This window comes from Scyliorhinus canicula, chromosome 18, assembly GCF_902713615.1.
Source record: "Scyliorhinus canicula chromosome 18, sScyCan1.1, whole genome shotgun sequence".
Taxonomy (NCBI): domain Eukaryota; kingdom Metazoa; phylum Chordata; class Chondrichthyes; order Carcharhiniformes; family Scyliorhinidae; genus Scyliorhinus; species Scyliorhinus canicula.
In genome coordinates, this window is record NC_052163.1 from 91,125,001 (window position 1) to 91,197,089 (window position 72,089).

Consider the following 72,089-nt stretch of genomic DNA (forward strand, 5'->3'; position numbering starts at 1 on the left):
GTCAGCCCCTTCATGATTTCCTCTCAATTTATCCAGTCTCTCCTAATAACCAAGTCATTCACAAGTTCTAGATAGAGATTGTAAACCCAAAATTGCTGCTTTGATCCTCAAGTGCATTTGAAGAAACTCAGCAAGTCCTAATAGGATAGCCATTTGACAAATTGAAGTGATTTACTAAATTGTTGGTTTCTGGGACTGAATAGGCTTGAAAGAAGCAGTTACATCATTGGAAACTATAGAGAAAGATCGATGAGCCAGTTGGTCAACATTTCAAAGGTGTGCAATTGGGGTGGTAGGGCAGTTCTTAGCATTGCTACCTTTTGTGCTAGGGACCTGGGTGACTTGTGTACCAGGGCATTCTGGCTTTGGGAGTGAGTGTGTGGTATTTGCACTCGTGTCTGCACAGGGTGCTCTGGTTCCCTCCTACAGTCATACCCCAGCTTTGTGGATTCCTGCAGAAGTGGACTGATGACATAGAATTAGAATGCTCAGACAAAATGATTTTAATATGCATTTGTTTATTGACTGGACAAAAAGCAGCAGCAAGTGACAATTGTACTCCTTAACAAATCAGTTACTCCAAGTATATTTGTACTATTGCATTGGAAAAGTTACATCATGCATTCAATAAATATAATCTGAATAACTACCCATCTTAAGATATGAAAGAATCTCCTCCTGCAGCATCTATTGGGGCACAGCATCAGATGGCTTCATTGCAGTTGAAGGGAGAGACTCCTGATCTTCAGCCAACTGTGGGATAAAGGGTCCCACCAGCCAGTTAAGCGGGGTGTTGTGAAGCAGATAGTCCATCACCCCATCCATTCCCTCACGGATCTTCAGCATTTGCTCTTTAGTCTGGGTCAGGAATGGTGCAGACAGATCTTGGAAGGACGTGGCTGAAGAAAGAGAGGTGTAGATCTCTTCTGCTAATTTACAGACCTGCTGCACTTGATCTTCAATATTCTGAGGCAGACCACGAACACTCGAAGCCAATGTTTGGCAAATGGTTTGGAGTTGATCAGAGAAATTCTGAGTCATGACCAGCGATTTAGATTCAAGTTGCTGCAATATTAAAAAACATAGTTTAAGCCTACAACCCTTCGTTTGTGGAAAATTAGGGTGGAGCAGCAAAGACAGACAAGTGCTTGCAACGAGTTAGCTAGTTTAATTTGCAACAAGCAGTCTATGGAATAGATTTAGGAACCATTGGAAAAAAGCATTCCTTCAAATTAGAGAATTCAAGTGGTCTTTACATAAATTAGTTAATGGGCTTGACAAGAACAGGACATTGTTTTGGGGGTTGGGTTTGGTTAGCTTAAATTCAGAGTTGCTCCAGTTATAATCCCCTGCCAAAACCCACATCAAACTGCCCATCTTGGATTCCTCATACCACAGCCCCGTAATACAACTCCCTTGCCTTAAACCCAGAGGATGTTGTCACCCCAATGAGGTTCTCTTTCCCTCACCACCAGATTATCTTCCTTACCACTAGACCATTCTCAAACATCTTTCCTCACCCAATAGAAATGCCTGGTTTCATTCATTTATCCAGAAAATCTGCAGAAATTTCTTCCAATGCACCTCATCCAGCACTGCTGGAAGAACAGCATGGTAGCACAAGTGATTAGCACTGTGGCTTCATAGCGCCAGGTTCGATTTCCCACTGGGTCACTGTCTGTGCAGAGTCTGCACAGGTTTCCTCTGGTTTCTTCAGTCCAAAGATGTGCAGGTTAGGTGGATTGGCCATTGTAAATTGCCCTTAATGACCAAGAAGGTTAGGAGGGGTTATTGGGTATAGGGTAGAAGTGAGGGCTCAAGTGGGTTGGGGCTGAATGGCCTCCTTCTGCACTGTATATTCTATGTTCTATGCTCGTTTGTTGATCCCGACCGCAAACTATTCCCTGTTCAACCAAAGGCTGAACCAGACAATTTTGCAACCCTGATCTTTAACCAAACTGAGCTGTTGAAAATGCCATTACTATCAAGAGCTTGATCATTACATTCCAAAACTATGTTACCCAAACTTGCAACAGTCCTTTGGGTTTTCAAATGGCTCATCCATCTTTCATTCTCCACCTTCACTCCTCCCATTTGGTATGCCTTCACTCTATGTCCCAAGCTCCTGTAAAGATCCAATCAACCTTTTGACCATATAACCCAAAGCTCAAATTCAGTTTTAATAACTAGTGCACTGGGATGCTAATGTTAAAAGCCAAGTTATGGATAATTGCCAGGTTAAAATAGAAAAATGTTGCCTTGACCGCCAACTCTCCTTGGGAGGTCATGCCATCTTAGATTCCAGAGAAAAGTCCAATCTGATATGTATTATAGGGCCAAATCAACTAACAAGAGCTCCAATTGATTAAAGATTTTGCTGCACCATCAGTGACAGCATTGGGAAGAATAGCTTCACAAACTGTTTCTTGGCTATGACAAGTCAGGATAAAAAGTTCTTACTTCAGGTTTTTCTGACAGCTCCTCTTCAGTGAGATCACCTGGCTGGTGCTTTTTCCAGTGGAGTAGGATCTGACTTAGTTTGGCTTGAATATTTTGAAGTTTGATAGTTGATTCAGCTCCTTGCTTGGCCATTTCAATCTGGAAACATTTATGGAAGATAATATTCAGCTTCATAGAACAAGCATCTGATTTGAAAATCAATTATCTTTCCTTCCTGTTGAAGAGAAAGACAGTTGCAATAGCTTGGTTTGTTCCAATAGGAAGCTTTTGAACCACCGAAAACTAACCTGTGGTACATATGGAGCAAAGGCATGCCTAATGAATGACTAGGCCATTCAGACTAGGGTGCCTGAAGGGCATCTTCAAACAAGCCAATTGTTCTTACCAGATCTACAAGATTGTGGAGATGAGAGAGTGTTTCCTGGCCATTCGCCTTGGCTTTTTGCATTCTGGCTATGGAACACTCATATGCACGATTGCGAACCTTCAAGGATAAAGATCCCAAGCGTACATAATAACTTGGTCCTTGTCCTGTTGCAGTATCAGAACCTTCAATTGGAGTGGCCACTTTAGCTGAAGCAGAAAAAAGGAAAGTCCAGTTGAATATCAGCAATTATATAGTTTGTATTTCATGGAATGACTTTAGACCTTGCATTAGGCCCATTGAGTCCACTGTTTGATCAAAGCTGATGTCCCTCATCCATAAACCAAGAATGAGAAATCAAGAATGAGATTCTCATTGTGCTGGTGCTGTTATCTACCAGGGAAAGAGCTGAAGACAATAGTTCTTTCTTGTGCAAGAACCAAGAGCAGGAAATTTAGCTTGAAGCCTGCTCAATACAATCATGTCTGATCTTATGGCCTCACCCGTTCTCCATAACCCTGCAACCCATTAAAAATCTGTCTAACTCTTCCGTAAAAAATTTACTCATGTCCCAGCATTCACCATACTTTGTGTAGTGAATGCCACAGATTCACAACGTTTTGAGAGAAGTAGTTTCTCCTCATCACGGGTTTTAAATTTGCTATGCCTTATCCAGAGTCTATGACCGCTCATTCAAGAATGTATCCACTCTATTTTATCCATAATCTTTTATTGTCTTGCATTCATCAATTCTCATTCTAAATTCTAGAGTATAGGCCTAAACTGCTCCATTTCTTCACAAGGCAAATGCCTCATCTTGGAAATCAACTTAGTCAGCCTCCTCTGAACTGCCTCCAACTTTGGTAGCCTCAAGTAAGGGTATCAAACTGTGCACAATTTCAGGTGCAGTCACACCAGTTACAACATTCCTTTAGGTACAAAAGCCAACATTCCATTTGCTTTCTTTATTACCTCCGTGCAGGAGGACACCCAGATCCTCTGTACTGGAGCACCCTAAAGTTTGCACAAGTTATCTTTCCATTTTTACAACAAAATGGAGGAGGTCATTTATCCATATTATGGGGAGGCAGTGGCAAATCCAGATGTCAGTTTCAATGGACATGAAACCATTGTCATAAAAACCCATCATCTGGTTAACAATGTTCTTTAGGGAAGGAATCAGTCACCCTTACCTAATCTGGATTACATGCTACTCCAGACCCACAGCAATGTGGTTAACTCATGCTCTTGGATGGGCAATAACAAAAAAACAACATCTGCCACATTTTGGCCTACTGATCCAACTACCTATACGCATTTGCAAGCTTCTTTCCCCATTGCAAACTGTCACACCTTAGTGTCATCTGCATTTGGCTGTAGAACCCTTCTAAATACTGTATCCAAGTCATTAATATAGATTGTAAATAGTTGGACACAAGGAATTCTGTGGCACCCCACTAGTTACATCTTGCCATCCAGAAAATAACCCATTTATCCTGATGTCTTCTGTCTATCAGCCAGTCTTCTATCCAAGCTAACAAATTACCTCCAACCCCATGTGGTCTAAATCTTCTGTACAGCACCTTCCAGATACAGAACACCCATTATCCACATCATAAAATAAACTCAATGCATATAAAACAGAAAATGCATGATACTGAAAATAGCTGGCACGTAATAAGTCTAAAGATCATAGTCAAGGACAATTAAAGAAAAAAAGCTGGTTACCTAGTTCTTCCTTAGTCATAGGAAGGTAATGATCAACAAGTTCCTCAGATTTGAGGAGAGAAATATCCACACCAGTAGCCACAAGCTGACCCACAGCAGCTTTAGTTTTTTCCAGGTTGCCTTGTGCTGCACTTTTAACAATCTCAATTGCCGTATCTTTTACATCAGTCAGGGTCACTAGATTCCCTGTTTCAACAAGGGCCTGTAATACAATGGATGTGCAGTGCCAAGATTAACATGGGTGACTAGGTAATATGCAAATCCATGAAAACATCACACCATTAAAAATTCTAGCTAGTCACTAACTTGAGGTTTGGTTTGAGATACAACAGGAAGCCCTGCATTAGTAGAGCATCTCTGAACCCAACATATACACTGGTCTTCACTCTAGGGTTCAATTTGAAATTAACAAAAGGGTATGGTAGTATTGCATTGGATCAATAAGAGTCAATACTGCTGCATGGCTTTACATCTGGGAATTTGTGATCACACACACAAAAAAATTAGATGAAGCTATTAGTCAGGTAGCATAGTAGTGCTTCACAATTTCAGCCCCAGGTGATTTCTCCCAGTGGCTGCATGGCTTTCCTCCAAATGCTCCAGTTTTCTCCCACAGTCCAAAGATGTGCAGGTTAGGAGGATTGTCTATGCTAAAATTGCCCTGTCCAAAGTGTTGGGTTCCAGGGATAAAGGTGGAGGCATGGGCTCAAGTGGGGTGCTCTTTTCAAGGACTAGTGCAGACTCAATGGCCAAATAGTCTCCTTCTGCATTGTAACTGACACAAAATAAGGGAAACTGCCACAATTTTTAGTCACTACTCCCATGTCCTTAGGTAGTCTTGCAAAGCAAATAGCTAAACCTATTTAATTGTACCTTTTAAAGATTGTAACTGTAAACAATTAACAGTCATATCATTAATTGGTTGATAATGCAATTTTCTTCATGGCTATCTCATTAGAGAATTAAATGTTGGACCTTGCTAGTGTTTGTTATCCAAATTATTGTACTTTAGCTGATATGGCTAAGCAAGACAGAAGTGGACATTTCATGCCAGCATTTCCCAACAGCAATTAAGTACCTGTTGGTTGCAACTCTCTTGGCTTTCTGCAGTGTTGGGAACTTGTTCTTCTGTTGTTGATGCCATGTTGCATGAAAAAGTCCTGCAGAAGAAGCAAAATAAAGTTAGCTTCATTTTAAAGTTGTTCACCATTTAAAGAAAGCATACAGTATCTAGTAGGAACAGCCATATAACCAAAAATATAGAGAAAATTGTCTGCCTTTAACACTAATTTGTAGTTTCAAAAACCTACACATCACAGACAACCTAAATGTACAGCTATTTAAACAAATCCACAAACTCCCCATTTTTTTCTAGCAAAATGAAAATATTTAATTGAGGCACACAAATCCTGTTTGACTGGCAAATACTTCAGACCACCTACCCTTCACAAACCTCCTTTTCTATCTGTGGCTTCGGCAATATATTTATATACCAATCAGGGGCTTATTTTAATACTGGCAGTAAATCTAACCAATAGACACTCAGAGACAATAGAAAATGAATTAATTCATTGTCATCAACCAATGATGAGAGAGGGAGGATTTTAATCATCTTCAATCACTCACAGACCATTTCAATGAAAAGCAAGGTTAATAAATTGCAAAGGGGGCAGGGACAATGAAAAGATTCTTAAGGCACATTTTAAATAAGCGAGGGAAGAAATTAGTTATTAAAAAAAAAAGAGGCAGAAATGGGTTATTAAAAAAAATTAGGTCAAAATCTCTGATTGCTAAAATTTTTGAACAGTTCAAGAAGGTCCCAGGTAACATTCCTGGTCTGTGTTGTGAGCAGATCTAAACTAGGCTGCTATAGTATGCCTGGATGCTAATGAGCTGGCAAGATGTCACATTTTGAGATCTGTTGGTCTTCTTTCAACAGAAATATTTCTGAAGTAATTATTTTAAATACTGCATATACCACAGAAACTCTACAGTGCAGAAGGAAGCCATTCGGTCCATCGGGTCTGCACCAGCCCTGTGAAAAGAGCACCTTACCTAGGCCCACTCCCCCACCCTATCCCTGTGACCCCACTTAACCTGCACATCTTTGGACACTAGGGGGCAATTTTAGCATGGCTAATCCATCTAACTTGCATGTCTTTGGACTGTGGGAGGAAACCGGAGCACCCGGAGGAAACCCACGCAGACACAGGGAGAAAGTGCAAGTTTCTCACAGTCACCGTAAATGGGAAGAGGAGCTGGGTGAGGAGATTGAGGAGGGACGTGGGCGGATGCCCTGGAGAGAGTGAATTCCTCCTCTTCCTGTGCGAGGCTTAGCCTCATACAGTTCAAGGTGCTGCATAGGGCCCACATGACTGGGACGAGGATGAGTAGGTTTTTCGGGGGTGAGGACAGGTGTGCTAGGTGCTCGGGGAACCCAGCGAACCACGACCATATGTTTTGGGCATGCCCAGCGCTGGGGGAGTTTTGGAAGGGGGTAGCAAGGACGTTGTCGAGGGTGGTGGGATCCAGGGTCAAGCCAGGCTGGTGACTCGCAATTTTTGGGGTTGCAGTGGAGCCGGGAGTGCAGGAGGCGAAAGAGGCCGGTGTTCTGGCCTTTGTGTCCCTAGTAGCCCGGCGGATGATTCTTCTTCAGTGGAAGGATGCGAGGCCCCCAAGCGTGGAGGCCTGGATCAATGATATGGCGGGGTTCATTAAATTGGAGAAGTTGAAATTTGCCCTGAGGGGATCAGTACAAGGGTTCTTTAGGCGGTGGCAGCCTTTCCTGGACTTCCTGGCGGAACGGTAGGGAAATAGGCTGGCAGCAGCAGCAACCCGGGGGGGGGGGAGAGGGGGGAGGGGGGAGGGGGGGTTTGGATCAGGGGGAGGGAGAACTGTGTACATGGGTCTGTGGGATGTGGCGGGTGTTATCTCTTTCCCTTTTGTCGTTGGGTGCTCTTTTATTTTTGTTTTTTTCTGTTGTTTGTAGTTGCTTTTGAAGTTGGGTGGGAATTGTTCTTGGGGTGTTACCGCGGTTGTTTTGTTAATAGAGTTGAGCTGTACGCTAAGTTGCTGGCGAAGATCCTGGCCACCAGGATAGAGGACTGTGTGCCAGGGGTGATACATGAGGATCAGACAGGATTTGTCAAGGGACGGCAGCTCAATACGAATGTGCGGAGACTACTAAATGTTATTATGATGCCGGCAGTGGAGGGGGAGGCTGAGATAGTGGTGGCGCTGGTTGCGGAGAAAGCATTTGATAGAGTTGAGTGGGGGTACCTGTGGGAGGTGCTGGAGCGGTTCGGATTCGGGGAGGGATTCATCAAATGGGTGAGGCTGCTCTACGCGGCTCCGATGGCGAGTGTAGTTACCAATGGAAGGAGATCGGAGTACTTTAGGCTCTACCGTGGGACCAGGCAGGGGTGCCCCCTGTCCCCCTTGCTCTTTGCACTGGCGATTGAACCTTTGGCTATGGCGTTGAGGGAGTCAGGGAGATGGAGGGGCCTGGTGCGGGGTGGGGAGGAACATCGTGTATCGCTGTATGCGGACGACCTGCGGGTGTATGTGGTGGATCCAGAAGGGGGAATGCCGGGGGTGATGGAGCTGTTAGCGGAATTTGGGGGCTTCTCGGGCTATAAGTTAAATTTAGGCAAGAGTGAGGTATTTGTAGTACACCCGGGTGATCAGGAGGAGGGAATCGGGAGACTCCCATTTAAGAGGGCAGTGAAGAGTTTCAGATACCTGGGGGTGCAGGTGGCCAGGAGTTGGGGGACTCTCCATAAACTTAATTTTACCAGGCTGGTGGAGCAGATGGAAGAGGAAATTAAAAGGTGGGACATGGTGCCGCTATCGTTGGCGGGTAGAGTGCAGTCCGTCAAAATGACGGTTCTCCCGAGGTTCTTGTTCCTTTTTCAGTGTTTGCCCATCTTTATCCCTAGGGCCTTTTTTAGAAGGGTGACTAGCAACATCATGAGCTTTGTTTGGGCGCATGGGACCCCGAGGGTGAAGAGGGTCTTCTTGGAGCGGGGTAGAGATGGTGGGGGGCTGGCGTTACCCAATCTCTCGGGGTATTATTGGGCGGCCAATGTGTCGATGGTGCGCAAGTGGGTAATGGAGGGGGAGGGGGCAGCATGGAAACGGATGGAGAGGGCGTCCTGTGGCGATACAAGCCTGGGGGCCCTGGTAACGGCGCCGTGGCCGTTCCCTCCTACGAGGTATACCACGAGTCCGGTGGTGGCGGCTACCCTCAAGATTTGGGGGCAGTGGAGGCGACATAGGGGAGAAGTGGGGGGCTCGATGGAGGCTCCGTTAAGGGGGAACCATAGGTTCGTCCCGGGGAACATTGATGGGGGATTTCAGGGTTGGCACAGAGCGGGCATCAGACAGCTGAGGGACCTGTTTATTGATGGGAGGTTTGCGAGCCTGGGGGAGTTGGAGGAGAAATTTGGGCTCCCCCCGGGGAACATGTTCAGGTATCTGCAGGTAAAGGCATTTGCTAGGCGGCAGGTGGAGGGATTCCCTTCGCTTCCCGCGAGGGGGGTGAGCGACAGGGTGCTTTCGGGGGTCTGGGTCGGAGAGGGGAAGATATCTGATATCTACAAGGTTATGCAGGAGGCGGAGGAGGCGTCAGTAGAGGAGCTGAAAACGAAGTGGGAGGGGGAACTGGGGGAACAGATCGAAGACGGGACATGGGCTGATGCCCTGGAGAGGGTTAATTCTTCCTCCTCGTGTGCGCGGCTTAGCCTCATCCAATTCAAGGTGCTGCACCGGGCCCACATGACTGGGACGAGGATGAGTAGGTTCTTTGGGGGTGAGGACAGGTGTGTCAGGTGCTCGGGGAGTCCAGCGAACCATGCCCATATGTTCTGGGCATGCCCGGCACTGGAGGAGTTCTGGAAGGGGGTGGCGAGGACGGTGTCGAGGGTGGTGGGATCCAGGGTCAAGCCAGGATGGGGACTCGCGATTTTTGGGGTTGGGGTGGAGCCGGGAGTGCAGGAGGCGAAAGAGGCCGGTGTGCTGGCCTTTGCGTCCCTAGTAGCCCAGCGAAGGATCTTTCTACAATGGAAGGATGCGAGGCCCCCAAGCGTGGAGACCTGGATCAATGACATGGCGGGTTTCATTAAGCTAGAGAAGGTCAAATTCGCCCTGAGAGGGTCGGTACAAAGGTTCTTTAGGCGGTGGCAGCCTTTTCTCGACTTTCTGGCTCAACGATAGGGTACGGGGACAGCAGCAGCAGCAACCCGGGGAGGGAAAAGGGGAGGGAAAAGGGGAGGGAAAAGGGGGGGGGGCCGACAATGACTATGTTTGTTTATTTAATTTTAATATTTTTAAAGTTCTTTTGTTGTTCATTAGGGTTGGGGGGGGGGGGTGGGGGGATGTGATACATGCGCCGATACGGTCTGGGGGTGTCACAGTTATTATGGGTTATTTTGTTGCATTTCATTGTTTGTCGTTATGTTTTATATTTTCTGTAAAAAATTCCAATAAAAATTATATAAAAAAAAAAATAGAGTTGAGCTGTTTATATTTTGTAAAAATTTCAATAAAAATTATTTGAAAAAAAAAGTTTCTCACAGTCACCCAAGGTCGGAATTGAACCTGGGTCTCTGGTGCTGTGAGCCAGCAGTGCTAACCACTGTGTCACCGTGCTGCATGCCAAAACATAGTGGAGGAACATTGGCATCACACTCATCTTGTTGATGCTATGTGTCCTCCTAATGCTTGGAAACCTTGGGCGCGATTCTCCCATAGGGGGAGAAATCGTAAGGCTGGCGTCAAATCCGGGCGGGTCTGGTCCCCGGTCGGGGCTAGCATGCCGTCGCCGTAAACTCCGGCATTGCGGGCTTAACGAATTTTGTTAAGCCCGCTTGCCAGAGTTAGCGCCGGCTGACGCATCATATGACGTCAGCCGCGCATGCGCGGATTGGAAGACTCCAACCCGCGCATGCGCGGATGACGTCATCGTGCATTTGCGCGAAACCCGCGCATGCGCGGGCCGGGATGCCCCTCAGCCGCCCCGCGAAGTGATGCAGCGGGGCGGCGGAGGGACAAAGAGTGCGCGGGCATCGGACCCGCTGCCCGCGATCGGTGCCCACCAATCGCGGGCCCATGGCACCCTTGGCACGGCCGTGGTACTGCCGTGCCAATCGGTGCCATGGTTTTAAAAATCGGGAGTTTACGGCCGTTTTTACGAACGGCCAGACCAGGTGTGTTTGCCGTTCGTAAAAACAGCCATAAAGGGCTGGGAACTCGGGCCATCGAACAGCTGAGAATCGCTGCTGGCCATAAAAAAACGGCGGCAGCGATTCGTATCGGGAGTCGGGCGTGGGGGGGGGGGGGGGAGAATAGCGGGAGGGCGTCGGGCCAGCGTGGCCGTAAAATTTTACGAGCCACGCTATTCTCCGCACCGTCGTGAGTGCGGAGAATTGTGCCCCTTATATCAGAAGCAGTTGCTCACTTCCATCAGGAAGTGTTAATGACCACTGGCAACATACAGAGCCAACAGATATGTGACATAGCTACTAAAATGTAAACGGAAAGTGCAGGAAGAACCCAACAGGTCTGGCAGCATCTGTGGAAGGGGAAACAGAGTTAATGTTTTGAGTCCAAAAGGACTTCTTTGGAACTGAAGAGAGACGGAATGTGATAGGTTTTATACTGTTGAGAAGGGAGTAAGGGGCAGGTGGAGCAAAAGAGAAGTTTAGGTACAGGTTAGAGAGTCAAGGAGATTAAATGATAAATATGTCATAGAACACAAGGCAAAACGAGTGATAATGATAACATAAAAGACAAAAAACTTTGGCGCAGAGTAGGTATCAATAACAGAATAATGGTCAATGCTGTCTTAAAACTAAAACATAGGAACAAGACACAGATTGGCACTTGGGTGAAAAGAATGGATTTCATGGTCTGAAGTTGTTGAACTCAATGTTGAGCCCAGAAAAATACAAACGTAGAAAATAGGAGCAGGATTAGGCCTTTCGGACCACCGAGCCTGCTCCACCATTCATTATGATCATGGCTGATCATCCAACTCAATAGCCTGATCCCGCCTTCCTCCATATCCTTTGATCCCCTTCTCCCCAAGAGGTATATATAACTGCTTCTTGAAAACATATAGGGCAGGACTCTCCTTCAGCTGACGCCAAAATCGGGAAAGGCGATTGGGCGTAAAATCGGTTTTGACGCCGGAATCATGGCGGACGCTGGGTTCACGCCAAATCGCAATCCTTCGGTACCTCGCCAGCGGCGTCAATGCATTCCACTCTGCATGTATAGTAAATGGCGTTTGCAATCATCGCCGGAAAAATTTCCAAGTGTTGTAGCGAATGGGAATTCCGCGTGTTTTCCGGCGCTCGGCCCAGCGAAACTGTCAACGCAATTCAACGTTAATTGGTCCACTTAAGGAGACCTCAAGGGGTCCTTGCCACAAATAATGCCCCGCCAGCCAGTTCTCCGGGACTGCGCTTGCCAGCCCCCACTGCGAACAAGGTCGAGCATCACTTAAGCAGCACTTGCTCGGCCAAACCCAGCCAGCTCATAATAATGGCGCCTAGGAGACGGGCCCAAAGATTTGGGGACGCTGACCTGGGTAGGCTCCTGGATGGGGTGGAGACCAGGAGGGAGGTCCTCTTCCCCCGGGGGTCTTGGAGGGTGAGCCAGAAGACAGCCAGTGCTGCCTGGGATGAGGTGGCGGCAGCCATTAGTTTCAACAGTATGACCAAGGGGACTGGTCAGCAGCGCAGGAAGGAGGTCAACAACTTACACCGGGCAGCACGAGCGAGTAGACACCAACGCCCCCCAAGGGAGCACCCATCCCTCAACTCTCCAAGTGATTACTATCCCTCCTTCCCCTTCCCCCCCATCCCCGCCTCCACACCCCCTTTCCCACCATTGAACCACACATATGGCTAACGATACTCTCTCTTTATCTCCTCAGGAAAAGCTCCCACATTCAGCGGGAGAGGGCCCAGACTGGCGGAGGGGTGCCAGACATAAAATCCTGAGGGTCTCGGCAGAATGTCTGACTCGCTGGGGGAAGCCAATGAATGACAGTGCAGTACAGTTAGGTTCTGTGGGACATGTCCCGCACTCAGATGGGCATGGCTGAGGCACTGCGGAGCTTGTCTCAGTGACAGGTGGGCATTGCCGAGGTGCTGCAGAGCATGTCCCAGTCACTGAGGAGCAGCGCCGAGGGCGTCGACACGATGGTGCGGACCATGGAGAACCACTAGGGCTGGCAGAGATGTCGGATCATTCGGGGCTCGAAGCAGCTGCCCCTCCATTCCAAGGTGAACCGCAGGGCCCTATGGGCACCGATCGGGAGGAGGTGGCGTTGGGTGACAACATGAACCCATCCCATGGAGTGGAGACGGTGGCCACCAGCTCCCCCGGGTTCCACCTCTCTGATGAGGCCACGTCTCGCAGGAAGCACACAGGACAGGGTGGCACAGTTGTGTATGTGCCGCCAACAAGTGAGCCAGGACCGGCACGGTGGCACAGTGGTTAGCGCTGCTGCCTCACAGCTCCAGGGTCCCAGGTTCAATTCTGGCCTCGGTTGACTGTCTGTGTGGAATTTGCACTTTCTCCCCGTGTCTGCGTGGGTTTCCTCCAGGTGCTCTGGTGTCCTCCCACTGTCCAAAGATGTGCAGGTTAGGTGGATTGGTCATGCTAAATTGCCCCTTAGTGTCCAAAAGGTTAGGTGGTGTTGCTGGGTTGTGGGGATGGGGTGGAGGCATGGGTTTGGGTGGGGTGCTTTTACCGGGGGCCGGTGTAGACTCGATGGGCCAAATGGCTTTCTTCTGCACTGTAAATTCTATGATTCGACGAGTACCCTCCAGCACCAGAGGACGTCCGCCAGGGGCATCGAGTGCCACGAGACGAGATAGGCAGCTAGCTGCTTCACCTCAGATATGGACCTGGGAAACACCAAGTGTAGTGGTAGAGCTAGGAGGGCCAGGCACGTTGAGGATTACTGAGAGCACTGGGGTAGGGGGTGGGGGTGAGGGGAGAGGGGTTAGGTGGTGGGGGTAGCACGATTGGAAATGGGGTACTGTACAGCACATTAAACAACTTTTTGCACAACCATTATGATGCCTCAGTCACTTTCTTCCGCAATGCGGGCTGTCTCCCGGACCCTTTGCCCATTTATCCAGGCAACCCCCCTCCCCCCCACCCCACCACCACCCCATGATGCTCACCCAGCCTCCGACTGTGGACATGCTCCCGGAGCTGTGTGCCAACCCCTGGGTCTTTGGATGTTACCTGCTGCGTGTGTGGTGTTGCTTCCTGCAGTGTTCAGGTACAGTGTCCAGGCCTCAAGGTTTGATTGGAGTGCTAGGCAATGACACTCACTTGCTACATGTCCCACCTACGCACAGGTATCCACTTGGAATGTGTCAAGTGCTCACTTACCAACGATTGCCAATTCCCTATTAACGATACCATCAGCCGCGCAACCAGAGTCCTCAGCAGTCGCTAGGGGTTATGGGTGGGGCAGGGTTGCCCCAGAATGGGGTTGGGATGCAAGGGTTGGCACGATGTTTCCATGAGTGATTGTTCCCTAGTTCTCCCCCCCCCCCCCCCAGACTCTCCTCCCCTGGTGGCCCACCCCTGCGGAGGGTCCCACACCCACACTGGGGTGGCAAGCCCAGCATACCTGGGCTCTTTGCCTGTGAGCAAAGATGGCTGCTCACCTGCTCACCTCCTCAACTCCCCATGGAAGCCATTCACGTTTTTGAAAAGGAGTACTAATGGGCGCCAACGTGAGCACTTGGTGAAGAAGCCAATGAATGACAGGAGGCCGTTGGATATGGGGTCTCTCTCGTTGATTGCATGGAAATGGGGCTTAAGTGGTGATAATTGGTTTCTCGCTAATGCAAGGTCCTGATTTCGCCTACGGGAGCGGGCCAGTTGCATTACAAATTGTTTGGTGCCCAGCACGATTCCCGTTTTTCTCCTCTCCCGCTATTCACTGGCCTCGTTACGTTTTGAGCGCGAGTGTAACGTGGCCAGAAGATCGTGCCCATTGATTTTCTTGGCCAATTTATATGCTTCTTCCTTGAATCTAATACCATCTCTAATTTCCCTTGTAAATCATAGTTTGGCCACCTTTCTTGTTTTCTTTTAGCGCCAGACAGGAATAAAGAATTGTTGCAGTTCATCCATGCGCTCCTTGAATGTTTACCATTGCCTATCCATCGTCCTCCCTTTGAGTAACGTTTCCCAATCTGTCATAGCCAACTCGCGCCTCATACCATTGTAGAATCCTAAGATTCAGAAGCCTAGTCTCAGTATTCACCATCATGATGAAAAATTGTACCATGGCATGATTGCTCTTCCCCAAGGGGTCCCTCACAATTAGATTGCGAATGATTCCTTTTTCATTATAATATAAAGTGCCTAACCAGAAGATGAGGTGCTGTTTCTCCAGCTTCTGTTGGGCTTCACTTGAACATTGTAGTAGGCCAAGGACAGAAATGTGAGCATGAAAGCAAAATGGTGAATTGAAATGGCTAATGACCAGAAGGTCAGGATCATGCTTGCGGTTTAAGTGAAGGTGTTCCGCAAGGTGGTCGTCCAGTCTGCGCTTGGTCTCTCCAATGTAGGGGAGACAGCGAATACAGTAGATTAAATTGAAAGTCCATATAAATCACTGTTTAATCAGGAAGGGATTTTTGCGGTCTTGGACAGTGAGATGGGAGGAGATATAGCTTGCTTTTCGCTCAGTCAAAGACCCCCCCCTCCCCCCCACATACACTGTGGTTGACAGTGTTACGACCGAGTTGGGAACAGTGTGCAGTTTCTTGAGGCACAGGTCACACCATTAGTTTAAAAGTTTAATTCACTCACCAAGCTGGCCAATTATTTACCTTGACTGCTATTTGACCCAGAAAAAAATAGGCTTTAACCAGGCTTAATAAACTCAGAACGATTGATTTATTATAAAAGATGTTCCTTTTTTCAAAACAAGTTGCAGAAATGGTATACACACAATTGTACTCTGGAAATACAACTATCTATCATTTTTTTATAAAATAACCCAGCACGAAAAATAAACAAAGGACAAAGGGATAGGGGGTGCAATAAGTGTCATTGAGGCCTTGCCAGTTTGGTCGGGAGAATGCAGCCTCAAACAGGCGGCACATATTTAAATGAACCTAATGGCTCATTTAAACCTGATTATCTGGATTGTCATTTTGGGCGTGATCCAGATGGCGCCAGGCATTGTGAGTCTGATAGCTTGCGATCAGCTCGGTGCACGGGGCGAAGCCCGTTTTAGGCCTCTTCTATGATGCACCCAGCATAATGGGATTGGCTCTGAGCACAGCGCGTTGGGAAAATCGTGCCAAGGATCTTTGCAGAGATGGCCTTTGGTGGATTTATAAAATAAAGGATAAAGTCCACAGGGCTTTAATGCTGTCGATCTAGAGCTTCTTGTGTGAAGATGGACTTTTAACCCAGTAGATGGTGTCACATGAGAGTACCCTTTAAAAAATGGGTGTTTAAGAAGTGTACCTTTAAGAAATAGAGCTGCTCATGTTACTGGAGTGATGTCAGAGTGTGGGTGGAGCTGAGCTCTACTTTGCTTTTTTTTAGTTTCAGTTTGAGAAAGCTTGGGTGTGTCTGTGAGCTGCACTGCTTACATAGATTACATAGAATATACAGTGCAGAAGGGGGCCATTTGGCCCATCAAGTCTGCACCGGCCCACTTAAGCCCTCACTTGCACCCTATCCTCGTAACCCAATAACCCCATCTAAGCTTTTTTGGACACTAAGGGCAATTTAGCATATCCAATCCATCTAATCGGCACATCTTTGGACTGTGGGAGGAAACCGGAGCACCCGGAGGAAACCCACGCAGACACGGGGAGAACGTGCAGACTCCGCACAGTCAGTGACCCAGCGGGGAATCGAACCTGGGACACTGGTGCTGTTAACCACTGTGCTACTGTGCTGTTGATCTCTGCCATGACGGACTATCTCTTAATCATTTGGTGAATTCAGAAGAATTATAAATGTTTTCAGTCTTGAAAGTAAACCGTAATGTGCTCCTGTTTGAAGGTTTGTTAAGCCTTTTGGAAGTTAAAAGGACGGCATACAGCTTACTTAGTGTTGTATTCTTTGTGGGGGGGGGGGTGTATTTGATTTACTGGTTGCTAAGATATTCACTGTTTCTTTTAAAAAGGTTAACTTGAGTTCATAGAATAAACATTGTTTTGTTTTAAAAACCACTGGTCCATTTTCTGCTGTACCGTACCTGTAAAGTAAGCTGTGTGCTCCCCATACCACAATCTATTAAAAGTTGTGGGTCAGGTGAACTCCATGATACACTTTGGGATTCTCTAAACCCTGGCCCATAACAATGGATGAAGGTTCTCACCAACAGAGCTTTGGCATGGAGGAAAATATAGAACTGGGTCATTTCTTCTTGTCTCAGCTATTCCGGTTGCCAAAAGCAGACAAGTTATATTCAGGTGAGGAATTTCCTGCTGCCGTTTGATACCCACTTCAAGCAAGGCAGGGTGAGAGCCAGTTACAGCAGCCTTCCTCCCCAGATTATTCTTAAATACACTCTTATTTCAAAAACACCAGGTTCAACACTTAAAGCTTGTATATGCCATGTGCTTTCCAGTAAATCATTAGCCTTTGCCTTTACCATCTTTCCCCATCAATTAAATCCAGGCTTGGGCTGGTAAGTGGCAAGTTACATTCGCGCCACACAAGTGCCAGGCAATGAGCATCTCCTACAAGAGAGGATCTAACCACCGCCCCTTAACATTCAATGGCATTATCATCACTGAATGCACCATAACCGACATCCTGGGGATTACCATTGATCAGAAACTGAACTGGACCGGCCATATTAATACTGTGGCTACCAGGGCAGGTCAGAGGCTAGGAATCCTATGGTGAGTAACTCAACTCCGGATCCTCCAAAGCCTGTCCACCATCTACAAGGCACAAGTCAGGAGTGTAATAGAATACTGGATGAGCGCAGCTCCAACAACACTCAAAAGGTTTGACACCATCCAGGACAAAGCAACCCGCTTGATTGCTCTCCCTTCCAGAAACATTCAAACCCTCTACCGCCGACGAACAGTGGCAGCCATGTGGTCCATCTACAAGATGTACTGCAGTAACTCAGCTAGGTTCGTTAGACAGCACATTCCAAACCCATGACCGCTACCATCTAGGACAAGAGCAGCAGATATCTGGGAACCCCACCACCTGGACGTTCCCCTCCAAGTCACTCACCTCCCTGACTTGGAAATATATCGCCGTTCCTTCACTGTCGCTGGGGCAACATCCTTCAATTCCCTTCCTAACTGCACAGTGGATGTACCTACACCTCAAGGACTACGGTTCAAGAAGTTAACTCACCACCACCTTCTGAAGGGCAACCAAGGATTGACACTAAATGCTGGCCTAACCAGCGACGCCCACACCCCGTAAATGAATAAAAATAAAATTAAAGTATTTGCAGTTCAAAACAAACAGATCTTTCCCCTCAAGTATCATGCTGTGAGGTGATTTCTCAGAAAAGGCATGTTTGATCACAGTCCAAGAGGCACTTGTAACCTTCCTTAAACAAAATCCAAGTGCTCAAATAATAGTCTCCTTTCATATTTTGAAAGAAAAATATAGTTTGGAACAATATGATTCCAACACTTTGGTCCACACCGTGTCTGACCTATTTCCCACACTTCTGCCCTTTTGCCTTCCCCCCCCCCCCCCCTCCCAGAACCATGAAAGGGTCCTCCTTGTCCTCATTTCCCACCCCACCAGCCTCCACATTCAAAGAATCATCCTCTGCCATCTCCACCCACTCCAGCATGATGCCACCACCAAATGCATCTTTTCCTCCTTTCTCGTGTCAGCATTCTATAGGGGCCATTCCTTCTGTGACACCCTAGTCCACTCCTTTATCACCCCCTACACCTTATTCCCTTCACATGGCACCTTCCCATGACAATGCAGGAGGTGTAACACCTGCCCCTTAACCTCCTTCCTTCTCACTGCCCTATACCTAAAACATTCCTTCCAAATGAAGCAGTAATTTACTTGGACTCGTCTAATTTGGTCTACTGCGTTCACTGCTCACAAGGCGGCCTCCTCTACATTGGGGAGGCCATTGGGGACCATTATGGAAAATCTTTGCTCCATCCGGAAGCATGACCCCGACCTTGCAGTCGTTTTCCATTTCAATTTACCATCTTGCCCTCATGCTCACATTTCTGTCCTCTGTCTGCTACAATGTTTCAGTGAAGCCCAACGCAAGCTGGAGGAGCAGCATCCCATCTACCAATTAGGCACTTCAGCCTTCTGGACTCAATGTTGGGTTCAATACCTTCAGACCATGAACTCTGTCCTCCATTTTTTTTCAGTCAAATGCCAGTCTGCATCTTATTCTCATGTTTTTGCTTTCGGGCAGTGCTGACCTTCTATTCTGCCTACTCTGGACCAATGCTATGTACCTTTTGTACCCATCATTACCACTCCTGACCTCTTTTGCTCCGTCTATAAAATCCATCACACTCTTACTTCTCCCCAGTGCCGAAGAGTTACACTGGACTCGAAAACACTAACTCTGTTTCTCTCTCCACAGATGCTGCCTGACCTGTTGAGTTTTTGCAGCACTTCCTGCTTTGACTTCAGATAGTCAGTATCCACAGTATTATGCTTTTATTATATGACACGTGCATTGTTCATTTGATGTCAGGCTGCTATTTTGAACTCCATGCTCCAGCCTACTCCCTGTCTTCACCCCACACAACCAAACACATGTTGAACTCGATGAAAGACTCCTGAGTGGCGTTATTTAATGGGACCATGAACTGCTCACAGGTTTGATACTGGGTTATTTCCTCTGGCTGCAACTGCCATCATATTTGTTTTTCCTCTGCATGTTTGGATAATCTAGGTCCAGCTGGTGCAGTGAAGCAAGCTTTTGTTGAATAAAAATTTTGTGTTGAAACAAAGGAATGACCTGGTGTTGCTTCCTCTGGGAATCGAGCATCACTGGGAATGTCAGGAGCCAACAAGCTGCAAGAAGAGGGAGAAGGAGACAGGGAAGAGAGCCGCTTAGCAGGCGGCCATATCTTACCTCAACTTTAATGATGACTAATACTTGACATACTCTTGCATCATTAGAAGAGGTTGTAACTGAAATTTGACAACTACTGCAGCTACAACTGCAAACTTAGTGCAGGGCAAGGCAATCTTACCTCCACCCATCCATTACCGCCAGGAATCCCCCCCCCCCCCCCCCCCCCCCCCAAGCCTAACCATTATCGCCGGCAATCTCCCCCCTGCCCATCCATCATTACCGGCAATGCCTCCCCCCCCCATCGTGGCCCTGCCCCTGGTCAATACCAACCTGGCAGGATCAGGCAGGATGGTAGTTCCGGTGATTTCCCTGATGACCCAGGGGCGACACCGTCCTCCGTGTGTCCCCAGAAGCAAACATTTCAGCAACTGGTCCGCTCTCAGTGGTTTAGTGGATATTCCTTTATTAGACAATTGTCTCACATGATCCAGAAACTGGTGCCAACTACAACCGGGATGAAAGTATAATTATGCCACAATGCTCCGGATTATCGTCCAATATACAACCCAAAGGCTACAGTGATGGCTCCCCATTCTCCATCAGAACATTGGAATTGCTGGACAGAAACAAAAATCCAAGTCCGTTCACCTGTCATTAGCCTGGCAATGTTGTGACAATGATGGTAAAGGGGGAGGTGGTGATGAGTAGTAGTATTGTCACTGGACTAGCCGACCAGAGACCCAGGGTACTGCTCTGTGGACTCGGGTTCAACCCATGAGGGCAGATGGGGATTTGAATTGGATAAAAATCTGGAACTAAGAACTAAAAGTCTAATAATGACCATGAAACCATAGGCAATTGTTACAAGAACCCACCTGGTTCACTAATGTCCTTTAGGGAAGGAAATCTGCCATCCTTACCTGGTCAGGCTTATATGTGACTCCAGACCCACAGCAACAGCACCCTCAAGAGGGGGGTTTAAATGCTGACCCAGCCCAGCCTGCAACACCCATATCATGTGTGGAAACAAGACACGTTTCCCCCACAACCCCCACCGTAAATGTTAGTACAACAAACCCCCAGTGCTCAGCTCTGATCAGCGAGGTTCAGACCTGGTGTACTAAATTCATGACGTGGTACTCCATGTCCTACATAATCGAATCACTGTTGGTGATCGCGATCCTCATCATCCTAGTGCAGACCCTCAGGTTGAGGAAATGGAAGAGGAGAGCCTCTCGTTCCAGCACCTCACCCATCTATAGAGTGCAATCCCCCATCTTCGGATTCCACCAAACCCCTCAACCCCTCACTGATTACAACACTCTGTAAATAAAATTCAGCCATGTATTATATTGTTCCATACTCGACTGCCGAGTTGGGAAGTGTGATGTTGTGGTGTGAATGGTTAAGGTTTAGAGTGATTAAATGTTTAAGTTAAGGTTAAGGTTAATAGTGATAGGTAGAGGTTCCCAATTGTAGTAATGCATGTCCCTTTTGACATAGGGCCAAGTAGAGATGTTAGTTAAATTTGCGAGGCGCAGAGGAGGTCATCAGGACGCTCCGGACAGATTTAGAGGAAAGGAACCGAATGAGTAAGGTCGATGTCAGGGACATTGAGAAAGAAAACCTGGAATTAAAAGGGAAGTTGGCAGAGAAGGGTAGAGAGGTGGATGATGCCAAGAGGGCTCACCAGTCTTGTCTAGCTCATCTGAACAGTTCCCAGACCCAGTATGAGAAAGCCTATCAGGACGTGCAACGTGCCGTTCTGATAAGACAGGAATCGGAAAAGCAGGTGGAGGCATTGCAGAGGCAATGTTCCGATCTCAAAGCAGCTTTGAGAGCACTCCATGCTGCAACAACCGAACAAAGACAAAGCACAGTTGACCACGCGAAATGCAGGAAACAGATTGCGGAACTGCAATCTCTGCTTTCGGTGCAGAATGGCTTCCAAAGCACCTTTGGAGCTCAGTTAGATGGGGAAAACGCCCCAGATTGGCGGGAATTAAGCGAGACAGCGCAGCGTTATGTTCAGGGAACATGTGCGCCAGCAGCTCAGCAGAAACGACAGGCACCCCAACCCCCCACAGCTCAGATCATAACCGCACCCATGAATCCCGTAACCACACAGAGGAAAGCCGAATCAGAAGGCGCCCCAGACATAACTTACACCACCCCTTTAACAGTAACCCAGCTAAGGGACGCTTGTGAAAAGATCACTCCGTTCCTCCCCACCGCAGACCCCCACCAGTTCTTCGCTAAAGTAAAACAGCAGGCTACCATGTACGGCCTGGATGAGAGAGAGCAGGTTAAGCTCACCGTGTTGAGCTTAGACCAGAGTGTAGTGGCAGCCCTCCCCGACCCACAGAACGTGGCAGGAGGCAGCCTAGAGGAGATGCCACGCAAAATGGACACTGAGCCAAACTAAAATGGAAGGCTGCTGGGAAACAGACAGTTCAGCCAGAACAGCAGTCTGCAAAGAGCAGTTTGCATTCTGCAGCAACAGAAACCAGTTTGGGCTCAGGTGAAAAGACCTTAGCTAGGTGCAAATGGCAAAACGCTTTGCATGCTAATGAGGCCATCAGACTTGAACACCCACACAATAGATACATTTGGTTCTGAATGGACACATTCCAATCAAGACCCAGACATCGAGGCACCAGAAACCTCCAAACAAAAGGACATAAGAAACGCCCCCTCCATCACGGAGACCCCCTCGCATTGGGGAATTAATCCAGTATCGATAAGAAATTGATCCAATAGGTAGAGCCCGCCCGGGAAGAGGGAAGGACAACGGAACCCCTATAAAAGATAGGGACCTCGTGTTGTCCGGTCTGTTAAACCCGTGCTCCGGCTCCGACTGACACCTGGTATCCTGACTCCAGCCGTTGAGCACCAGCCGCCGAAACCGTAAGTTCAACGCTCGCTACGCGATCCAAGCCCGCTAGACTCCCAAGTGCCAGAACGCTTGCTGAAGGCTGCAGACAAAACCAGGACGAAGGCCTCGTTCTCTGACCTTGCCTGTTCCTGTTAGATAAGTATTCTGTTTGCTTATGTTTAGTTGTAGCTTAGTCTCTTAGTGTGTGCATGAGTATTTATTATTAACTGTATAATAAATATTGATCGTTTGAACTTGACTAATCGGTGTATCGTCTTTATTACTTTGAACTTGACCTTGGAATACTTGTGACGTTGCCTATACGGCAACTGGCGACTCCAGAGCTAAATAATTACATAGAACAGAGCCTAGCAGTGTTAAGCACACGTCGAACTCGGAGGCGTGTTAATACACTCCAATAAACGCGTTTTACGCCCATAGTAAAACGTGCAACATTTAGTGGCGACATCCGCCGGGACCCTGTTGTAAGTGGAAACACCACAGTGTCCAGGACCCTGAAATTTGAATTAGAACTCCAAATTGCAGAGAAAGAAAGAGATCACAAGTATTCAAGGTGTTCAAAATAATAAGCGAAATTCGGAAGTGTGTTTAGTGCATGCGTACTAACAGGGCTGTAAGGTAAAACTGAAAGCTTTTTGTTGCGACAAACTTTCGGTAGTTTTGTGATCGGAAATAGCGTAAGCCGTACCCTTTTTACGAAACACCACCCCAGCAACCCCCTGTTCCAAATTATAAAAAGAGAGTCAGAGGAAATGGCCATGCAGGCAATGGAACGTCTGATGGATCCAGAAAGGTTTGTGGTCGCAGCGACCAGCAACAGTAGCAGAGTAGGCCAGTGTCCCACGTGGGAGCTGGAACTCCGCAAATACTTACAAGGAAAGGGATGGCCCCTTTGGAAAGAGTTTTGTGCAAATGAGGAGACAGGTCCCGGAAGTATAGGTCATACTTGGTGGGAGAACCTCTCTCAGATACACAAAAAGAGTTTAGGTAAAGCACGCAAGCCGATGGCGATTGTGTCCTGCTTGGCACAGTTGCGAGGCGCAGAGGAGGTCATCAGGACGCTCCGGACAGATTTAGAGGAAAGGAACCGAATGAGTAAGGTCGATGTCAGGGACATTGAGAAAGAAAACCTGGAATTAAAAGGGAAGTTGGCAGAGAAGGGTAGAGAGGTGGATGATGCCAAGAGGGCTCACCAGTCTTGTCTAGCTCATCTGAACAGTTCCCAGACCCAGTATGAGAAAGCCTATCAGGACGTGCAACGTGCCGTTCTGATAAGACAGGAATCGGAAAAGCAGGTGGAGGCATTGCAGAGGCAATGTTCCGATCTCAAAGCAGCTTTGAGAGCACTCCACGCTGCAACGACCGAACACAGACAAAGCACAGTTGACCACGCGAAATGCAGGAAACAGATTGCGGAACTGCAATCTCTGCTTTCGGTGCAGAATGGCTTCCAAAGCACCTTTGGAGCTCAGTTAGATGGGGAAAATGCCCCAGATTGGCAGGAATTAAGCGAGACAGCGCAGCGTTATGTTCAGGGAACATGTGCGCCAGCAGCTCAGCAGAAACGACAGGCACCCCAACCCCCCACAGCTCAGATCATAACCGCACCCATGAATCCCGTAACCACACAGAGGAAAGCCGAATCAGAAGGCGCCCCAGACATAACTTACACCACCCCTTTAACAGTAACCCAGCTAAGGGACGCTTGTGAAAAGATCACTCCGTTCCTCCCCACCGCAGACCCCCACCAGTTCTTCGCTAAAGTAAAACAGCAGGCTACCATGTACGGCCTGGATGAGAGAGAGCAGGTTAAGCTCACCGTGTTGAGCTTAGACCAGAGTGTAGTGGCAGCCCTCCCCGACCCACAGAACGTGGCAGGAGGCAGCCTAGAGGAGATGCACACTGCCATTTTAGATGCCATCGGGTACAATAGAGGTGACCCCGTAGAAGGATTGAATAAGTGCAGGCAGAAGAGATCCGAACACCCCACAGCATTCGCAGGAAGGCTGTGGATTCATTTCAGCGCAGTTTTCGGACAGCTAGATAGAGCGCATTTAACCCGCGAAAACATGGTTAAGTGGACGCGCACAATTATCTCACACGCAACAGAAGCAGGACAGAGCGCTTGCAATAATTACGACCCCTCAGAAGAGGCCCATAACGAAAAATGGGTCCTCAAAAGATTGTCCCGCGCTTGGGAGCAATCGCTTCAGGCAAAAGCAAAGGTTAAATCCCCAGAAGAGGCTCAGGCTGCTGCAGATATCCAAGCGGTCAGAGAGCACCAGAAGCCCGCATGGGTAAACGAAGGCAAGAGCAGCCCTCAACAGAAAGGACAGGAATGCTATAACTGTGGACAGTTAGGGCATTGGGCAAAAGAGTGTAATGCACCCCAGCGATCTCAGAGAGGCCAGCAGACAGGCACTCTGAACCGCAGTAAGGCAAAACCCATCCACAATGTAGCAGTACAGTCAGGACCCACCAATGTGGACGAGACGAACTGACGGTGTTCGGGCTCCCCCACTTGGGTCTGTGACACACTATGGGACTCATCAGGGAGGCCCGTAGTCACGGCAAAAGTCAAAGGGAAGCCCATAGAGTTACTGTGGGACACAGGAGGATCCCGCACCACCATTAACTCCACAACCACGGCACACGCAGACACGTGGCCGACCACCTCCACCATCACACTTAGCGGGTTCACCGGACACTCGCAGCAGGGACATATCACAGCACCCGTAGCGATCCAGCTAGGGAACATTAGCACAAGGCACCCCGTAGTTTTAGTAAATCTTCCCCGGACAGCAGAGCACATCCTGGGGATAGATTTTATGAACGCTCACAGCTTGTCGTTCGACCCAGTGAACCAGTGTGTCTGGCGAATGGCGAGATCAGACAGAGCCCCAGCCACCCTCACAGTAGGAGACTACGCTAATCGGATTAGCGCAGTGGGAGAGTACTCATTCGACCTGACTACACTCCACACCGACCGACAAATTAAGGCCCTACTGAACAAACACAGGACAGCATTTGCAAGTCACCGTCATGACTGTGGCAGAATGACTGGACAAGTTCATGTTACCGGACAGGACCCCCGACCGCAAAAGCAGTATAGATTTCCCCTCGAGGCAGAGGTGGAAATAGAAAAGGTTATAGGTAGCTTGTTGGACCAAGGTGTACTGAGAACGGTAGCCTCCACCAACAATGCCCCTATTTGGCCAGTGAGGAAGCCCGATGGATCATGGCGTCTGACCATCGATTATCGGGAACTCAATAAAGTAACCCCCGCAGTAGCCCCAACGGTAGCTACTAGTCCCGAGACCATGCTCAAGCAGGGTCTCAACGCCAAGTACTTCACGGTATTGGACATCAGTAATGGATTCTGGTCAATACCATTGGCAAAAGCGTGCCAATACAAATTCGCATTCACTTTTAAAACTCAGCAGTACACGTGGACATGCCTCCCACAAGGATTCCACAATTCACCCTCCATTTTCCACCGACAGCTGGCAAGTGGATTAGAAAAATTTTCCCGACCCGAATGTCTGGTACAGTATGTAGACGACCTACTACTGCAGACAGACACAAAGGCAGAGCACATTTCGCTTCTGGCCGAACTCCTAGAACTCTTAACTGAAATTGGCTGTAAAGTTAACCCGAAAAAGGCCCAAATATTGGAAAGTAAAGTGATGTATTTGGGATCAGTCATCACGCACGGCAAACGCGAGATCGAATTCAAAAGAATTGATTCGATCGTCAAATTGCCCCTTCCCCAGAATGTATCAGCCCTCCGGTCGTTTTTAGGACTGGTTGGCTACTGTCGGAACCACATAGACGGATTCGCGACAAAAGCCGCCCCACTTTCAGACCTCCTTAAGAAAGGAGCCCCCTGGGAATGGCTTCCGCAGCATACAGGCGCTGTGGAAGAGTTGAAACGAGCCCTTAGTGCAGCACCCGCGCTGCTAGTCCCCGACCAACTTTCACCGTACGCAATCGAGGTAGCTAGCACAGATCTGACCCTCTCGGCCGTGTTGCTTCAGGAACGGCACGAGCAGCTAAGACCAGTGGCTTATGCCTCCCGACTGTTAGACCCGGTAGAACAAGGATTTTCAGCCTGTGAGAGGCACCTCCTTGCTGTCTTCTGGGCAGTGCAGTATTTCTCATACATCACCGGACTCAACCCCATCACCATTCTAACCGAACATACACCCACACAGCTACTACTAGACGGTCGACTGAAGGACGGTTCAGTTAGCCAGATTAGGGCAGCTAGGTGGACCCTACTTTTACAAGGACGGGACATTACAGTAAAACGGACACGCACACACACATACTTAGCAGACAACCTCCAATACCCCGGACAGCCCCATGACTGTGAAATTGTAGCTCCCCTGCATAACACAGGACCCTTTTTAGCAAAAACACCCCCCAGGAAGATAGGGAACCCGAAACAAAGCCCCCAGCCCACAGACACGTGTGGACCCTTGAGGATTTATGTCGACGGTTCCTCCACAGTTCTAAATGGTGAGCGTATCACAGGATGCGGCATCTATGTAGAGGACGCGCAGGGGCGCGCTCTCGAAGAAATCGCTCTTAAGTTACCAGGTCACTTAGGCGCGCAGGCAGCAGAGCTAGCAGCCATAGCGTACATAGTGGACCACCCCGATTCTTTCCCCAGCCCAGCAGACATATATTCGGACAGCTTATATGTCTGTAACAGTTTAACCGATTTTCTGCCCCTGTGGAGGACACGAGGTTTTGTCTCCGCAGACGGAAAACCCCTTCCATCAGCCCCTCTACTCCAGCATATTTTAGCGAAAGCGAAGGACAGGACCTTCGGCATAATAAAAGTAAGAAGCCACCATAGGTCATCACCCCCTGGGAATGTAAAAGCCGACGCGTTGGCTAAGGCAGGTTCCAGGAGAGGACACTTATGGACCCCCCCAGCTAGCGCACCAGCTAGCGCCCCTGTGAGCGCAGTACAAGTCTCACAGACTGATATTAAAGACCTCGTGGCAGCACAGAAACAGGACGGAGACCTCAGGGAGGTTTTCAAGGGAAATTTTGTGCCTGCTTACGAGCACTTTAAACACGCACTGACCACACATGAGGGTGTGATCATTAAGGACCAACTTTATGTGGTCCCACAGCAGGACAGGAATCAGATGATTGCCTTGTTCCATGACGGACACGGGCATCAGGGAATTGATGCAACAACGAGGCACCTCAGGCAACTCTGTTGGTGGCCTAATCTCAGGAATGATGTAACGCACTACATAGAGAATTGCCTGATTTGTGCTCAGAATAACCCGGAGCGGTATTCTAAGAAAGCACAACTTCGGCATACTCGCCCAGTTAACGGCCCTTGGACAAACCTCCAGATCGACTTTATAGGTCCATTGCCCCCTTGTCGGAATGGCTATAAATACGTTCTGGTGGTGATAGATACCTTTACCAAATGGGTAGAGGCATTTCCCTCACGAACAAATACAGCAAAGACAGCTGCAAAGATCCTGACCCACCACATCTTCACGAGATGGGGTTTACCCCGAAGTATCGATTCGGACCAGGGATCTCACTTTACAGGACGGGTCATGAGGAACGTCCTGACAATATTCGGAATCAAACAGAACTTCCACATTGCGTATCATCCACAGTCCAGCGGGATTGTGGAGCGCATGAATCGGACCCTAAAAACTACCCTTAGGAAAATGGTTCAAGAGAATAATTCCACATGGGATTCAGTGCTCCCATTTGCACTTATGTTCATAAGGAACACTGTCTCCACATCGACAGGATACACACCACACACACTCATGACCGGACGCCCTATGAAAGGTACAGAATTCCTTTTAGGACTGGACATGACAAGCCCCGAAGTGACGGCCCTCACACATGAAAAGGCAGTTACAGATCTAGTTGAGACTGTGAGGTCTGCACAGCTCGCAGCCGCAGTCCAGCTAGGGAAACGCCGACATCAACGGACTGCCTGTTTCAATAAGACCGTACACACCACAGAATTCCAGGTTGGGCAACAGGTAATGTTATCTGTTTATAACCCCAGCAGTTTTTTGGCTCCAAAATATTCCGGTCCCTACTCAATTTCGGACAAAATTAGCCCCTCCGTTTACAGGATAAAGTATCCTAATGGAAAGACCGCGTGGTTCCATATAAACCAGTTAAAGGCTTATGGAACACAGGCCAACCATGCTCACCATGTCCTGCTGGATGCAGCAGAACACTTCACCCCGCCCACCAGAGACACTTTTCCACCATCCCCCTCACAGACCAGTTCATCAACGAACTCGCCCACGACTCCGCCCACAGACCACTACAGACCACGCCCCGACACGCCCACAAGCTGCCACAGCAGAGACAGTAGGACAGACACTGACTCTGAAGACAGCGACAGCACACAGCCATACAGCCCACACTGCACCAACTACGACCCCGACTCCAGTGACCCCATGGAAGTCACTTACCTCAAAAACCCCGAACCACCACCCGACCCCGACTACCCCGACAACACACTCGACGCTACACAATGGCACAGGGACAATTCCTACAGACTTGTCCGCAATGATGAAAGTGACCCCCGGTCACACAACTCCAAAATAGCATGCCTGATCCACACAAGGGTGTGGGATCCGGGAGAGCAGGACGACACGGTGTCTGACTCCCGACACGGCAACCCCTTTGTGACCCTGTTCACAGAGGCAGAATCAAAGTGAGGTGTCCAGATGATGTAAGATAGGAATCGTTTGAGGGAAACGATGTCCTTTCTGATGGAACCTGCACGTATGTTTGTCTTCGTTTTATGTTTGTTTGTTTTCAGGAATGTACATGTTTCAGCTGGAGGATGGACATCTTCTTTTCAGCTGAAAAGATTGTGACCACCTCACATACACGTTAGCTTGTCCGCAGATACTTTTGAGAACTTCGGTTTGATTGGAGATCTTTTCCAAAGTTGTAACACTTGTGACAGCCTGGTGAGCAGCTCACCGTATCGTCTAAGATATCTGAAGACCAGCTCATGTCCTCAGTTGGAGCATCTTGGCTCCCTTGGTTTTTTAGGTGCCCCTCTATTCGGCGAAATAGAGGCTGCAAGTCATGGTCAACACATTCGTACCCGTTTTTCCAGGTTACTCAGGCAGTGGACAAACGGCACTGAGGACCCGCCCTGTCTGAGAACCAACCCTTGGTCAGCCAAGCTCGGGTATGGCACAGCACGCCCTACCCGGGGATCCCATCCAACTCATACCCGTAGCGGCCCATACGCAACTCATTCGGATATTTATTTCCAAGTTTGTTTTCATTTTAGGTTAGGTAGCCCTTCGGCCACCATCCCACATGCTATTTACATCCGGGAACATTCGGATGGTAAATCAGCAAAGCCTGCGAGACGGCTCGCAGAAGGAAGGATTGTTAGGTGTATGCTGGTCTTTAAATTCGCTTTTTGAAAAAAAATGAGGGGAGTCACAGGGTGTGACTTAGCCAGTCATTTTAAAGGGTCAATTGGGTTTTGAAAGACAGATGCACTAACAAGTAAAGGTCTTAAACTGTGTATTGACAGATACTGTGCTTGATCCCAAAGGTTTCAAAGGACGAGACAGAGGTCGAAGCCAGGATTGTCAATACCGGAGGAAGAAGGAAGAGAAAGAAGAAGAACAGCAAAATGATGGAAGCCCACTTATTACTATTTAATGTCATATGTATATGTGTGGAAACAAGACACGTTTCCCCCACAACCCCCACCGTAAATGTTAGTACAGCAAACCCCCAGTGCTCAGCTCTGATCAGCGAGGTTCAGACCTGGTGTACTAAATTCATGACGTGGTACTCCATGTCCTACATAATCGAATCACTGTTGGTGATTGCGATCCTCACCATCCTAGTGCAGACCCTCAGGTTGAGGAAATGGAAGAGGAGAGCCTCTCGTTCCAGCACCTCACCCATCTATAGAGTGCAATCCCCCATCTTCGGATTCCACCAAACCCCTCAACCCCTCACTGATTACAACACTCTGTAAATAAAATTCAGCCATGTATTATATTGTTCCATACTCGACTGCCGAGTTGGGAAGTGTGATGTTGTGGTGTGAATGGTTAAGGTTTAGAGTGATTAAATGTTTAAGTTAAGGTTAAGGTTAATAGTGATAGGTAGAGGTTCCCAATTGTAGTAATGCATGTCCCTTTGACATAGGGCCAAGTAGAAATGTTAGTTAAAAAAATTTTTTTTCTCTTCTTCCCATAGTTTAGAACAGAGTAGAACAGGAACTGGCAAGAGGTCAGAACACAAGGAGGCAAAGTACATAGGTGATCCTTCACAATAGTATGATTGTGAGGATCACAAGGAGGGAATGTAGCCATGCTGGCCACGCAAAATGGACACTGAGCCAAACTAAAATGGAAGGCTGCTGGGAAACAGACAGTTCAGCCAGAACAGCAGTCTGCAAAGAGCAGTTTGCATTCTGCAGCAACAGAAACCAGTTTGGGCTCAGGTGAAAAGACCTTAGCTAGGTGCAAATGGCAAAACGCTTTGCATGCTAATGAGGCCATCAGACTTGAACACCCACACAATAGATACATTTGGTTCTGAATGGACACATTCCAATCAAGACCCAGACATCGAGGCACCAGAAACCTCCAAACAAAAGGACATAAGAAACGCCCCCTCCATCACGGAGACCCCCTCGCATTGGGGAATTAATCCAGTATCGATAAGAAATTGATCCAATAGGTAGAGCCCGCCCGGGAAGAGGGAAGGACAACGGAACCCCTATAAAAGATAGGGACCTCGTGTTGTCCGGTCTGTTAAACCCGTGCTCCGGCTCCGACTGACACCTGGTATCCTGACTCCAGCCGTTGAGCACCAGCCGCCGAAACCGTAAGTTCAACGCTCGCTACGCGATCCAAGCCCGCTAGACTCCCAAGTGCCAGAACGCTTGCTGAAGGCTGCAGACAAAACCAGGACGAAGGCCTCGTTCTCTGACCTTGCCTGTTCCTGTTAGATAAGTATTCTGTTTGCTTATGTTTAGTTGTAGCTTAGTCTCTTAGTGTGTGCATGAGTATTTATTATTAACTGTATAATAAATATTGATCGTTTGAACTTGACTAATCGGTGTATCGTCTTTATTACTTTGAACTTGACCTTGGAATACTTGTGACGTTGCCTATACGGCAACTGGCGACTCCAGAGCTAAATAATTACATAGAACAGAGCCTAGCAGTGTTAAGCACACGTCGAACTCGGAGGCGTGTTAATACACTCCAATAAACGCGTTTTACGCCCATAGTAAAACGTGCAACAAGGCTTATATGTGACTCCAGACCCACAGCAACAGCACCCTCAAGAGGGGGGTTTAAATGCTGACCCAGCCCAGCCTGCAACACCCATATCACATGAACGAAAAAAAAAAAAAATCATGACATGAAGAGGACGAGCGGGACCGTGTTTTAATGACTCATACCAAACAATGGCACCTCTTCAGTACTGCACTGGAGCATCAACCTAAATTAGTGCCCAAGTTCCAAAAGGTTACTGATCTGCAGTGTTCCAAATAAAGTTGATGAGCTGCAGGTGCAAGTTGCCTTAGATATGCTACAATGGCTGGATCAAGGATTAATGGCCAAAAAGGGCAGTAAACATACCTGGCTACAGTGTATTCAGCAGTGAGAGGGAAGGAAAAAAACAGGGAGAGGGGTTTGGAGTGGCGGAGCATGACTGGTAGATTCCAGGAGATCCCACTTCCAGGGTCTACCTGGCTCGCGAGATCCAACATGCTCACAAGACATTGCGATGTGAATCCTGCCCATTGTGCGCTGGATCACTTTTTGGCAAATGACAGCTAGTCTCACTCTAATATGAGTTTGAGATCTACCGGTGTGGGATTCAACACCCCCCCCCCCTCACCTTGGAGGTCTCGGGCCAGCACCATTTCAGTACTGGTCTCCACAAACAGAGACCAGACAGAATGGCACTTGTGGGGGTCTCTCAGGGGATTGGAGGCTGCCCTCTGGGCAGGGTGGTACCCTGGTACTGCTAGTGCCACCTGGGTACCCTGGCACTGCCAGAAGGGGCTCTGCCAGGCTGGCATTGAGTCAGGGCATGAGAGCAGGGAGCCCAGAGGCTAGAGAGATGCAACACCATTTTTAAATGATATCGTGATGTCTTGCTGCACTGGTCAAGATGCCGAGGGAGATAAACAAACTCTGGCCAAAATCTTGCCGCTATATTGGGTTGATGCCAGAGGATTGTAAATGTTACTCTAGGAGAGAGATGCAACTCTGCCCGGTCTTAATTCAGTTGCAGGAAAACTAGAGATCAAATTAATGGTCACTTAGCCAGCATCGATTTGTTAAAACCAAAATCATATCAGATTAACTTTGCTGAAGAGGACTTCCGATGGTGGCCATGGAGTGAATGGTCACACATTTAGCAGCTCTCGCCCTTCGTGGTCTTTTAACGGCTTTTAAGCTGGATTTTTCTGGAAATTTCTCAACATAAGTTGATTAAAGCGAGAGGAAAAGAAGGTGAGCCCCAATCTATGGAATCGTGTTCAAATAAGGGTCAAAAAAGCAGAAACCAAATGATGAGTGAAAGCAAGGCTCAGAGGTCAGCGAGTGCAATGGCAACGAGGCAAAGCTTGTCCATGCCAGCTCAATGGACGATGGAGGAATGGGTCGAGTACCTGGATGAGAAGTTCACCCAGCATCATAAGGAGTATGCAGAAGACATGACCCAGGCGGTAGCCTCGATTAAGGAGGTGGTCGACTGGGTGGAGAAGAAAATGACGACCCAGGGATAAGAGATTCAAAGGTTGCTGGAGCTGGTGACTGAATGTGAGGAGGAGTCCACTGTGATGGCTTTGGAAATTAACATTCTACAGGACATCCAGAAACGGCTGCTGGAAAAGGTAGACCTGGAGAACCGGTCTCGCAGACAGAATATCAGAATTGTCGGTCTGCCAGAAGGAAAGGAGGGATCATATGCGGGAGCATCTGTGGGGAAGATGTTAGAGAAGATGAAAATGAAAATCACTTATTGTCACGAGTAGGCTTCAATGAAATTACTGTGAAAAGCCCCTAGTCGCCACATTCCGGTGCCTGTTCGGGGAGGCTGGTACGGGATGATCGGGGCTGATGTGTTTGACAAGCCTCTGGAGGTGGACCGGGCACATAGGGCTTTCGTGCGTAAGCCCCAGGGTCGTGAGCCCCCGAGGGCCATGGTGGTGAGGCTACATTGATTCCTCGACGAGGAGCGCATTATAAAGTGGGCCAGGCAGGCGCAACGGTGCATGTGGGAAGAATCAAAGATCCGGGTGTACCTAGGCTGGGGAGCAGAACTCGCAAAGAGGAGTGTAAGTTTCAATAAAGTTAAGGCAGCTCTATATGCGAAAGACATAAAATTTGGACTGCTGTACCCGGCCCGTCTTTGGGTAACCTACGAGGACAGAGAGATGTGGCGGCTTTCATGAAAGACAATAACCTGCTTAAGGACTTTAAAATCCAAACTGTGGTTTTGGGGGAAGGAAAAAGCGGGGGGGGGGGAAGAGTTCTGTCTTGTCTTGTTTAAAATTTCAGTCTTTCTATTCTGAGTTAAGTCGCGATGTTCGGGAAGAAAAGGATTTTTCTTGCGTGAGTTGATTTCGATTTATTGCCCTACATACTGGATTACAGAGAAAAACTTTCAAGTTGCGACTGTTTTTTTGTAAAAAAGATCGTTGAATTCTTGCATGCATAATTTTGCTTCAGCTGCTTGAAGCTTCTTCTATTGTGTTTGATTCTGTTTGAAGGTGATGGGACTGATGAGATTCGGTTAAAGGGGGAGGGATTGGCCTTCTTGCCTGCACATTGGGGGATGGTTTCTTTGCTTTTTGGGATTGTTGTTATTGTGTTGAGTGCTTGTGATAGGTTTAGGGGAGATAGGATCTGGCAGATGGCAGGTTTCCTGGCGCTGAAGGGTGAGAGCTGCCAGTCTAGCTGGATAGTTGGTTCACGGGAGCAAAGTGGGGGGAGAGCTGAGGAGAGATGGTGTGGGGGGGGGGGCAGGGAGGAGGGGGCGGGAGGGGAGGGGGACTGCTGACGGGTAAGGGACAGCTCTGAGACTGGAGATGGAGATCAGATGGTGGTCGCTGCCGAGTGGCGGACCAAGTGAGGTGCGGGACATGGGCTAAGATCTGGCCTGGGGAAGGTCATGGCTAATCGACGGGGGAGGGGGGCAAGAGCTCCCCCGACCAGACTGGTTACGTGGAATGTTCGTGGACTGAACGGGCCGGTCATGAGAGCCCGTGTGTTCGCACACTTGAGACAGTTAAAAGAGGACATGGCCATGTTACTGGAGACACACTTGAAGCTGGGAGACCAAATTAGATTAAAGAAGGGGTGGGTCGGGCAAGTGTTTCATTCGAAACTGGACTTTAAAACAACGGGAGTGGCTATCCTCATTAACAAAAGGGTGACATTCGAGGTGGGAAGGATAGAGGCAGACGTGGGAGGCAGATTTGTTATGGTTAGTGGGAAGCGAGGGGGAATGGCAGCTGGTGACTATATATGCCCCAAACTGGAATGATGTTGCATTTGTCAGGAAGGTGCTGGGTAAGATCCTTTGACTCGCACTGGCTGGTTGTGGGGCTGACTTTAATACGGTCCTGGATCCGAGATTGGACCGGTCGAGTTCCAGGTCAGGGAAACTATCAGCAATGGCACAGGAACTGCGGGGGTTCATGGAGCACATGGGAGGAGTGGATCTGTGGAGATTTGAGAGGCCAAGGAGCAGGGAATATTCATTTTACTCCCATGTACATAAGGCATATTCCAGGATAGATTTCTTCGTACTAGGTAAAACACTGTTAGCAGGGGTTGAGGACACTGATTACTCCGCAATTGTGGTTTCAGATCACGCACCACATTGGATAGACCTATGGGCAGGCACGGGAATGTCCCAGAGCCTACAGTGGAGACTAGATACAGGGCTGTTAGCGGATGAGGAGATCTGTGAGCGAGTGAGGGAGGCCATTCGGGGGTACATAAAGATCAATGACACGGGAGAGACTGCGGCTGGGGTGGCCTGGGAGGCATTGAAAGCAGTTATTCGAGGGGAATATATTTTGATTCGAGCCCACAGGGTTAAAACTGAGTGGTCGGAGCTGGACAGGTTGGTAGGAGAAATCTTACAGGTGGACAGGAGATATTCGGAGTCTCCAAATGAGGAGTTCCTGAAGGAGCGTCAGAGACTTCAAATGGAGTTTGGGCTCCTTTCCACAGGTAAGGCAGAGGGACAGCTGAGGAGGGTAAAAGGGGCAGTGTATGTACATGGGGAGAAAGCTAGCAGTATGCGGGCACATCAGCTGAGGAAACAGGAGGCGGCGAAAGAAATAGGGAAAATAAAGGATACGAGAAGGAAGGTAGTGACGGACCCAGGGGCGGTTAATGAAGTGTTCAGTGAATTTTATAGCCAGCTATATGAGTCAATTCATATGAGTCATGAATCAATTCCTGGGGAGGCTAGAGTTTCCGAAGGTAGATGAGGAGCTGGTGGAAGTCCTGGGGGGCCCGATTGGGCTTGGGGAGGTGATAGATGGATTGGGGGCGATGCAATCGAGTAAAGCCCCGGGACCTGACGGATTCCCAGTGGAATTTTATAAGACATTTTCTGGATTACTGGGGCCGCTTTTGGTTAAGGCTTTTAACAATTCCAAGGAGCTAGGAGTACTCCCCCCAAAGTTATCACAGGCATCAATCCCTCTCATCCTGAAGCGAGACAAGGATCCAGAGAGCTGTGGATCATACAGGCCAATTTCCCTTTTGAATGTAGCTGCAAAATTATTGGCAAAGATTCTGGCCGCTCGAGAAGAGGATTGCGTCCCGGAGGTAATCGGGAAGGATCAGATGGGATTTGTAAAGGGCAGGCACCGAACACCAAAATTAGATGGCTTTGCACTGTAATAATGATGCCAGCAGAGAGGCACGAGGTTGAGGTGATAGTTACCATGGACGTGGAGAAGGCTTTTGACCGGGTGGAGTGGAAGTACCTATGGGACATCTTAGGCAGGTTTAGGTTTGGGCAGGGATTTGTGGAGTGGATCCGGCTGTTGTATCAGGCTTCAGTGGCAAACGTATTGGTTTCACAGGTCAGTGCAACATCGAGGGCCGAAGGGCCTGTACTGCGCTGTAAAGTTCTATTGTTAACCAAGTTCGGTCGGAATACTTTAGTCTATGTCGAGGGACAAAGCAGGGATGCCCGCTCTCCCCATTACTGTTTGCAGTGGCCATAGAGCCCATAGCAATGGCCTGGAGGGCAGCGAACCCCTGGCGGGGGGTGGAACACAGGGTCTCTCTCTCTCTCTCTACGGACGATTTGCTGCTTTATGTCACAGACCCGGTGGGGGGGCCGACTGAAATCATGGGGGTATTAGGAGAATTTGGGCTATTTTCAAATATGGGAGCAAGTGAGATGCTCGTGATCCAGGCACGGGGGCTGGAAAGGAGACCGAAGGAGCTACCTTTTAAAGTGGTTGGGAGGAGTTTCAGATGTCTGGGGCTAAGGATTGGGGGACAGCTTCACAAGTTAAATTTGGCTAAAGCAGTGACTCAACTGAGAAAGGATTTCCACAGATGGGACATGTTCCCACTGACTCTGGCGGGGAGGGTTCAGATGGTGAAGATGACGGTCCTTCCGAGACTGCTTTTCTTTTTTCAGTGTCTCCCGATTTTTTCCCAAAGGCTTTTTTCAGAAGTATGAACATGGCGATATTGAGATTTGTATGGGTGGGTAAAAACCCCCGAGAGTAAAGAGGGCACTCCTGGAACTGATGCGCGGAGAGGGGGGCTTGGCCCTCCTGAGCTTTATTAATTATTACTGGCTGGCCAACGTACTGATGGTCAGGAAATGGATAGTAGGGGAGGGGTCGGTTTGGGATCGAGTGGAGGCAGCATCCTGCAAAGGGACGAGTTTGGAGGCTTTACTAATGGCACCCCTGCCATTCTCGCCAGCTCAGTACTCTACAAGCCCTGTGGTGTTGACAGCCCTAAGGGCGTGGGGCAACGGAGGCAGCACATGAGACTGGAGTGTGGTCACCGATCTGTGACAATCACGGGGGTGGGGGGGCTGGATAGGGTCCTTAAGTTATGGCAGCGGGCAGGGATTCAGAGGCTTGGGGATCTATTCATCCAGGAGGGCTTTCGGACCTTGGAGACATTAGAGGAGTTTGATTTTCTGGGTGGGAATGGGTTTCGGTACCTTCAAGTGCAGGACTTTGTACGGAGGCAGGTTCCAAGCTTTCCTCGCCTCCCCCCTAAGGGGGCTACCGGATAAAGTGCTGTCAAACACCGGGATTGGAGATGGGAGGGTTTCGGAGATATACAGGGAACAGATGGAGTGGGAAGGGGCCCCTATCAGGGAGGTGAAGAGGAAGTGGGAATAGGAGCTGGGAAGAGAGCTGGAAATGGAAAAGTGGGAGAAAGCCTTGAAAAGGGATATACATCCTCATCCTGTGCTGGACTCCGCTTGATTCAGTTCAAGGTAGTCCACAGGGTCCACATGATGGTAGCCCAGATGAGCAGGCTCTTTGAGTTGGAGGACAGATGTGGGTGGTGTGGGGGTAGCCTGGTCAACCATGTACGTGTTTTGGGCATGTCCGAAACAGAGGGAATTCTGGCAGGGCTTCACTGATGTTATGTCAGAAATCCTGGAGGTGGGGTAACTCAAGAGTCCAGAACTGACAATATTTGGGTTGTTGGAGGATCCAGGGGCAGGGGGGGGGGGGGTGCAATGCAATATCCTGGTCTTCTCCTCCTAGATCGCCCGGAGACAGATCTTGCTGGGATGGAGGGACACTCGAGCCCCCGGTCAGGAGTGTGGGTCAGTGATATGGTAGTGTTGCTCAAGTCTGGAAAAAAAAAAATCAAGTTTGCTCTGAAATGATTCACCTGGAATTGGCAGCCATTCATCACAAGGAAAAAATTGTTGGGTATACAGGTAATTGGAGATAGGGTGGGAGAAGTGGAGGGTGTGGTTTACTGTTTGTTGTTCTTCTAGGGGGTCGTGTGTCAGCCCGCACAGTTGTTTTAGAAATGTCAAGATGTTATACTGTGAAAATTACAAATGCTTCAATAAAATATTTTCTTAAAAAAAAATCTTTGCTGAAGAACCAGAGGATGGATGACAGAAGATCTTCAGAATTTTCAAAAGGCATTGGTTAAAAAATGGTTAATTAGACATTTGAAAATAAAAAAGTGATAGTAACTTGGGTATGTAATTTTTATGGGGACGAGACAGAGCAGTGAATGGCTCATTTCGGAACATGATCTTCTGTTCTATTAAAATAACCTGGACATGGGATGTTAGGACTTGGTCCTCTCTCCAGATGTCAAGGATGCATTGAAGGACAACCCCCAGATTTAGGCAATTATCCTGGATAAAGAACCATCAGGTTCCCAAATTTAGATTTTTCCCATTGTCTTACATTTCCTGGGTAACCAGTCATGTATGCAAGAGGCAGCTTAAAAATACTTGAATTGTTGGGCACAGAAGGGCCTTGTTGCACCAATTAATCCAAGGAGATCGTGAGACATTGCAATCGGGATCTTGCCCTTGCTGGGAGAGATCCAGATTTATATATTTAAGTGAGCAGTTAGACTCACAATATGAATATGTCAACGTGATGCTTGAAGCTTGGGAGACCTCACCAGGGTGCCGTATAGTACAGGCCCACACAAATGTGGACCAGGTGTAATGGCATGGGATGGTGGTGGGTCTCCCAGGTCATTGGTGGCATCTGGGTTGTTGGACTCTGGGCAGGATGGAACTGGCATTCCAGCTACCACCTTGGGAGTGCCAGGGACACATAGGGGGTAAGAGAAGAGTCTACGTGGGCTGAGAGATCAGGGTGATACAGGCACCTGACCTAGTCAGTGCAGAAAGCAAAACACAACCTGCAGTGGCACATTCCTTGCCAGAAAAAACCAGTCCCTTTTGATGGCAGGGTCAGCCTCAGCACTGCAGGTGCAGAGAAACACTAAGCGTGTCCAAAGCAGGACTGCTTTTTCCCCGGTTAAATCATGCCTATTTTTAACCTTGGCTGCAAGCAGAATACACAACCCAATATGGTGGGAAATTCCATGGTTTGAAAATTAAAATGGAGGCTTGAATAGAATAATGCTGCAGTACATGTTTGCCAATAAAAATTCTCTTCTGCTCACTAAAAACTGTGTCCAGAGGATTGGTATCTCAGCACTAGCACTATGTGGCAGGAATTCTATAAAATGGATGGCTTTAACCAAGGGGAGAAAAACACCTTTTTCTAAGGATCATTAAGTACTGCATTTACAGTCAGACTGAAAACAAGTGTTGAAGATTAATGCTGTTTATTCATTTCCAAAACTATACAAAATCTAATAGTAGTTTAAATCTTGCGGTCTAACCATTTACAATAATATAGGCAGGTTGGCATCTATTCTTGAACCACATCCATTGCAATTTCCTCTGACTCAGGCAGTTGTGGGGCAAACGGACCCACGAGCCAGTTGAGGGGAGTGTTGTGAAGCACATAATCCATCACCCCATCCATGGACTCCCGGATCTTTAGCATTTGCTCTCTGCTTTGCGCCAGGAGTTGCCCAGAGAGATCCGCGAAGGAATTGGCAGCAGAGAAGGAGGTGTGGATGTTCTCTGCAGTGCTGCGGATCTGCTGCATTTTCTCTTGAATGTGCCGAGGGAGGCCGTGTACATTTGAAACCAAGGTCAGGCAGGTGGTCTGTAGTTGCTGGGTGAGGCTGCGAGTCATGGTTAATGTTTGGGATTCAAGCTGCTACAATTAAAAAAAAGAGAAACATTTAGGGCGCAATTCTCCAGAAAGTTCCAAGTTTACTTGTGACAGGCGAGTTCCCCACTGCAGCAGGGTAGCATGGTGGTTAGCATAAATGCTTCACAGCTCCAGGGTCCCAGGTTCGATTCCCGGCTGGGTCACTGTCTGTGTGGAGTCTGCACGTCCTCCCCCTGTGTGCGTGGGTTTCCTCCGGGTGCTCCGGTTTCCTCCCACAGTCCAAAGATGTGCGGGTTAGGTGGATTGGCCATGCTAAATTGCCCGTAGTGTCCTAATAAAAGTAAGGTTAAGGGGGGGTTGTTGGGTTACGGGTATAGGGTGGATACGTGGGTTTGAGTAGGGTGATCATGGCTCGGCACAACATTGAGGGCCGAAGGGCCTGTTCTGTGCTGTACTGTTCTATGTCTATGTCTATGTTATTCAATGACAGTTATTTCTTTGGGCCCTGGGGAGTTTCCTCACTAGCTTAGCCCACACTTTGCACTGGGGGAGCAGAATGCAGATTTGGCCACCATTTTGAAAGGGTATCCCAATCAGTGAGCTTGTGGGTCCCTCACATCACCCACCCATGGGCAATGTCAACCCCCACATACCCCAAGTCAGGACACCCAGCTATGGGCTCCCACTCTTCAGGTCCCCTCACCATCCCCCTGACAGCCCCCCCCCCCCCCATCATTTCCCCTCCCAGAGGCCCCTACTCACCTGCCTGGTACTGCCCCCCCCCCCCCTTACACACTATGGGCATGACCCCCTTGCCCATGCCACTGTCCCTTGGGCACCCCAACAGTGCTCCTGCCAGCACCATCTGGGCACCTTAGCAGTGCCAGTATTCCAGGGGAGGGGATCAGGGAGCTACTCTGCACTTATTCCAGACCACCCAGGGGTGTCCGATGGCCCGGGAGACCCCACGGGTGCTGTTCTGCCTGGCCCACATTTGAGGCAGCCCATCGGTGGCGGCGAGTGGATAATGGGCAAGTTTGCCGAAGCCGGTTTAAAACTGGCTTCAGCTTATGCAGTTTGTTAAACCCCTTGTAGGTGGTTCCAGATTCCGACGCCTCACACGACTTGGGTGAATCTCCCCACCCCCACTGATCCCACAGTAAAAAAATTAGTTCTTACCTCTGGTTTCTGGGTCTCTTCTCCCTCCACTTGACCCTTTGGTTGTTTCTTCTGCCAGTCAGCCCAGGTCTGATGCAGTTTCTCCTGAACCCCATGCAGCTTCTGATTTGCCGAATCTACTCCCTTCTTTGCCAATTCAATCTGCAATAAGAGCTGGTTATTAAAAATGCTGAAAAGTTGAACTGGCAGACTAACAGCTCCTAATATAACACGTCAGTAAGGATTTCAGTTTTTAAAATTGATATCCTAGATTGGAACAAAGAGCATTAGACAAAATCTAAAAAGGGGATGGCACCAATTTCTCATGAAAAGACGAGCTTTCACAATGGTTACACTTAGTATTTGACTGACTGCTTAAGTCATTGTGGCAACAGTGCAATAATTCAGTGGCCAGTTCCTCTATTCCTCCCCACATCGATGCTACCACCAAGAAAGCACAACAACGGCTATACTTCCTCAGGAAACTAAGGAAATTCAGCATGTCACCCCTACTAACTTTTACCATAGAACCATAGAAAGCATCCAACTGGCTGCAACACAGCCTGGTATGGCAACTGCTCGGCTTACTCACTCGTCCAACTTCTTCCATCGGGCAGGAGATACAGAAGTCTGAGAACACGCACGAACAGACTCAAAACAGCCCTCTTACGGACTGACCTCATTAACAGTCCACCCTGTATGCTTCATCTGATGCTGGTGCTTATGTAGTTACATTGTATACCTTGTGTTGCCCTATTATGTATTTTCTTTTATTCCCTTTTCATCCCATGTACTTAATGATCTGTTGAGCTGCTTGCAGAAAAATACTTTTTCATTGTACCTTGGTACACGTAACAATAAACAAATCCAATCTATTGAAGGCCAGGTTGGTCTAGACTATGGCAATGCAAGCAAAAAAGTTTTAAATTCCATTTGAAACAGCACATGAGGCCATCTCATCCAGTGCTTCTGCTAGCCGTTTTGTAGAGCAGCTCCACTCCCTTGCTGGATCCCAATAGGGCTGATGATTATTTCCCCCCCCCCACTACCCCCACCCCCAAACACAAACTGAAGTTCTTCATTCAGCGAATGTCATCCACACCCTTCAAGGTCTATGTCCTTCCGTAATTGTCATACTCCAAATTGACCACAATACTCTAGCTGAGTAACTGAGGTTTACTTCATTTGTTGCATGCAATTCCAAGAACAAATCAAGGGATTTTTAGTGAAAAACCACCTCAACATATCTTGCTACCATTTAGGATTTGTGTAAATACAGGTCTCCGTTCCTCCATCCCACTGAAATTATTGCCAGTCTTCTCAGGTCTCGTTCCTGCATCCCACTGAAATTACACAATTAGTTTTGGTCTCATTCTTTCTACCAAAAGATTTTGCACTTTTTGGGCATCTTTTAGCTGCAATTGTATTTGCCCCTTTCACCAATTTGTATTTCCTAGAAGTCTGTTAATATCTTCACTTTACTACATTTGCATTTTAGGCCACCCTCTAACTTGAATTTATGTACAAATCCAGGTCAATATATTGGTCCCATTACCACACTCATGGGAACACCACTGTATACATCCCACCCCAGTGAATTGGTTCATTCCTGCCCATTCACCTCATGAGCTTAATAGTTCTACCGTTGGTTTACTCAACAAAAAACCTCAATCTATTACATCAAAGATAGACAAATACTGGTCTCATTTTAACCAATATAGTTTTAGATGTCCTCACGTTTTAGTTATCCATCAAAGATCTATTTTCCCCAGTGATCTTTTCTTACCAAACTGTTGCAATCCAATTCACCAGAGTCAGATCTTTTCAGCTTTGTATACCCCCTTCCTAAATTTTGTACAATTAACCTTTTGGGACCAATGCCCAAGTCTACTGGAGGCATAACTAGGGCAGCACGGTAGCACACATGGCTTCACAGCACCAGGGTCCCAGGTTCGATTTTACTGTGCGGAGTCTGCACGGGTTTCCTCCCACAGTCCAAAGACATGCAGGTTAGGTGGATTGGCCATGCCAAATTGCCCTTACTGTCCAAAAAGGGTAGGAGGGGTATTGGGGATAGGGTGGTAGCGAGGGCTTAAATGGGTTGGTGCAGACTCGATGGGCTGAATGGCCTCCTTCCGCACTATGTTCTATGATAACCTGGTTAGAACATAGAACGATACAGCGCAGTACAGGCCCTTCGGCCCTCGATGTTGCACCGACATGGAAAAAACTAAAGGCCATCTAACCTACACTATGCCCTTATCATCCATATGCTTATCCAATAAACTTTTAAATGCCCTCAATGTTGGCGAGTTCACTACTGTTGCAGGTAGGGCATTCCACAGCCTCACCACTCTTTGCGTAAAAAAACCCACCTCTGTCCTATATCTATTACCCCTCAATTTAAGGCTATGTCCCCTCGTGCTAGCCACCTCCATCTGCGGGAGAAGGCTCTCGCTGTCCACCCTATCTAACCCTCTGATCATTTTGTATGCCTCTATTAGGTCACCTCTTAACCTTCTTCTCTCTAACAAAAACAACCTCAAGTCCATCAACCTTTCCTCATAAGATTTTCCCTCCATACCAGGCAACATCCTGGTAAATCTCCTCTGCACCCGTTCCAAAGCTTCCACGTCCTTCCTATAATGAGGCGACCAGAACTGTACGCAATACTCCAAATGCAGCCGTACGAGAGTTTTGTACAACTGCAACATGACCTCATGGCTCCGGAACTCAATCCCTCTACCAATAAAGGCCATCACACCATAGGTCTTCTTCACAACCCTATCAACCTGGGTGGCAACTTTCAGGGATCTATGTACATGGACATAGAGATCCCTCTGCTCATCCACACAACCAAGAATTTTACCATTAGCCAAATATTCCTCTTTCCTGTTATTCTTTCCAAAGTGAATCACCTCACACTTCTCCATATTAAACTCCATTTGCCACCTCTCAGCCCAGCTCTGCAGCTTATCTATGTCCCTCTGTAACCTGCAACATCCTTCCGCACTGTCTACAACTCCACCGACTTTAGTGTCGTCTGCAATTTACTCACCCATCCTTCTGCGCCCTCCTCTAGGTCATTTATAAAAATGACAAACAGCAACGGCCCCAGAACAGATCCTTGTGGTACGCCACTCGTAACTGAACTCCATTCTGAACATTTCCCATCAACCACCACTCTGTCTTCTTTCAACTAGCCAATCTCTAAATCACCCTCAATCCCCAGCCTCCGTATTTTCTGCAATAGCTGACCGTGGGGAACCTTATCAAATGCGTTACTGAAATCCATATACACCACATCAACTGCTCTACCCTCGTCCACCTGTTCAGTCACCTTCTCAAAGAACTCGATAAGGTTTGTGAGGCATGACCTACCCTTCACAAAACCATGCTGACTATCCCTATCATATTATTCCTATCTAGATGATTATAAATCGTATCTTTTATAATCCTCTCCAAGACTTTACCCACCACAGACGTTAGGCTCACCGGCCTATAGTTACCGGGGTTATCGCTACTCCCCTTCTTGAATAAAGGGACCACATTTGCTATCCTCCAGTCCTCTGGCACTATTCCTGTAGCCAATGATGACCTAAAAATCAAAGCCAAAGGCTCAGCAATCTCTTCTCTGGCTTCCCAGAGAATTCTAGGTTGAATCCCATCAGGCCCCGGGGACTTATCTATTTTCACCTTGTCCAGAATTGCCAACACTTCTTCCCTACGCACCTCAATGCCATCTATTCTAACAGCCTGGGTCTCAGCATTCTCCTCCACAATATTATCTTTTTCCTGAGTGAATACTGACGAAAAGTATTCATTTAGTATCTCACTTATCTCCTCAGCCTCCACACACAACTTCCCACCACTGTCCTTGACTGGCCCTACTCTTACCCTAGTCATTCTTTTATTCCTGACATACCTATAGAAAGCTTTTGGGTTTTTCTTGATCCTACCTGCCAAAGACTTCTCATGTCCCCTCCTTGCTCATCTTAGCTCTCTTTAGATCCTTCCTCGCTTCCCTGTAACTATCAAGCGCCCCAACTGAAACTTCACACCTCATCTTCACATAGGCCTCCTTTTTCCTCTTAACAAGAGATTCCACTTCTTTGGTAAACCACGGTTCCCTCTCTCTACCCTTTCCTCCCTGTCTGACTGGTACGTACTGATCAAGAACACGCAATAGCTGTTCCTTGAACAAGCTCCACATATCCAGTGTGCCCAACCCTTGCACCCTACTTCTCCACCTACACATCCCAAGTCATGTCTAATGGCATCATAATTGTCCTTCCCCCAGCTATAACTCTTGCCCTGCGGGGTATACTTATCCCTTTCCATCACTAACGTAAAGGTCACCGAATTGTGGTCACTGTCTCCAAAGTGTTCACCTACCTCCCGATCTAACACCTGACCTGGTTCATTACCCAAAACCAAATCCAAAGTGGCCTCACCTCTTGTTGGCCTGTCAACATATTGGTCAGAAAACCCTCCTGCACACATTGTACAAAGAACGACCCATCCAATGTACTTGAACTATATATTTTCCAGTCAATATTAGGAAAGTTAAAGTCTCCCATAACAACTACCCTGTTACTTTCGCTCTTTTCCAGAATCATCTTCGCCATCCTTTCCTCTACATCTCTAGAACTATTAGGTGGTTCATGATACATCAGAACAGGTCCCAATGTCCAAGAGTCAGAAGTCCTTCTACTGCATTGTATTCAGCCTCTTTACTCCCCTCCTTTTCTAATCTTCTGGACATTGGTCCCGTGCAGTCATTTCCCAGGGCCAAGGGCTTGCTGCTACTTGGTGTAACCAATATTTCTCGCCATCTACATGGATTCTTATACAAATTGAAAGTGTGTGAACGAGGATCCTTCCAGGATTCTACAAATCCAACTACTATTTACCCAAAAGGCATGCTCTGGAAAATTGTGGGGAAGTGGGTAGGACAATGTCTGCTGTCAGAAGTCACCGGTCTCATTGAAGTGATTAAATCCCTCTCAACCTTTCTGCACCCGAGTGCACAGGTCAGAAGTCTCCTTTTGTAGCCATTATTCCTGGAACAGGTTGCTAGTCTGTCACCAGGGGCTTTACCCCACAAAACATAGCAACACATGCAGACAAAAGGGGTTGTGAGGCAGCGGTGCTAACGACTGTACCTCAGAGGTACAAAAATAAATAGGAGCTCTGCACTGATCAATAATAATTTCTTCCAGAGGCAATGAACCAGCTGGCAGCTCAATGTCAAAAACCACCTGGCATCAACAGCAATTCTTACCAGATCCATGGCGTTGTGAAGCTGAACCATTGTGTCTTGGCTGCTTTGCCTGGCCTGCTGCATCTTGGATGTTGAGTGCTGGTATGCTCGATGACGCACCTTAGAAGATAAAGATCCTAAGCGCACATAGTAACTCTGTGCTGGGGCCACCTCGACACCTTCAACAGAAGTGGCCAGTTTTGCTGAAACCACAGAAGTTTACAATCAAGACCATTATTCAAGAGGCAATTATTTTTCCTGGTAACATAGTGGGAGATGTCGCAGGTATGCATGGTCCCAGGTGTGCATGAGCCACAAAACAATCCAACCACTCAATATATGGATATTGCCAACAGCTCAGTCATTGTGATGTTAACAGATTTCGGAGTAACAACACCAAGGGTTATGGGCGTAAAAGGCATTGAAGTGTCATGATCATATGAAATGATAGCATATTCAATGGGCTGAATGACCTACACCTGTATGTTCATTCAAGACAATTGAATTATTCCCATGGTTCCAAAGATAAGCCAGAGCTGAATTCCAGGTTCAGTGAATGCCCCCCCAATTTGAGTTCAGCTTCAATTAAGGTACCAGGATTTAGGGAGAGCTTCCACTGGCTAGTATACCTAGCACAAAAAGGAAGATGGTTGTGGCTGTTGGATGTCCATAATTTCAGTGTCCAACATCCAACCTTCAGTTTTTGCCAAAGACATTTCCTCCATCCTGACTATCAGAGCGGGATGTCTGCTGATGGATTGGGAACATTTGGCCAGTTTTGCTCAGTTGGCTGAACAGCTGGTTTGTGATGCAGAACAAGGTCAATGAGGGTTCAATTCAACTCCTGTGCCAGCTGAAGATTTTCATGAAGCCCCAACTCAACCTTGCCCCTCCCAGGTTAAACTATCACCAAGTCAGCTTTACCCCTCAAAGGGAAAGCAGCCTATGATCATCTGGGACTATGGTGACTTTACAATTTATTATGAGCAATTGTGAAATTCAAAATGTTGGTATGCAGCAAGCCTTGCACAATATTTCAGTCTGGGTTGAAAAGTAATATTTGCACAGTGCTAGGCAGCAATATAAAAAAAAAACCACCTCCTCTCTTCAATGGCGTTGCCAAATCCCCCATAATCAGCTGGGGATGGGGGGGGGGGAGAAACTAACAAAGTAAGACTTTCCATTTGTTTTGTGCTCACGTCCCACCAAACAAAGAGGGCAATTTTCAGTCAAACAGTTATGGGAGGGAAAAAAAAGTAGTCAAATCTGCATTTCTTGAAGGTGGATTGCATTCAGCAGAACAGAAGGTTTTGTACTCTTGCTTTCATGCTCCTGGCCACAGTACAATGCCCTCAAAGTTACAGCTATATAGGAGCACCATAGACATTCCAACATTGGACAAACAAAATGAGGATGAGCATTTATGTCACATGCTTCAATTAGAACTTGCAATATAATCAGAATAGTTACTGCGTTTAAGTGTATGGTTGGGGGATGTTAGCCAATTGGATTAAGGATGAATTGTATTTTGGATTTGATGTTTGTACCAACAGGTATGTAGCAGTCCATATGCACAGTATTCTGCACTTCTGAAGTACTTCATACTTTCCAAGAGCACAAATCTGAGAAATAGTTAAAATTCAGAAAATGCGGTGGCAGCACAGTGGGTTAACACTGGCCTCCTGGCGCCACGGTCCCAGGTTTGATCCCAGCTCTGGGTCACTGTCCGCATGGAGTTTGCATATCCTCCCTGTGTTTGCGTGGGTTTCGCCCCCACAACCCAAAAATGTGTAAGCTAGGTGGATTGGCCACACTAATTGAAAAAAATGAATTGGGTACCCTAAATTTTAAAAAATAAATAAAAATTCAGAGCATGCACACAGTCAAAGTTGATGTTACTCTATAATGACAGGTTTGTACTCGACAACTTCACTGTTCAGGTAAAGGTGCACAACATGCAACTTCAGAGTCAACGAAGGAGATACAAAAAGCAAAGTAGTAAATGGATCCTTGCTTACTTACCCAGTTCTTCCTCAGTCATAGGAAGATAATGATCAACCATCTCTTCAGATTTATTGAGTGCACTGTCCACACCAGTGACTACCATCTGCCCTACTTTAGATGCCATGACAGTATTAACTCCTTCGGCCACTGCGATCTTGGTCTTTTCAATGCCACCATGCACTGCCCCCTTGGCCATGTCCACTACCCCAGTCACTGTGTTGGAGACAGCATCTTTGGCTCCTGTTATTGTGGATGAAACTAGCTCTTTGGTATCAGCAACAACCTGTAAGAGGAGGATAATTCAGAACACAAAAGGAATGCAGAGTCAGTGTTAAGAACACATGTGTTTCCTAGTCTGGGAGGGTCTTGCATTTAGACCATATTCACCTCAAAGTCCCAAGAGTGCTTTAGAACCAAATGAAGGAGAGTTTTGGTTTGGAAAATGGAGAGAAATTCCATTTCAATAGTGTTGGGGAATGATTTTCACATGACCACCAAGGGACAAACAGAGCTGCAGTTCTGAGAACACAACTGAAAGACAGCACGGGATGTCCAGGGCTGACTGAGGCTTTTAGTCTCAGCAACAAAAACACACCAGCACTGTCCAGAATCCCAGTTCTTATAACCATGGTATATTACATCTGCTATAGCCTCCTCCATTGTTGCACAGCCATGGTTTCTAGAGATTGATTTGTAGATACTTTTTAAAATGTGTACAAAATTGGAACAGTCAACATGGTCAATGGATTCAACTATGCTGGACTAGAGATTAAAAAGGAATTAAATGTAAAAAAGTTGATACATTGGAATTAGTATTTACTTTGAACCAGTGAGATTTCAATTGTCAACATGGCTCATGATACTAGGTGAGTTGGCAGAGGGACAAGGTGTGTGATGGGGACATGGGATTGAGTAAGGGGTTGAAGGGAAATGAGGATGCATGAATGGTGGTGGAGGGGCAGGGTATGCCCAACTTCAATCCAGCCGATCCCTACCCAATGTAATTGTTTGGGTCAATGAATGCTGGCATGTGTCAGAGATGCCCATATCAAGAATAATAATCTGCAAGGTCATTTTGTAGATGTTTCTTACCTGGGGTGTGGACTGTTGAAGAATAGGAAGCTTCTCTTCCAGTTTATCCAGGCCTTTACAGGCATATTCATTAGCTGCTGTAACTGAGCACAGAAGAACCTTGGCTTGAGACAAATATGTAAAAATGCTCATTGTCCAGTTGGTTCACCAAGTTATTGAAAATTATTCTAGTTTAAAAAACAACAACTCAATCTTGAACTTGGTAGGATATTGAAGAGATCTTATTGCAGTTGCATTTTACTCTGCACTACTCACAATCATGGCAACGACTGCTATTGACTTGGTCATTCCAGACAGGAAAAAGGTCAGCGTTATCATTACTGGCATTTAGGAAATGGGTCACATTTAGTAGGCTGCTGGCCAATATTACATACCAATTGGTTAGTCACAAGTGAATAATCTGGACCTGGGCCCAGATTGTGTTGTAACTAATACTGCAGATGACAGTTTAGAAATGCAACAGTAAAATGCAAACTGAACCGATACTCACTCTTCAGTAAAGAGACCCAAGAACTTCATATTCCCTAAAGAATATGAATGGGCTGCATGTCTTACTCCTGCTGCTGTGACCCACATTATTGGGCCAATAATTTTCTGACATTTGTTGAAGACCAAGTTTTAGCCAAGACAACTCTTAAGATTTCCCCCCCCCCCCCCCCACACACAATAGCACTGCAGAATTTCTTCTAGCCAAGGAGATTATGGGGCCTTGGTGCTCCATTCCCTCAGTACGAGATCTCACCCTAAATTATGAGTTCAACCTGGATTTTACCCATCCATCAACCACACGAGTTAGAGCACCAAGGCTGGGAGAGTGACACTTATGGTTTTTAAAGGTAATTTCCATTTCCTTCAAAAGTTCTGGTAATTTTAATTATTGCCAAGTTCAACTTCTATCAATTCAGTAGACAGGCTGGAACAAACGGATGGTTAAAACAAAATCCAACTTTTGAAAATGAAAATCGCTTATTGTCACAAGTAGGCTTCAATGAAGTTACTGTGAAAAGCCCCTAGTCGCCACATTCCGGCGCCTGTCCGGGGAGGCTGGTACGGGAATCGAACCGTGCTGCTGGCCTGCTTGGTCGGCTTTAAAAGCCAGCGATTTAGCCCAGTGAGCTAAACCAGCCCCTGGTTTTCCATGATAGGGGAGGAGGGGGGGGGTCCTACTTAAAAAAAAAACACAAGAGTTGCTTTTTAATCAAAAAACACTAATGCAAGTCAGCTGAAGTAATTTATGCTCCAATCTTACTTTGAGGTTCCAGCTTGTCCATAATTGGTTTGGCACCACTGACAGCCACAGCCGAGATGGTCTTCACTCCCTGCTCAGCAACATCACAGACAGTCTTCATGTATGGGTGGTTCTCCTTGGTGCTGTTGTACACAGCTGATACGATGTCGTAGGCCGAGCTCACAAGTGGCAGATTGGTCACTCTGCTCACCACATTCTGAAACACAGTTGTGGAATCGCACAGCAATTCATTCCAATGATACAAGGAGGAAAGGGTGCAAACAAAACATTGTCCGGGTCGTTGAATGGATTTCAGGAGAAGTCACATAACCTACCTTCATCTGCTCTTCCCTCAAGAGTCATTGGTCTCAAAGCAGAGCCCACGGCTACCCCCACTACATTTCAGGCCGAGACCCACTTTTGCCTCACAGCAAGAATTAACCCCTCCATCCAGTGCTCGGACCCTGCAGAGTGCAGCACCCTTGGGTCCACCATGTTTACCAGATGGTAAAAGAATCAGCACTCAATACCCACCAGTCTTTCTTCTCCAGACCCCGCCCGCCAAGCCAGGTTTTGGCCACCTTCCATGATATCCATTAATATTTTACATTTCCTAAATCTGCTTGATTGTTTTCAAATCATTACAAAGAAATGGTAGGCACCTAGCTACTTTGAAAGGGTTGGCAATCCCCAGTATAGCTCTAGCGGCACATCCAGGTACAGTTTGTGTTCACTTGGGTTACTGCCTGTATGGGAAGGGGTTCAATTTTGGCCTTTCATTACTGCCCGTGTGGAGTTTGCACACTTTCGCCCCATGTCTACAAGGGCTTCCTCCTACAGTCCAAAGGCATGCAGGTAAGGTAGGGTTATGGGGATAGGGAGTGGGCATTGGTATGCTACTCTTTCAGAAGGCCTTTCAGCACAGTAGCACACTGGTTAGCATTGTTACTTCATAGAGCCAGGGTACCAGGTTATTCCTGGCTTGGGTCACTGTGTGCAGTCTGCACGTTCTCCCAGTGTCTGCGCAGGTTTCCTCCCACAAGACAGGCTTGTTAGGTGAATTAGACATTGAATTCTCCTTTGGGTGTACCTGAACAGGCACTGGAGTGTTGCAACTAGGGGATTTTCACAGTAACTTCATTGTAGGCTTTAGTGTCATAAACCTACTTGTGACACTAATAATTATATTATTAAAAAATTATAACAGAGGGTCAGTGGTGCAGACTCTGGGCCAAATGGCCTCCTTCACCACTGTAGCAATTCTGTGAAATAGTTGTGTTGCGCTGAAAGATCATTCTAAAAGATAAGGACCGTAAGTCAGTACTCTGGAATGATAGTAAGTCAGTCCAAATAGGTAATATGAAGGTCCCACTAGTTTCCAACGGAATATTGTTAGGAGCTCCTTCAAAACAGTTATATACCCAAAATAAACAACAATCAAGAATTACCAATTGGATTGCTTAATGCTCCCAGTTGATCCAATGAAAGCACCTAGTGCCTCAAGATTAAATCAACCTCAAGAGAGAGAATCAAATGGGTCACAAGTTGCCACTTATAGAACAAAATCCGATTCTGGAAAAGTAGCAAGCGTGACCCCACTACTGAAGGATGGAGGTACAACACTTGGATTTCCAGAAGGCATTTGACCAGATGCCTCCACATTAAAGTGCAATTGTGTAGGGGGCAACATTTTGGCTGATCATCAGAAAAGTGTGCATAAGAGTGTTTTTCTGAGACAGGATAATGAGAAGTGGAGTCCTGCAGGGGGTCAGTTCTGGGCCCTCCCAACGTTTCACAATTTACATCAATGACAAGGGGGTGTGAAGGCATGGTTGCCAAATTTGCAAATGACAAAGATAGGTGGAAAGTATGCTGTGAAGAACAAAGAGGATACAAGGATGTTGTAGACCAATATAGAAAGGTTTGTATTTGGGCAAAAATCTAGTAAAAAGGAGTATGATGCAGGACAAAATGTGAAGTTGTTCACTTGGGCAGGAAGAATAAAGAGCAGAGTATTTAAAATAGAGAACAACTGCAGATTTCCAGAGGAATCACATGCATTATGCAGATAGACAAATAAAGTAAGAAGGGGACTTCCAGTGGCAGCCCTGGGAGAGTGGTCGCACATTTGGTGGCTCCTACTAGAGGTAGATTTTTTCTATCCTTCCCCAGCCAATTGTGGTGTTGGAGGGCCCCCAAGGAATATATGCACTGCTGGTGGAACTGGTGTATGTCTCATGCGACAAAGAAACAGAAACTGGAGGAAATTTTCATGATGTGACATAAGAGAAGATGGCGGAGAGCAAGGGGGCAGTGCTGCCTGCCCAATGGATCAGCTGCTGGAATTCCTCAGTGGAAAATTGCAGCAAGAGAGGAAGGATGCCTCATAGGTTCCATCAACCAAACGAACATGGTGGTGGAGCAGCTTAAGGTGGCAATCAAGCAGATGGAGCAGAGGCAGGAGGCTCAGGACCTGGCGATCCAAAGGTGGAAGAGTTGATGGTGGAGCATGCAGATCGGTTGACCTCGCTGGAGGGAGAGATAGGGATGGTGTTGAGCAGCCAGAAGAGGCGGAGGGAGAAGCTGGAGAACCACTCCAGGAGGCAAAATCTGCAGATTTGTGGGGGTTCCAAAGGCATTAAAGGTGCAGAGGCCTTGTGGCAACATGCTGGAGAAGCTGATGGGAGGGGGGCCTTTGGCTGGCCCCTCAAGCTGGATCGAGTGCACAGGAGCAATGTGGAGATGGGAGTCACCATGCTGCATCAGTTCTTGGATGGAGGAGAAGATAGAGGTGGGCGAGGCAGACCGAGAAGTGTAACTGGGAGGAGAGGGAGCTGCAGATTTACCAGGGCCTGGTGCAGAATTGGCCAAACATAACCAGATAAAGGCCAAAGGCCAACACCCACTACAAGGGGGTGAAGTTTGGAGTTTTGACACACCAACGGCAAGATTTGTATATTGACTCATTGGAGGTGGTGATGGACTTTATGGGAGACCATGGAACTGGGAGGAGTGAGAGGACATTGAACTGTGGAGAAGAGCTGAATTGGGGCAGGGTACGACAGGGGAGCAGTGACAGAGTGTGCCATCTGTTTTGTTTGCTGGTTGGCAGAATAATGAAAGATGGCCAGAGGCCATCCTTGGAGCTATTCTGGAAATACCCTCTGCCCCCTCGAGAAACTGCCATCAATTCTCCAAGTTGTGACGAGACCAGGGAATTACATTAGGTTCTGTATAAATTCCTGTTTTGTCCCAAATACCTTAGAAGCCTAAGATTCCATGTTTTACTAATTATGCTCTCAATATACACATGTGGTAGTATTGGTAGATAATGTATGCTTTCCATTGGTAGAGCCTGTATGGGCAGGGTATAAGAGCCCATGCCACCCCAGCAGCTTCCTTTCTGTACTTGAGCTGCATCAATACCTTCAAAGGATCCAGGCACAAGAACCACTAGACAGAGAACTCCTATAGGTTGGGGGTGGAGAGAAAAGGGAGCAGAATAAAGGGCCAAGTGCCAAGTAGGTGAAAGGGCACTCAGGGTGAAAGGGCACTCAGGGCGAGGGTAGTTTAAAATTCCAAATTTGCTGTTGACACTAAAAATTACACAATATACATTGCCACTTTTAGACAAAAACAGATAATGAATTCGGTCAAAGGTCGCAACAGCTCATTGAAATAATCAGTGAGTAACATTTGCCAGTAGGGGCAGAGAGCGGTTCCTGAACTCGTGATCGTTGGATCATTATCTTACACAATGCAAGGGTTTTCCCGCAAGAGTAACTAGTCTGTGGGTCACCGAGTCAGAAAGCTGAAATTACACAGACCCACAGTTTCAGTACCTGCTGTTCTCCGTTCTCCTGGGACTCGGATAGTTTGGAGACTTCAATGTTTTCGGCCACTTCTGACGCCATAACAAAACCGACGAAGTCTAATGGAAGGAAATTGGGATGGGAGAAAAAAAAAATCAGCTAGTTTCACTCTCAGTCAGAGAGAGGGACAAAGTTAGAGTAAAGCCACTATCTCCACTGATTAAAATCTGGGGCAGAGTCAGAGCAACTTTTACAGTAACAAGTTGGGCGAAATCCCACAATTAAAAGTTTGCCACGGCCGTCGAACTTGATTAAATACCACCAGAACGGAACAATAAAAGTTCAATTGAACATAAAGACAACCTGCAAAGTCAAACAGTTAAAGAATGTAGTTTCTCACCTTACGAAATTGTCTTTAAAAATGTGCTCTGATTCTTTCTCGCTCTCGACACAATTTAAACACCAAGTCCACAGCAGTGACTTTATAAAGAACCATCCGACATTATCAGGGCGGGCACACTTCCTGATTGATAACAGATCTGACCAATCCACATTGAAAGAGTGAAATTTAACGAGGCACCGACCAATCAAAGAGGACAGAGGCGTGTCGTGATTCGTGTCAATCTGGAGTGAGCGCAAATCTGAAGTTACGGTTTGTGGAAACTAGAGTTACCCCAAGAGTTTAGCAGATACGATAGACACAAAAAAGACAAGTGTAAAGGCCACCAATGCTTTAGCGCCTTCTAAAGAACACAAAGAATAGGACCGTACATAGAAAAATCCATAGAATCTCTACAGTGCAGAAGGAGGCCATTCGGGCCATCTTGTCTGTGCCTTCCAAAGGAAAACTCTATCTAGGTCCACACGCCTTACCCAACCTCCATAATTGGCACATTGATCATGGCCAATCTACCCAACCTGCACATCATTGGACTGTGGGAAGAAACCGGAACACCCGGAGGAAACCCACTCAGGCAAGGGGAGAACATGAAAACTCCACACAGGCACTCACCGAAGGCCAGAGTTGAATCTGGGTCACTGGCACTGTGAAGCAGGAGTGCTAACCACTGTACGGCCGTAACCTGCTCTGCCATTCAATGTGACCATTACTGATTTGGGGCTTAAACTCCATTTTCTCGGCCTCTCTTATCCCTCAATTCCCTGAGAGACCACAAATCTGCCTGTCCTGGCCTTCGCTGCATTCAACGATAGAACAAAGCTCTGAAATTAATTGAGGACAAGGAGAACCATTTGACTCTCTTAGTCCACCCAATGACCTTGAAGTGGCCCCATTGAAGGCTCCAACTGATTCTTGAATGATTCCAGGGTTTTTGCCTCCACTGCACTATCCACCAGTCAGCACAATCTCTTGATTATATTTTGTGCAGTCTTAAATTCTTTTGAATTGTTGGCTGTTCGCTCTTTCACATCTTATTTTACTTTTTCAATATTGTTTCTAATTTTTGTAGAATGATATAGCAGAGAAGAAGCCATTCAGGCCATCATGCCTATACTTCCTCTTTGGTACAGCTATCCAACTAGCCCCATTTTTCTGTTTCTTTCCCACAGCTGTACATGTTTTCATTCAATTATTTATCTCATTAAAAAAAAATATTACTATTGATCATAGAATTCCTACAGTGCAGAAGGAGGCCATTTGGCCCATCGAGTCTGCACCGACCCTCTGAAAGACCATCCTATCTAGGCCCACTCCCCCACGCAATCCCTGAAACCCCACCTAACCTGTGCATCACTAATATTAAGGGCCAGTTTTATCATGGCCAATCCACCTAATCTGCACATCTTTATACTGTGGGAGGAAACCGGAGCACCTGGAGGAAACCCACGCAGACATGGGGAGAATGTGCAAACTTCATTCAGACAGTCACTCAAAGCTGGAATTGAACCCAGCTCCCTGGCACGGTGAGGCAGTTATGCTAACCACTGTGCCAATGAGCTGCCCCTTGCCACCCCTCATCCACAAACATCTCCACTTCTGACATTAATAACGGACGGAAGGTCATTGAAGAGGATCAAACGTAATAAACCTTTGTGATGAATTCTGACTAATGCCTGTGAACTGAGATGGTTGGTCTCCAATAATGCAGTAATCTTAATTTGTGTGAGGTAGGACCCCAATCAGTGGATTTCCCTATGATTTCCCATTAGCTTCAATTTACAAGGGCTTCTTGATGCCATATTGATGCTGCCTTGAAGTCAAGGGCAATCATTGTCAGCGGTATGGGGGACTAACGCTGAGTGTTCATGGCGGAAGCCAAACTGAGCCTCAGTGAGCAGTTTATTACTGAGTAAGTGCTGCTGAATGTCACTGGCGATGATATCCTCCATCATTTTGCTGACGGTTGAGAGTAGACTATTACGGTCGTCATTGACTGGATGCTCCCGTGCCACCCACTCTCTCCCCCTCTCCTGAAGACTCTGATATCCATGTGAACTTCCAGTACCACGGCAGTACGAGAGGGGGAGAGAGTGGGTGGCACGGGAGCACAGTGGTTAGTACAGTTGCTTCACAGCCCCAGGGTCTCGGGTTCAATTCCCGGCTTGGGTTACTGTCTGTGTGGAGTCTGCATGTTTTCCCCGTGTCTGCGTGAGTTTCCTCCATGTGCTCCGGTTTCCTCTCACAGTCCAAAGATGTGCAGGTTAGGTGGATTGACCATGTTAAATTGCCTGTAGTGTCCAAAAAGGTTAGATAGGGTTACTGGGTTACAGGGGGTGGAGGTGTGGGCTTAGGTAGGGTGCTCTTTCCAAGGGCCACCATGGACTTGATGGGCCGAATGGCCTCCTTCTGCACTGTAAATTCTATGATTCTAGGAGGGAAGAAGGTATGGTGAGACGCAGCGGAGAAAAGAGAATTGAAGGATGGAAGGGGAGAGGAGTCGAGATGTGGAAGGGAAAGAGAGGAGAGTGGAAGAAGAGAGGAGGAGAAAGGGAAAGGAATTGATAAGAGACGGTAGAAAAGGAGAGCAGAAGAGGCGAAAGGGGAGGGGAAAGGAGAATTGCGGGGAATGGGAGGGGAGGAGAGGAACGAGATGGGAGGGGGAATGACAGAGGGGAGGAGAGAGGAGAGAAGAGGGATGAGGGGTGCAGAAGAGAGGTGTAGTGAAGGATGGGAGGAGAGAAGAATGGGAGGGACAGCGGAGAAAAGGGGTATGGCAAAAAGGAGAGGGGAGTAGGGGTGGAGAGCGATGGGAGGGAGAAGAATTGGTTGGAAGAGGAGAATAGAAAAATTCACAAGAATGACAGAGGCTTGGATTTTTCATAAGGTTGCACATGTGAAAATCCAAAATAGAAACAGAATGTGCTGTAACTACATAGCAGGCTGATCAGTAACTGTAAAGAGGAAGGGCAGGTTCATATTAATCAGCAGAACTCTTCTGTGAAAGATATCGAGCCAAAATGTTAACCTTTCCCTGTCAGAGGTTTGTGACCTTGTTGCACATCTGACCCAGTTAGCTCAAATTCTGAATATTGCAAAATCCTGCACAGGATCCTGATTCATAGACACCAGTCCAAGCAGTCCATAAACTACAAACGTTGAGAATATAGAACCTTCACACAGCTGACTCGCTGATTTACGACTCTGCCCTCTGCACTTAATACCTTTGGGGTACATTTCAGTAAGTTGGCACACCCCCTCTGCATCCCCAGAAGTTTCATGCTGGTAAATCACCTATAGAACTATCTGTGTCACATATGGGAAACTGCAGGGTAGTAAATCTCACTAAATTTTGCATCATAAATAATTACGTAACTGTCCAATGTCCAATGATAATTGCTTTGGTAATCATTCATAATAGCATGTTAGATGTTGTAATTGATATGTAATCTTTCCTGTTTGCACATTATTTTAACTCTTGCTGTGCCAATCTATGGGCGAAATTCTCCGACCCCCACGACGGGTCGGAGAATAGCGGGAGGGCCTTCCCGACATTTTTCCCGCCCTCCCGCTATTCTCGCCCCCCCCCCCCCCCCAACTCCCGACACGAATCGCTGCCGCCGTTTTTATACGGCCGGCAGCGATTCACAGCTGTTCGATGGGCCGAAGTCCCAGCCCTTTACGCTGTTTTTACGAACGGCAAACAGACCTGGTCTGGCCGTTCGTAAAAACGGCGGGAACAACTCGCTTTTTATAACCATGGCACCGATTGGCACGGCAGTACCACGGCCGTGCCAAGGGTGCCATGGGCCCGCGATCGGTGGGCACCGATCGCGGGCAGCGGGCCCGATGCCCGCGCACTATTTGTCCTTCCACCGCCCCGCAGTATCCATTCGCGGGGCGGCTGAGGGGCATCCCGGCCCGAGCAGGCGCGGGTTTCGTGCAAATACGCGATGACGTCATCCGCGCATGCGCGGGTTGGAGTCTTCCAATCCGCGCATGCGCGGCTGACTTCATATGACGCGTCAGCCGGCGCTAACTCCGGCAAGCGGGCTTAACGAAATTCGTTAAGCCCATGATGCCGGAGCTTGCAGCGTCGGGCTGCTAGCCCCGACCGGGGACCAGAATCGGTTCCCGGTCGGGAAGGGGCGCGCTGGCGTCAAACCCGCCCGGGTTTGACGCCAGCCTTACGATTTCTCCCGTTTTGGGAGAATCGCGCCCTATGTCTTTGTTATTGTGTCAATTTTAGCTCAGGGTACGATTGTGGCATGAGGGTGCGGGGCTAAGGGATAATGGAATGAAGGACATAAAGACAAGGGGTGGAATTTTCCAGCCACCCGTGGCAAGGCATTGCAATCTCCACTCACTTTGGCGGGACTGGAAGACCCTGTCTGCTTGAAGGGCCGGAAAATTACATTATGATGCGCTGGGGTGGAATGAATGATGAGGAAAAAGTATGAATCCCAGGGGCAATTTAACGCTCTGGGCCTCATCACCATAATCTAGGGCTGATTCCGATCTGATTCTGATTTGTATGGCAAAGGGCTGCATAATACGTTTTTGGCAGAGTGCGGGAGGAAGGATGGAAAGTGAACTAATGTACTAACAGAAAATGTTGGAAAAACTCAGCAAATCTGGCAGCATCTGTGGCGAGAGATAGAGTTAATGTTTTAAGTCCTTCTGACTCTTCAGAGAGGTAGAAATGTAATAGGCGCAATTTACCGGTCTCGTCGCGCCTGACTTGGTGATGTGACGAGGCCGTTGAATCTTGCGATAGGGCTCTTGCGACATTTGAGACACTTGAGACGTCTCAGGAGATTCAACTGAACCTCGCGAGACGTTGTGATCTGGATCTCGCCCGCACTGGGCAAGATCCAGATCAGCATGTTTAAATAAGTCGTTTGGCTCATTTAAATATGGGTGCGCTGGATTCTCCCAGCCTCGACTGGGAGGCGTTTAATGCAAACGTGGACAAGGTATAACGGCACCTGGGGGGTTTCCCAGGCAAATGGAGACCCCTGGGTGGTCGGGGACAGGCTCTCCCTCTGGCACCCAGATACCTTGGCACTGCCATCCTGGCATTGCCCAGGTGGCAGTGCCCAGGTACCAGGGTGGCACTGCCAATGGTTTGGTCCTGAGGGGGCCACACCCATGGAAAGGGGGATGAGGGGAGTATAATATCCTGCACAGGACCTACGGGGTGGGAATGCTTGTCTTCCCTGTGCTCCTTGGGGAGTACGAGCTCCCCGGCTAGGGGCAGCTTATCTCAATTGCCAGGGAAGTACCCGGTAGGGGTCTGCCAGGGAATGTAAATACACTGTGTAATTCAAACTTTGTTTTTATTTTCCCTTGGTTGGGACTCCTGTGTCCTTGTTAAACGGGGTATTAAGGGTAGGGGGTGGTGAAGGGTGCTTATGAAGGGGCCTCATAAAGGTGGGGGGGGGGGGAGGTAAGGGTGGGGGGCCTGAAATGAGGAGAGGGCCTGAAAGGGGTGGGTGGGGCCTAATTAAAAGGGGGTAGAGGGGGATCCCGCAAATTCACTTTGAGAAGAGGGCATCCGTTCAAAATGGCGACCCGACATCTGAGGAGCCAGTCTGGCTGGTGAGTTCAGCTCCCAGTGGTGAAAACATTTCCAAGTGTGGGCTTGACCAGGGAGAAATTCCCCAAGACCAAAAAAGATGTCTAAATGTGTTTGAATAGTGGTGTGGATCTCACCCAAAAAAGATGGTGAGAACCACCCTGCCAAACTCGCCCAAATGACACTTTGGGCGTAATTCTCCGGGTGGGTACCAGAGCAATAGGTCAGAAGGTGAAAGCATTGAAGGAGAACTAGGGAATAGGGCCAGTATGGCTCTGAGGAAGAGCAGACAGGGAGATGTTGCTGAAAACAGCGGGTCTGGTGGCCTGAAGTGCATATGTTTTAATGCAAGAAGTATTACGGGTAAGGGGGATGAACTTAGAGCTTGGATTAGTACTTGGAACTATGATATTGTTGCCATTAGAGAGACATGGTTGAAGGAAGGACAGGATTGGCAGCTAAACGTTCCAGGATTTAGATGTTTCAGGCGGGATAGAGGGGGATGTAAAAGGGGTAGCGGAGTTGCGCTACTGGTTAGGGAGAATATCACAGCTGTACTACGGGAGGACACCTCAGAGGGCAGTGAGGCTATATGGGTAGAGATCAGGAATAAGAAGGGGGCAGTCACAATGTTGGGGGTTTACTACAGGCCTCCAAACAGCCAGCGGGAGATAGAGGAGCAGACAGGTAGACAGATTTTGGAAAGGAGTAAAAGCAATATGGTTGTTGTGATGGGAGACTTCAACTTCCCCAATATTGACTGGGACTCACTTACTGCTGGGGGCCTGGAGGGGGCAGAGTTTGTAAGGAGCATCCAGGATGGCTTCTTAAAATATGTAGATAATCCAACCAGGGAAGGGGCTCTACTGGACCTGGTATTGGGGAATGAGCCCTGCCAGGTGGTAGAAGTTTCTTTTAAACAGTAACTTTTAAACTGCTGGTGGACAAGGATAAGGGTGAATGTACAAAATTGGGGTAAGGCTAATTATAACAATATTAGGCGGGAACTGAAGAACCTAGATTGGGGGCAGATGTTTGAGGATAAATCAACATCTGGCATGTGGGAGGCTTTCAAATGTCAGTTGAAAGGAATTCAGGACCGACATGTTCCTGTGCGGAATAAGGATAAATACGGCAAATTTCAGGAAACTTGGATAACGAGAGATATTGTACGCCTCGTCAAAAAGAAAAAGGAGGCATTTGTCTGGGCTAGAAGGCTGGGAACAGACGAAGCCTGTGTGGAATATAAGGAAAGTAGGAAGGAACTTATGCAAGGAGTCAGGAGGGCTAGAAGGGGTCATGAAAAGTCATTGGCAAATAGGGTTAAGGAAAATCCCAAGGCATTCTACACGTACATAAAAAGCAAGAGGGTAGCCAGGGAAAGGGTTGGCCCACTGAAGGATAGGTAAGGGAATCTATGTGTGGAGCCAGAGGAAATGGGCGAGATACTAAATGAATACTTTGCATCAGTATTCACCAAAGAGAAGGAATTGGTGGATGTTGAGTCTGGAGAAGGGTGTGCAAATAGCCTGGGTCACATTGAGATCCAAAAAGACGAGGTGTTGGGCATCTTGAAAAACATTAAGGTAGATAAGTCCCCAGGGCCTGATGGATCAACCCCAGAATACTGAAGGAGGCTAGAGAGGAAATTGCTGAGGCCTTGACAGAAATCTTTGGATCCTCGCTGTCTTCAGGTGATGTCCTGGAGGACTGGAGAATAGCCAGTATTGTTCCTTTGTTTAAGAAGGGTAACAAGGATAATCCAGGAAAATACAGGCCGGTTAGCCTTACGTCAGTGGTAGGGAAATTACTGGAGAGAATTCTTTGAGACAGGATCTACTCTCATTTGGAAGCAAACGGACGTATTAGCGAGAGGCAGCATGGATTTGTGAAGGGGAGGTCGTGTCTCACTAACTTGATAGAGTTTTTCGAAGAGGTCACAAATATGATTGATGCAGGTAGGGCAGTGGATGTTGTCTATATGGACTTCAGTAAGGCCTTTGACATGGTCCCTCATGGTAGATTGGTACAAAAGGTGAAGTCACATGGGATCAGGGATGAGCTGGCAAGATGGATACAGAACTGGCTAGGTCATAGAAAGCAGAGAGTAGCAATGGAAGGGTGCTTTTCTGATTGGAGGGCTGTGACTAGTCGTGTTCTGCAGGGATCGATGCTGGGACCTTTGCTGTTTGTAGTATATATAAATGATTTGGAGGAAAATGTAACTGGTCTGATTCGTAAGTTTGCGGACGACACAAAGGTTGGTGGAATTGCGGTTAGCGATGAGGACTATCAAAGGATACAGCAGGATTTAGATCGTTTGGAGACTTGGGCGGAGAGATGGCAGATGGAGTTTAATCCGGACAAATGTGAGGTAATGCATTTTGGAAGGTCTAATGCAAGTAGGGAATATACAGTGAATGGTAGACCACTCAAGAGTATTGAAAGTCAGAGAGATCTAGGTGTACAGGTCCACAGGTCACTGAAAGGGGCAACACAGGTGGAGAAGGTAGTCAAGAAGGCATACGGCATGCTTGCCTTCATTGGCCGGGGCATTGAGTATAAGAATTGGCAAGTCATGTTGCAGCTGCATAGAATCTTAGTTAGGCCACACTTGGAGTATAGTGTTCAATTCTGGTCGTCACACTACCAGAAGGATGTAGAGGCTTTAGTGAGGGTGCAGAAGAGATTTACCAGGATGCTGCCTGGTATGGAGGGCATTAGCTATGAGGAGCGGTTGAATAAACTTGGTTTGTTCTCACTGGAACGACGGAGGTTGAGGGGCCACCTGATAGAGGTCTACAAAATTATGAGGGGCATAGTCAGAGTGGATAGTCAGAGGCTTTTTCCCAGGGTAGAGGGGTCAATTACTAGGGGGCATAGGTTTAAGGTGCGAGGGGCAAGGTTTAGAGTAGATGTACGAGGCAAGTTTTTACACAGAGGGTAGTGGGTGCCTGGAACTCGCTGCCGGAGGAGGTGGTGGAAGCAGGGACGATAGTGACATTTAAGGGGCATCTTGACAAATACATGAATAGGATGGGAATAGAGGGATGCGGACCCAGGAAGTGTAGAAGATTTTAGTTTAGACGGGCTGCATAGTTGGCACAAGCTTGGAGGGCCGAAGGGCCTGTTCCTGTGATGTACTTTTCTTTGTTCTTTCTTCTTCTTAAAGATTTTTAAGTGTTGTCGCGAGCAGGAACTGCCGCAAGCTTCCTGGTGTTTGGAGACTGAGACTGACAACGCTATTCAACATTAATTGGTCCACATAACAAGGTCTCACAGGCTTCTCGCCGCAAATGAAGGCTCGCCAGCTGATTCCGTGGCACCGTGTTTGCCAGCTCCTTGCTGACAAGGACAAGCAGCACTTAAGCTGCATTTGCTCAGCCAACTCCAGCCAGCTCACAACCATGGCCCCAAGATTCAGGGATGCAGACCTGGGAGACTGCTAGACGCTGTGGAGGCCAGGAGGGGTGTTCTGTTCCCCTATGGTTCCACGGCGGTCATCCATAGGGCAGCCAATGCTGCCTGGGGCGAGGTGGTGATGGCTGTGAGCTTCGAGAGTATGACCAGGAGGCCTGGCCTCCAGCGCAGGAAAAAGTTTAATGGCCTACATTGGGCAGCACGAGTGAGTGGTCACCAAATCCCCCCCCCTCCCCCCGAAACCTCTCCACCACCTGTGTGGCTAACAATGCCCTCTGTGTCTCCATCCACCCTTTTCAACACCATAAAAGCCATCTACCTCATAGACCCAAAACATTAACTCTGTTTCTCTCTGCACAGATGCTGTGAACTGCCGAACTGTCAGCATTTTTAGTTTTTATTTCAGATTTCCAGCATCCGCAGTATTTTGCTTTAATTATGGTGGCCGTCTGGCGGGAAGGCGGCCAATCAACGATGCAAATTTTGGTTCTGCACCCAATTGGGATTGAAGGCCGCGAGGGCATCCTGCAGGGGTGTTAACTCATCTGCAGCAACTCTCAAACATTTTCCCATCTGACCCCCAAAAAAATGGAGAGGGAAATTAAATATTGCGCACAAGTGTCTCAATAGCTTGTTAATTGGTCATTTCAAAATAGTGGGAAGGATTCTTATTTCAGCGTTCATTGACCTTCCATAATTACTGAGACTGGCGTGATGATGTCATACTGCTGATCTCATCATGGCGTATTTAACGTTTGCGTGGGGGCGGGGTGCGTCCTGCCTGATTTATGGCCATAGAAGCTAGCCCAAGGAGACTGGTCTGCAGGAGTGGGATGTTTCAGGACGTGGGGGGTCAGTAGTGACAACCTCACCAATTCCCCAATGGGAATAAATCCGGATGGCTCTGATCTGTATCGCTCAGCCCCACATTAACTGGTAAATTCAATCCATTTTGGGGTGAATTTCCTGTTTTCATTTAATTGAAAAATGAGCATGTGGATGGTTCTCTGGGAATGCATAGTTTTGAAAGGTGCAATTTCCAAGTAGTTAACTACAAATGGATTGTTAATTGTAGAGAAAACCAGCAACCTTTCACTTATCGCCAATAGAGAAATGTCACCCCACCAACCCACAACCCACATGGGTAGGCCAGGGACATGGATTGAATCCCTACAATGCAGAAGTAGGCCATTCGGCCCATCGAGTCTGCATGGACCCTCAGAAAGAGCACCCCACTAAGGCCCACTCCCCCATCCTATCCTTGTAACCCCACCGAACTTGCATCTCTTTGGACACTAAGGGGCAATTTATCATGGCCAATCCACCTAACCCACACATCTTTGGACTGTGGGAGGAAATCGGAGCATCCGGGTGAAACCCACACAGACACGGGGCAGAATGTGAAAACTCCACACAGACAGTCACCCAAGACCCTGAACTGAATCTGGGTATCTGGCGCTGTGAGGCAGCAGTGCTAACCACTGTGCCGCAGCGCCACCATTCACTGACAAATAGTTCAGGCTCCAGTTAGGCAGTTTACTAATCTGTGTGTTAGCTGTCATTTCTGCTTGATTTTAGCAGTCTAAAATTGTGAGGCAGAGGTTACTGGCAGTCAACCTCCTCATCACTACTTGGGCAGAAGCTGTTCGTTGAAAACGGTCGCCTCAAAGTCTTTGCACTGGCGGTTTAAGCTGTGGAGCAGCAGTAACAGGGCAAACATTCAGTTGGCTTCTGTGTCGACAATCATTTAAACATTTAACACTCCTGCTAGTGCAGCGGGGGAGGTGTGGACAGTGAAATGGTATTTCACTCTTTATTTATTTTAGAAATAATGGGTTTTAACATTGCGAATCAACCAGACGGGGTCATTTTATTATAAAATGTCCTTTTTAATTTACATACTCACTTGCAGGATGCGGGTGCCATTGGTAAGACTGTTGTTTATTGCTGATTTCTAGTTACCTTGACAACTGAGTGGCTTGCTAGCCCACTTCAGAAGACAGGAGTCAACCATGGTGCCCTGAAAGCAGGCTGCGCATGGCAGATCTCCACCAATTGCATTTTAATGACAATCCCAGAGCTTTTACTGATGTCGGCTTTTTATTCTCACATTTTTAAAACCTGAGCTGAAATCTTCAAAATGGTGAAATGTGAGGATTATTAATCTGGAGACAGAAATTTATTGCAGCTTTACTTTGAGTGCTGCTGGCAGCTACCTGCACCGGCCGTGCTGCGTTCTTCAATCATATCAAGGTTATGGAGGCCGGCCTGGAATAGTCAAGTCCAGAGGTTTCATAGACACGGCATGAGGTTTTCAGCAGCAGATGAGCTGAGTCAGTGGCGGAGTTGGCCGATGTTAAGTAGGCGGTCTTGGTGATGATGCCAATATGTCATTGGAATTACCTCTTAGGGTCAAATACAACACCCGAGTTGTGAACAATCTGGTTCGGCCTCAGATAGTGTTTGTAGAGTTGGCTGGAGTTGGCAGGTAGTGAGTTAACTTTGCACTGGGGACCAAGTTCAATGGGCGAGAGTCTCTGTTCCTGAGGCTGCGTGTTGACGCCGTCGTCAAAGCCGGGACAACAGGCCCCCAGGAGCAGTGGTTCCGAGCCCCTCAGTAGGCTAGCACGGTACTGGAGCGCTCCACGTTGCTCCAGCTGCCGATACTGGTGTCAAATGGGCGCCGCGGGTCTCCGCATGCACAGTTCAACCGACGTCCATGCGCGTATGCGCGGTTGCTTCCTTCTCCGCGCCGTCCCCGACGCAACATGGCATAGTGCTACAGGGGCCGGCAAGGAGCAAAAGAGACCCCCAGCCCGAGAGGCCGCCCCGATCGCGGGATAGGCCATAGCGGAGGCCCACCCTGGGGTTAGACCCCCTCCACCAACAGACCGTCCAGATGGATACACGCCGAGGTCCTGCCGAGTAAGACCACATGTGGACGGCTCCGGTGGGACTCGGACTTTTTTGCGGACACTTGGCCCATCCCGGGCGGAGAATCGCCGCGCCGACCAAGCCGGTGCAAATAGCGCCGATTCTCCCTCTCCGGAGAATCGGCGGACTGGCGTCGGGGCGGCGTTGCCCGATTCATGCCCGGCCTGCTGGTTCGCCGAGAGAAACCTGCCCTATGCCTTCAGTCCTCCCAATATTTGTTTGATGGATGTAGAGATCTCTTCTGTCCACCTTCACCTTCTTCAGCAGGAGGTTTAAGATCTGCACGGTATGTTCCACCATTCCATTGAACTGTGGATATTTGCAACTAGACATAGTGTGGCAAAACTTCCAGTCCTGTGCAAATATGCAAAACTCTGCACCCACATCAAAACCCCCGCCTTCCCACTCTCCAGTAAAGGCCAAAATCCGACAGACTTGGCAACTTGACCCTCCCCCAGTGTATTCTGTTATAATGAGCTGACCTCACAGTGTCCTTTGGAGTACAAAACCTGGAGCTGCATATTTTGAGTCATATTATTAGCTCTCCTCTCTGTCCAATCATGTCAGAGCTCCATTTTGACTAATGAATAGCCTCCAACAACCTTTCTTGATAGATTCTTCCAATCATGATTCTCACTCTTTCCATAAAGGTTTTCAACCTTATATCTGTTGAAAATCTGTCATGACTCATTTTCATTTCTATGTTCCCTGTTCCTGCGCATATGGTCTACTTTGAAGTAATCATCTGAGTTCAATCTATTGATAAATTTTGTGGATTGAGTTGAATTCTAGAATGGGTTTTGCAATGACCTCTAATGCTGACCCTGCTTGCCTGTGAGCCTTGGTACTGACCTTGCGAAAGGGTGAGGGGTGCACATATAATTTAAATATGACTAATAGGGCACACCTCAGGCCTGACCAAGGAGTCTGGAATCCTGATATGGGTGCCAATTCACTGGGAAAGGGGACTGGACCTCACCAATGGACCTCTAAAAACTACATTAGTTGTTTTTACAAAGGGCTGAAAAATATTCAGTATCATTTATTTCATACATTTGGTGGGCCCAGCTTTGCTGATCATGGGCTAATACATCCACAGCATCACCAGCCCTAAGGAAGCAGGTCCATGGCTCAGGCCACGGCCGGGATTCTCCCCTACCCGGTAGGGCGTGGGGTCCCGGCATAGCGGAGTGGCGCCAACCACTCCGGCGCGGGCCTCCCCAAAGGTGCAGAATTCTCCGCACCTTTAGGGGCTAGGCCCGTGCCGGAGTGGTTGGCGCCATGCCGATTGGTGCCAAAACCGGCGCCAACGGCATTTGGCGCCCGCCGCCTGCCATCGGGTCTGGCCAAAAGGCCTTCGCCGGTTCGTTCATGCGCCGGTGCGTCAGCGGCCGCTGACGTCACCACCGGCGCATGCGCGGTGGGGGGTCTCTTCCGCCTCCGCCATGGTGGAGGCCGTAGCGGCGGCGGAAGAAAAATAGTGCCCCCACGGCACTGGCTCGCCCGCTGATCGGTGGGCCCCGATCACGGGCCAGGCCACCGTGGGGGCACCCCCCGGGGTCCGATCGCCCCGCGCCCCCCCAGGACCCCGGGGGCCCGCTCGCGCCGCCAATCCCGCCGGCACCAGAGGTGCTCCAATTCCCGCCGGCGGGAGAGGCCTGTCAGCGGCGGGACTTCGGCCCATTGCGGGCCGGAGAATCGCCGCGTGGGACACGCCGATCGGCGTGGGGGGCACGCTGTTCGGCGCGGCGTGATTCCCGCTCCCGCCTATTCCCGTGTGGCGGAGAATTCCGGCCACGGCGGGGGCGGGATTTACGCCGGCCCCGGGCAATTCGCCGACCCTCCGGGGGGTCGGAGAATTCCGCCCCACATTCCTGATGATATATCAGATCATATTTCGAGCAGAAACGTGGGGTTCGGCTCTAAAAAAAGACATTAAGGAAACTGGCGGGGTATGTCGGGATCTGATAAATCTGGATTTCCTCCTAATGTTCGTCTCTGCCCATGCTAGTCATTGCTAGCAGGTGTGCCTCAAAGTCAGCAGGTTGAGTGTCCAAGTTCCGCTCTAAAGACTTGAGCACAAAGGTGGACAATTCAGTGCAGTGCTGTAGGAGTAAAGTAAAGTTGCTATAATCCTAGATGTTCATCGGCTGCTTTCTCCTTTGAGGTGGAGAACTGACTGGTGGTGATATATGAATAATCTCAGTAGGTACGGGAATTGAACCCGTACTGTTGGCCTTGCTCTGCATCATGAACCAGCTGTCCAGCCAACTGAGTTAAACCACCCCCACTGTAGGAGTGCCCCACTGTTGGAGGAACCATATTTTGGATTAGACATTAAACCGAGGGAGGGAATTCTAGGACATGGGGCCTTGGCAACTGAAGGCATGGGTACCATTGTTGGTGTGATTATGATTGGAAATACACAAGATAATAATCGCTTAATGTCACAAGTAGGCTTCGATGAAGTTACTGTGAAAAGCCCCGAGTCGCCACATTCTGACACCTGTTCGGGGAGGCCGGTACGGGAATTGAACCCGCGCTGCTGGCATTGTTTTGCATTGCAAGCCAGCTATTTAGCCCAGTGTGCTAAACCATCCCCAGCCAGAATTAGAGGCATGCAGATATTTTGGAGGATGGTGGGGTTGGCAGAGGAACAGATTTTTTATTCATTACCACATCACTGTTTGTGGGAGCTTGCGCAAATTGTTTGGCCTATTTCCTACATGAAAACAGTAACTGCACTTCAATGGTACGAAGGAATAGTCCGAAGCGAAGGCTTTAATCAGCAAGAAGTGTGCCCAGCAGCAGGAGTACAGAAATGACCTGGCTGCTGGGAAACATGGGTTCTTATACCCCGCCTCATAGGCGGAGCTACCTTCCTCTCGACCAATGAGAATACAGTGGACACGATACTTGGGCCAATGGACAGCGAGCCCTCTGCACCAATGGCAGCTCACACTCCCAGGTACCGTAATACCCCTAGTCATACTACCACAGTACCTAATTGGCTGTGCTGGGTTGAGGTTGCAAAAGGTTATTTAAATGTGAGTTTTTCTTTTTCTCATCATTGCAGTCAGGGATCCTATTGTGATCAAGAAACCTTTCTCCTTGGTGGAGGGATGAATGACCAGGGGGTATATAATTAAGGTAAGGGGCATGAAGTTTAGAGGGGGAAAAGCTTTTTTACCCAGAGAATGGTGGGAGTTTGGAACTCAATGCCTGAAAGGGTGGTGGAGGCAAAGACCTTCATAACATTTAAGAAGCATTTAAATGTGCACTTGTGAAGCCGAGGCAGACAAGGCTATGGGCCAAGTGCTGGATGTAGTCCTCTATGACTCTAATTGTGGGAGCTCTGGCTGACCCTTATTTTTCTAATTCAGGGTGACTGCCTCACTGCAATGTGCTAACTGAGCACAGAACTGGTAATTTTCCCTGGGCACATACCCAGATGGACTTTACTCAGAGCCATCAGGTCCCATGTAGGTTCACACTTTGGAATCTGAACTGACAACTCATATCTGTGAAGCTACTCAGCGCAGGGCACGGCATGATTTAGCAGTCTCACTGATAACACAGACAATGAAATCAACAGAGGCAGAATAGTTGTGTGAGGTAACAATACACATGTACCACTTCAACACACAATCCAACAATAGTAATTGGTTGAGTATTGCTAGATCACCTACTACTTTGGTTTGGTGGCCACTTGAGTGGTGAGCATTTCCTCACAAAGGTAACTGGACCCTTTAATTGCTCAGCACTTTAAAGTGACTCTGAAACAACTGCAATAACAATTGTCTCCTTGATGTATGTTAAAACCCTCCATATGAGTGTTGGATGCCACCGTCCACCTTCCCTGCTGTTCCATAGAGAGCTTGATGAATCCCAGATGGAATGAGAATAGTTGTGCAAGTCACGACATTCTGAAGGTGGGAATTCCTTCTTGGAGAATATTACCTTAAAGATGTGACGATCATGCAAAAGATATATCTGCAAATCTTGCAATCTCTTGTATTCTTCTCTCCATTTCTTGGAGGCATTGGCTCTGACAGAGGGTCATGGTCCAAAGGCAATGGTCCCATGAGATTTAGGCTAGGGTCTAATGTCAGGGCCGAGCGCCCCTCGCTAGCTCTGAAAGCCACAACTGGATTTGATGTTGGTTACTGATCAATGTAGAAATTGAAATATATTGTATTTTATATCTGTTGCAGTAATGCTATTAAAGAACCTCGGTTAAGGTATCCAGATTTTGTGTCTGCTAAAGCTGTAATTAAGAAGTCGTAAAAAGGGAGGTAACCATGGTTTCTAACCATTTACTTGTTTACATATAGAGAGCTAATGGAACATTGTTATGATTGCTGGAGATTCCATGGAGAGTAAATAATTTATATGGGGTTGTTTTTAGTCCTAGCTAAACAAGCTATGTGACTTCTTAGTGGGATACAGATGATATAATTAGTGAGAGGAGCCAGGTCTGTCTGTAGTTTTACACTTTGCCATAGGATTTGAGTCAGACAAGACAGAAGGATTTTAAGTTGAACCGCAGTTTTGGCAAATGCTGCTACATTGAACAGAAGTGTATTGGCTCTGCGCCTGAGAGGGCAAGTAATGGGAGCGATTCTCCAGAAAGATTTCTAAAGTGTGGAAGCGAGAGGGAACTGCAGCGAGCTTCACCATGCTTGGTTGGCCCGGCAAGGCCGGCAATGCTATTCAACATTAATTGGTCCACTTAACAAGGCCCACGGCTTCATGCTGCAAATGAAGGCTTACCAGCCGATTCTCTGGGACCGCCCTCTTCATGCCCTCCACTAGAAAGTCAAGCAGCACTTAAACAGCACTTGCACAGCCAGCCCCACTTAACTTGCAGCCGTGCCACAGAGATGACCAGCCCAACGATTCAGGGGTGCAGACCTGGGGAGGCCCCTAAATGCGGTCGAGGCCA

At 47.9% G+C, this 72,089-nt stretch overlaps 1 protein-coding gene across 1 annotated transcript; it reads right to left on the reverse strand.

Moving 5' to 3' along the window:
- Window positions 1-498: 498 nt before the first annotated feature.
- On the reverse strand, window positions 499-55,374 carry LOC119952928 (perilipin-3-like). The gene is made up of 14 exons (XM_038776560.1): window positions 55,216-55,374; window positions 54,846-54,934; window positions 51,025-51,220; window positions 49,776-49,858; window positions 48,702-48,966; window positions 46,701-46,882; window positions 41,438-41,578; window positions 39,950-40,303; window positions 11,047-11,123; window positions 5,631-5,712; window positions 4,553-4,754; window positions 2,846-3,033; window positions 2,461-2,598; window positions 499-1,065 (listed from the first exon to the last, which is right to left on the reverse strand). Exons 2-14 carry the CDS (start codon window positions 54,915-54,917, stop codon window positions 688-690), a joined length of 2,358 nt encoding a protein of 785 aa, XP_038632488.1. The 5' UTR covers window positions 54,918-54,934; window positions 55,216-55,374; the 3' UTR covers window positions 499-687.
- Between the last annotated feature and the right edge of the window lie 16,715 nt (window positions 55,375-72,089).

Coding starts and splice junctions, on each gene's coding strand:
- LOC119952928 (XM_038776560.1), bottom strand. CDS start 54,917: ATGGCGTCAGAAGTGGCCGAAAACATTGAAGTCTCCAAACTATCCGAG. Junction 48,967..49,775: donor TTCAACAGTCCACACCCCAG/GTAAGAAACATC, acceptor CTCCTCTTACAG/GTTGTTGCTGATACCAAAGA. Junction 4,755..5,630: donor AAGAGAGTTGCAACCAACAG/GTACTTAATTGC, acceptor ATTGTATTACAG/GCCCTTGTTGAAACAGGGAA.